The 60,624-nt window shown below is 53.8% G+C and overlaps 1 protein-coding gene across 1 annotated transcript; it reads right to left on the bottom strand.

Moving 5' to 3' along the window:
* Positions 1-14,256: 14,256 nt before the first annotated feature.
* Positions 14,257-34,938, bottom strand: WNT9B (Wnt family member 9B; the record flags this gene model as incomplete). Its single annotated transcript, XM_080713239.1, has 4 exons — positions 34,850-34,938; positions 17,176-17,426; positions 15,728-15,993; positions 14,257-14,730 (listed from the first exon to the last, which is right to left on the bottom strand). The coding sequence occupies exons 1-4, from the start codon at positions 34,930-34,932 to the stop codon at positions 14,257-14,259; spliced, it is 1,074 nt and encodes a 357-aa protein (XP_080569365.1). The 5' UTR covers positions 34,933-34,938.
* Between the last annotated feature and the right edge of the window lie 25,686 nt (positions 34,939-60,624).

Raw genomic sequence — 60,624 nt, forward strand, 5'->3', positions numbered from 1 at the left:
AGGAGATGGGTATCTCAATGGCCACAGATACTTGGAGCTTGGGACTAAGGAAGGCAGGCTTGTGGTAGGGTCTGAGAAAAGTCATATGGACAACATTATCCAGAAAAGAAGTCACCCCTGTGGCTGCAGAACACAGACCCAGCTCCAGGGCAGGGCCCAGCAGTTTTGCAGGGAGCCTCCCAGTTGCCACAATCCCGGGATGCTTTCAGCCAGAGTGACCAGCACGTTCCTAGCAGAGTGCTCTCTGTCCCTGGGTGCCGGGCTGGGAGTCTCCTCCGAGGGCTCCGGCTCCCTGGTCTCAGGCTCAGCTCCTGGTGGCAGCAGTGAGGGGGGCAGCTGCTCCTCTTTGTCCCCCAGTACAGCCCCTTCTCTCACCGGCAGGAATCTGGGAAAACCCACGGCAGGCCCACATTCTTCCTCCACTGTGCCCTCCAGCTGGGCAGCCCTTGCCCCCCGTGAAGCACTTTAGGCAGAGATGGGAAACCACAAAAATGTTAAGCTGAGATGAAGGAACGTAATGGGCTCTAATCTGAACTGACAGCGGCATTATTAGCCAGCAAAAGGCCGCAGGAGCAGCAGGGATAGCGGGAGGGAAGGGGAGAGTGGAGGGGGGACGGGGTACAAAGAGACACAGAGCAGACCCAAGAATAGGGCCGGGCCTGGGTGCTGGAGATGGGGGGGTGGGGGCTGCTAGGAGGTAGGAGGCCGTGCAGCTAAGCCTTGTTCAACGTGGACTAAATGTCAGGCGCTGCTGAAGCACTCGTGTTAGTGACTAATCCTCGCAGTGTAGCTGTTAGCATTACCATTTTACAAGTGGTGTCGGAGCAAAGGCACAGAAAAGCCCATCCATGTAGAGTGGCCCTCCACTCTGCAAGGCTGGGGGCTGGCTGGTCCTGGAGACCTATACTTTCAGGATAAAGAAGGGCTTGGGGGCTGCGGGGCCAGGAGGGAAGGCTGTGTGGAGCCCCACCCCAGGGTCTGGAAATAAAAAGAAGACAAGTTCTGCCAGGCGTGGTGGTGCACGCTTGTAATCCCCGTGTTTGGGAGGCGGAGACAGGAGGATCACACAGGTTCGAAGCCAGCCTTGCTGGCTTAAGAGACCCTGTTTCCAAATAAAAATATAAAATAGATCTGGGAGTATAGCCCGGAGGTAGAAGGGTTTCCAGGAACCCCAGTACCACCAAAAAAAAAAAAAAAAAAAAAAAAGACAAGTTCTCAGTAACCACAGCGCAGGAGTGGGGCCGGGAACACAGAGGTCAAAGGTCTCAATTAGCCTTTTAGGAGTCAGAGGTCAGAGGTCTCATCCAATCTTTCGGGGTCAGAATTCATTTAGACAATAGGATCTGGAGACCATGACCACTGAGAGCTGACTGGTACCCACCATGGCCATGATGGAACTATGGCTAAGACAGGACTTCTGCTTCCTTCCAAGAAGGGTGAGAGGGGACATGGTCACCAGCTCTTTCTGCTGGACCAAGGTGGTCACCACTCAGAGGTCCTGATCCAAAGGGGACCCCTCTAAAGGAGCAGCACACTCCAACCCGTCCTGCCTCTAGATGTAGCTGACTTTAGACCCTGGGGTCTACTTGGAAATCATTTTTTGAAGCTAGGTACACAAATACTTATGAGTTGTATTTAATAGACTTAATTCTAGGCTAAGTCTAGACAGATAATTCTAGTTGCACTTAATAGGATCTGGCTGAGGCAGAAGAAATGGCTCTCTTCCCACTGCGGAGAAGTGCCTACCAGGCAAGCGGGACAATTTGACACAGGAGAGCTCTGCTCTGAGGCCAGGAAGTAGCCGAGAGGCCACCTGGGGCCAAGCCTCACAGTGAGACCTCGTGAAGGCCACTAAAGCTTTGCAGGCCTCTGTTTCCTCATCTGTAAGAGCGGGTAGTGATTGCGGCACCTCGCTCCTGGTAGGGTACTTGTGAGGATATGGAGTTAATCATACAAAGCCTCTGCGCAGCGCCAGCTCCCCACCGGTGCTCAGAAGCTGCGGGGCTGAGGTGTGACTGTGGATGGCGCCTTGGCCCGCAGCGGAGGGAGGTTCTATCTCTTCTAGGGGAGCATTCTTGATCTATGCCATCAGGGGTTGCTTTGGTCTGATGTTTGACGGGGCGCTGTTTTTAGAAAAGCCATTCCCCTCCCCAAAATAGGCACCCAGGCTTTGACTTCTCTCTACCTTCCTGCACCCAGGCCTGGGTTGCTGGAAACTTAAAAGCTGCAGCGGTGTAGGGAGTTCCTGTCACCGAGGGGCTCCCAGAGGCCCAGGAAGATAGCAGTTGGGTCAGTCACAGCATCAGGGTTCCCTCTCTCTAGCCCCTGCTAATGACAACAGCTACAATTGGGGGAAAATAATACAAATGGCCACCATATCTGGAGCACATCCTTTCTGCCAGGCACCATTTATTTTTATACTAAGTATTGAACCCAGGGGCATTCTTCCAAGCTATATCCCCAACTATTTTTATTTCTCTGAAAGAGGGTCTTGGTACATCGCTGAAGGTGTTGCTGAGTTGCTGAGTCTGGCCTTGAACCTGCAGTCATGTTGTCTTAGCCTCCCAAGGACCGGGATGACAGGCGTGCACCACCGCACCCGTGCCAGGCACTTTCTAGGGACACCCGCTAATCCTCTCTGTGACACTGTGGAGTTGGTTGTTAGCACCCATGCCATAGCCTCCCACTGACTTGGCATTGCCCCCTCCGGCGCCTCACCTGGTCAACGCCTCCATCAGCTATGGGCGATGGCTGGGCTCTCACTTTTCTGGGGGGCCCTCTCCGACTTATCCAAGTAAGGTGTGATGTGTACCCCCTCCCTGCCAGCGTCCCCATAAGCACCCTCTACTTCTCCCCAGGTAAAACTCATCACACTTTATTTCTATTGTATTCTATTTATTTAGGATCTGTAATTCATGCACAACCTTCAGAATTCAAAAGCCACAACCGGGAACAGAGAGAAACATCCTCTTCTCCACCCTTTCCCAGCCACTGGGCTCTGCCGCCTGCCTGCCCGGGAGCGGGCTTGTCAGCTTCCTCACACTGAACAGTGATGACTTATTTATCTGTCCCTGTCCTTCAAGAGCAGGGACCATGCCTGCCTTCTTAACTGCTTCATCCCTGGGGCCCAGCATGGTGCCTGCTGTCTGTCCATCTATCATCCATCTTAGAGATTTAAGACAGAGAACTTTCTGTGTAGAGATTTTCTTTTTCACAAATGGAATCCAAAAAAGAAGGTGGCTTGCTTCTGTTCACTGGAGACTTCTTTTTTTTTTTTTTTTGTACTGGGATTGAACCCAGGGGCAGTCTACCTCTGAGCTATACCCCCAGGCCTTTTTATTTTGAAACAGGGTCTTGCTAAGTAACCGAGGCAGGCCTTGAACCAGAGATCCTCCTGTCTTAGCCTCCCAAGTAGTGGGATTATACAAATGTGCCACCAGGCCTGGCTGGAGACTGTTTATCTGACTCTCAATGATTACCTGTCCCTTCTTCTTGGTCATTTGACCATCTTCTGTGAGCTTGATTTCATTCTTTTGTTTTCTTTTGAATGCATTTATTTATTTATTCATTTATTTATTATTTATTTAAGGCACTGGGAGTGGTACCCAGGACATTCTACCCCTGAGCTACACGCCAAACCCTATTTTATTTTATTTTATTATTATTATTATTATTTATTTATTTATTTTTGGTGGTCCTGGGGTTCCTGGAAGCCCTTCTACCTCCGGGCTACACTCCCAGACCTATTTTATATATTTTTTTATTTGGAAACAGGGTCTCCTAAGCCAGCGCGCGCGGCTGGCTTCGAACCTGCGCAATCCTCCTGTCTCTGCCTCCCAAGCGCGGGTTTATTTTTATTTTAAAACAGGGTTTCACTAGGTAGGGCTGAGAGCCTGGCTAAGTTGTGCCGAGGCTGGTCTGGAACCTGTGCTCCTCCTGTCTCAGCCTCACCAGTACTGGGATGGCAGGTGTGCACCACCACGCTGGCTGGTTCCATTCTTTAGGTGTGATTTTTATATGACCACATAAATAACACCCCTTGGTAATTACCACAGAGTGAAGACCCGCGTGTTTGTGTTGGAGGAAATGTATCATCACGACAAAGGCCTCCTGGAGCCCCAGCCTCATCCTGTGAGGACACACGCATGCACGGTGCGAGTGAGGTGCACGCAGGCATGGCGGGCGTTCCTTGCCTCCTCTAGCTTCGCCCCTTCCCAGCGGCCGCTTCACACCTGCGGTAGAACACAGATGGCTCTGGATTAAGGCTAACAGTCCACACCCATACGGCCAGTGCTCCAGGAGGTGAGGACAGCTTTCGGCTCTGGCCCCCACACCAGCCCATCTGGCCATGATGTCCCCAGCTCTGGCATAGGCCAGGGGACAAGGATGCCTAGCTGTGTCTCCTTTGGAGCACTGGAGGGAGAGGCAGGAGGAGGAAGTGCATCCTGGGGACGCAGGTGGAGCTGAGAAGTGGGACCTCCTTGGGCAGGCGCGCTGGCCCCGGCGCCCTCTCCACAAGGCCCTGCAGGCCGCTCTCCTGTCAGGTGGGCTCAGTCCTGCCCGTGGGAACTTCTGGTTCCGGCTTCTGCCTGGCCTCATTCCCAGGGCTGAGGCAGCCAGAGGTTCTGGGACTGTGAAAGGGCGGTCAGAGGGAGTGCGGGGAAGGAAAGGGAGGAGAGAAGAGGGCAGGGTGAGGAGACAACGTCAGGGAGGGACGTGTCAGCTCTGGCGGGAAGCCTGCTGGGCTGCCCCACTGCCAGGGAGGGAAATGGGGAGGGAGGGGAGTATGGAGGGCAAGAGTCACTAGTTCATGTGCCCACTTGCCTACCCATCCAATAAGACAACAGATGCCTAAATATTGAGATATAATTGCTAATCCTGGTATTCAAAAATTGCTAAGGAAATAGAAAAGGAGCAAATAACTATCTGATGGATTGCAGGAGTGGGGATGTTGTGGGAGTCAGCAAATGTCATTGAACATATTTAAGCCAAGACAGGAAAGAAATGTAGACGCGGCCAGCCCCTGCCCTCCCTGCTCCATGGATCTTCTTTCCCAGATCTCGGAATCCTAGCCCATCTGTTGCCATCACTGGGTGGAGTGCTAGCCCCGCCGTACGCTTGCTGTGTGACCTGAGGGGAGCCATCTCATTTCTCTGAGCTCCAGTTTTCTGAGCCGTGACGTGGGGACGATACCAACCGGGAAGGTTGTCCTGAGATTCAGACACAATAATGCACAAGCGAGATACCTTGCAGGATGCCTGACACCTGTGCAGAATGTGCGCGAAGCAACGTACTGATGCTGTTGGCGGCGGCGGCAACGGCGGCAGCAACTTCATTTACCGACCTGCAGGCCTCTCTGTCTTTGGGCTGGAAGGGGAGCTGAGGCCTTCCCGGCATCCCCCATCCCTGGCCCCCCTGCCCCCCACCCTAGGGGAAACTTGAGAAGCAGAGCTTGAGGATCTCATGTGTGCCCCCCACGCCCCTTAATCCTTCCTGAACTTGGGGGTGGGGTAGGGGTGGGGGTCGGCACCACTGCCACACCTGTGCGGCTCTGACATCTCCTGCCTCTGGGCAGAGAAAGCAATTTCAGAAATGACATGTTGCCAACAAGCAGAAATCAGCTTGTGAATTAAAATGTGTCGGCATCAGGTGACCCCAGGCTCGAAGGGCTGGCTGCCTGCAGACAGCTGAGATTGGAGGTTGTCAGCCGGGAGGGGCCGTGCGAGAAGGGGCGGTGGGACCCGGGGCTACCACTGCTCCCCAAGCCCTTGACTGCCCCGGACTTGTTCAGACAGGGGGGCAGGAATTCGGACACCAGGTCAGGCCTGCCGCTGGCTCTCACGGGCCTCCATCTCTCAACTCCATTGCAGGTGGGAGGACCGGAGGGGGCTCGGCTCTGCCCCCCCCCCCAGATGACTTCAGCGTAAACACACTAATGGGCCCAAGAGAGCCAGGAAGGAATGTGGGCCCCACAGCCCCTGGGGACTTGGGAGGGATGGGAGTGGGGGATAAGACACCCAAGAGGCAGCCTCTGTACGCTCTGCTGCAGGTATGTAGGGAGGAGAGAGGAGGAAGAAAGATGCCACCGTTGAGTCCTCAGACTCCCTGGTGCCCCCTTCTGTGTCTCCAGGCCTTGGCCCAGCGGGGTCCTTGCCCCTAGGAAGGAGGCAGGAAGGAGGCTTATTCAGTTTCCAGCCCTGATATTCACTGTGGGCCCTTGGGCACAAGGGGACCCCTCTGAGCTCAGTGTCTATGAAATGAGGGATCACGGCTATACGTATCCCTAGGGTTGCCATAGTGACTAAAGGAGGGACTGGGAGGACTTGCCGGAGCCCAGGCGTACCGGGTGGTTAGGTTCACACAGTGGCTTCTCTCAGAGCTGAGACCCTGCGTTCTAAGGCTTTCCTTCCTTGTGTGCCCTCCCCAAAGGTCAAGTGTCCCCATAGCTGGGGCATCATAGCTGTGGAAGCCCTGCACTCTACCACACACCCAGCGCGGCATAGGTGACAGGTCAGTGTTGGCTGTGTGAGCAGTTAATGAAGGAAGAAGGGAGAGAGGGTGTAGAATTAAGAATGGGGACTGAAGGGCTGGGCGTGGTGGCGCACGCTTGTAATCCCCACGCTTGGGAGGCAGAGACAGGAGGATCACGCAGGTTCAAAGCCACCCACACGCGCTGGCTTAGGAGACCCTGTTTCCAAATAAAAAATGTAAAAATAGGTCTGGGAGTGTAGCCCAGAGGTAGAAGGGCTTCCAGGAACCCCAGTACCACCAAAAAAAAAAAAAAAAGAATGGGGACTGAAGAGGGAGAGAGGGAGGGGGGCATGCGGAGGGCTCCACCCTCCTTCCCCTTCCTAAACACCCCCCACCCCACCCCACCCCCGTTGCAGGTCAGCACTCTTGTCTTGTGTGTGTGTGTGTGTGTGTGTGTGTGTGTGTGTGTGTATACTGGAGGTTGAACTCAAGCTACACCCTCCAAGCTACAGCTACAGCCCTATTTTATTTTATTTTATTTGTTTTGAAACAGGGTCTTGCTAAGTTGCCGAGGCTGTCCTTGAGCGCCTCCTGTCTTAGCCTCCCAAGTACTGGGACTACAGGTGTGCACCACCATGCCTGGCTCCTCTGGTCCTTTATAGCCTTTCTCCTGGAACTGAGCTGGAGACTGGCCATGTGGGGGTGATTGTTCCATGTGTCTTCAGGAGTCTGAGGAGCAGAGGAATTGACCATGGGGTCATCTCAGTAGCTGCAGAACTTGGGGTCACCACAGTCATGATTCACAGAGCCCAGGCCCACAGGGAGGGGGCCCTTGGGGGCTGAGGGGCCAGGTCCAAGGTGGACGAGAGGCTGGGGTGCGCAAGAGCAAGCCTGGCTCACTATTTCAGGAGAGGAAATGTCCTCCCCACCCCACGGCTGCTGGAAATGCCTTTGCCACCTGCTTCCGGAATCCAGCTGGGAGAGGACATGGCTTCTCACCCCTGCTCTGAGTGAAGTCATCGGAGCAGCCACCAGCAGGAGCTCAGGCTGGAGGAAGGTGCATTTGAATCCTGGCTCTGGCGCTCAGCAAATGCTTTGAGCTCCTTGGGCCTGTTTCCCTAGGTTCAATCTCCAGCAACACACACACACGCAACACACACACACTCACACACACACACACACACACACACACACAAGTGGCCACTAATAAATTAGGAGCCATGAGCAGCAGTGCCACATACCTGTAATCCCAATACTTGGGAGGCTGAGACAGGAGGATCTCAAGTTCAAGATCAACCTCACCAACTTAGTAAGACTCTGTTTCAAAATAAAATAGGCCTGGGGTATAGTTCAGAGGTAGAACGTCCCTTGGTTCAGTCCTTAGTACACACATACACACACACACACACACACACACACACACACACACAGTAATAAAATAAACAGAATGGATGATTTTTTTTTTTTTTTTTTTTTGGTGGTACTGGTGTTCCTGGAAGCCCTTCTACCTCCGGGCTACACTCCCAGACCTTTTTTACATTTTTATTTGGAAACAGGGTCTCCTAAGCCAGCGTGCGCGTCTGGCCTTGAATCTGCGCGATCCTCCTGTCTCTGCCTCCCAAGCGCGGGGATTACAAGCGTGCGCCACCACGCCCGGCCTGGAATGGATGATTTAAAATCGAGAACTTTGCAAAGGATTTGGGAGTAGGACTCGCCAATGGTAACTGCTGAGACTGAGGCAAAATGTCACCGGGCAACAGAAGGTTCCCGCAGTTTTAAAACACCACCTGTGGGTGGATCAGGCATCACAAAGGTGAAAGGGCGACTTTTTACTGAGGAGATCTGGCAGAAACCACTTAACCAAGTGATGAAGCCTAGCATCACCAGTCAGAGGACAAAGCAACCTCCTGGCTCCTGACCACAGGCAGGGGAAGAGTCGCCCAGCAGCTTCTTGCCAGCACGTCCAGCCGGAATCCTTTTTTTTTTTTTTTTTTTTTGCAGGTCTGGGGGTGGAACCCAGGGGCATTGACCTCCGGGCTACACCCCCTGCCTTATTTTTTATTCTTTATTTTGAAACAAGGTCTCACTAAATTGCGGAGGGCCTCACTAAGTAGCTGAGGCTGTCCGCGAACCGCGATCCTCCAGTCTCAGCCTCCCGAATGCTGGGATTACAAGTGTGCGCCACCACACCCAGCTCGGAATCCATTTGTAAGGAAATAGTCAGATGAATCTTGGCTGAGAGATGTTTTACAAGATGTCTGGCCTGAACCCTTTCAACTGTCAGGGTCATGGGAGCGAAGACGGCAGAGAGTCTGCTCTGGATCCCAGAAGCTGCAGAGACAGGGTGACTGAGGGCAACACCTGGTTCTCAAGTGGATCTTGGATCAGGAGAAAATGGCACAAGGAGGGCCACCTGGAGAATTTGAATGTGGACACGTCAAAGAGAACAGTATGCCAATGTTTAATTTCTTGGATGTGAGAATGGCCTTGTGGTTCTGTTGGAGATTGTTTTTGAGAGGCACTGGGGATTGAACCCAGGAACATTCTACCTCTGAGCTACACCTCCAGCTCTTTTCATTCTTTAATTTTTTAATTTTTTTTTTTTTTTGTGTGTGTGTGTGTGGTACTGGGGATGGAACCCAGGGGCATTCTACCTGCAAGCTACACCCCAGACCTATTTTTTTAATTCTTTATTTTGAAACAGAGTCTCACTGAGTTGCAAAGAGCCTCACTAAGTAGCTGAAGCTGTCTGAGAACCACGATCCTCCTGTCTCAGCCTCCCAAAAGCTGGGATTACAAGCGTACACCACCACGCCCAGGTTTTTTTAAATTTTGAAACAGGGTCTCGCTACTTAGCCTAGGCTGCCTCAAGCCCGTGATCCTCCTGTCTCAGCCTCCCAAGTACTGGGACTATACATGCGTTGTACCATGCTGCGCTAAGAATGCGCCTGATCTTAGGAGGTTGATCTTAGGTATTGATCTAGTGTGATGAAGATCTAGCGTGATAAAGTATTGGAGTATCTTGATGCCTGCAAAGTTTTCACAAGTGCCATGCATGCAGAGAGAAGCAAGAGAAAGAATGAGCAAATATGGCTAAGTGTTTTTAGAGGGGGGACAGCATGGGCAGGAACCCCCTTGTGACTGTCTCGACAAGCCCTCATCCCCCAGGAGGAGTGGCAGCAGCCTGGCTGGAGCAGCTGGAGCTGGAGAGGCCTCGGGGCCTGTTTGGGAACCGGTTTCTGGGCTGAAGCAGGGAAGGCTCAGATCAGGGTGGGGGAGGCTGAAGGCAGTGCGGGTTAGAAAGAACATAGGAAGCCAGAGGCCTGGGCCTGCTTGCTAGAGACGCGGCCTTCAGCATAGCAGATAACCATTCTGAGCCTCGATCTGTGAAAAGGGAAGAAGGCGGCCGCTGTGTGAGCCTCAGAGTGAAAGAGCAGGAGAAACCCCGGATAATTTGGAGCCCGCTGCTGTGGTGCCATCGACCCCGGATCAGCACGGGGCTCAGGAGCCTGTTCAGAGGGGAAGGCAGGGGGAGCCCAGGTGCCCTTGGGCTCTCGGCTCTCTCAACGACCCTGATGAGGCAACGTGGGGTGCGGGTAGGGAGCAGCAGGCTAGAGAGCTGGCAGGGCCAGGCTGGGAGCTAAGCTTCTTCAGCTGCCCTTCTCAGAAAGGAGCCCCTACACGGGATCCCCGGGAGCAGCCGCTTCCCAAGGCACGCTGGGAAGGCAGTGTGGAGGGAGGAGACTCGGGTTGACATGAAGATGGTCTAGACTGTCGCTTGGAGATGCCGCTCATTTCTCCTATCAGACCACGATCCCCCTCCCAAGGCTCCCGCTGCACTTAACCTGCCTCCACCCATCCACATTGCTGGGCACTGGGTGAGGGCTCTAAGAATCTTCAACCACTCCAGGGGCACCCAGTACCCAGTTCCAGCCCAGTCTGACTACATGTGTAGCCTGGGATGGCTAGGCCTCAGTTTACCCAGAGTCTATAAAATGGAGTGACCTGTCCTTGCCGCACCTGCTCCTGATGAGACCCAGCAATTTGGAGAAGAGCGAGCCTGTGCTTTGGGGGCCAGCAGATCTAGGCTCAAATCCTAACCTGAGGCTTGTGGGTGGCAGTAAGGAGCCTTCCCCTCTCACGACCTCCACCTCCTTAACCATCACTGATGGCTGAGGCCACTGGGCAATACACTGAGACAAAAGCAGCGCAGGTAACTGGCATGTAGCCGATGGTCTTTCTCTCCCCCCAGGCTGTCAGCCTCAAGAGGCTGGGACTTGGTCTTACACACTGCTGCACCCAGCACCAGGGTGGCACCTGGCATTCAGTCGGAGCTCCCTACATAATGGGTTGAATGAATGGAGTCATCAGGCGCTCAATAAATGATAGCTCGCACTGGAATTCTAACACGTGCTGGGATGCAAAGCGTCGGAAGGTCTTGGCTGTGGGGAAAGGAAACTTGAGGGGAAGAATTAATCACCAGGGCTGGCACAGGCCCGGGGTCCATCTGTCTGCCAGGCAATGGAGGCTCTTCAAGTAGCTGGTCTCCAGGCCAGGGCCAGTCTCTACAGACCATGAGAGCCGGGCAGGAGTGCCTGTGAATGAGGAGGGCTGGGGTGGGGGGCGCTGACAAGTGGGGAGCCCCATGCATCCTGTGTGATAGGGCTCCCTCGTGCCAGCTGACTGCAGCCAGGGTGTCTGTTTTTTTTTTTTTTTCTTCAAGAAAAAGTCAAATTTCCAGTGGGAAACCATTTTATTTTTTAAAACAGAAAAAGAAATGAGAGCAAATAAAATGCATCTGTGAGCTAGAAGGGGTCAGTGGTGTAGACAGATCTTTTGGGGCAATGTGGGCAGAAAGACCCCCCCTGGAATGTCCCCCTGGGGGCCCTTGTCTCCCCAGGCCTCTCAGGCTGTCTCAGTCCCGAGACATGGGACTCTGCCTGGGGGAGGCTGATGAGCCATCCAGATCCAAACAGCCATAATCCCTCACAGAGAGGAACGAAGCCACTCGCCTGGGTCCTGGGCTCGGAGTGGAATCCGGGCCTGGACTCCCATGGCAGGTCAGCTCCTTCTGGCCCAGGCAGACATCCAGTAAATGTTCATTGAGCAATTCTCCTCCGGAAAATGAAGGATGCGCCTCATCCAGAAAGTGGGCACAGTGGTGTGGCCCCAACTCCCTCACAGCGGTAAGAGAAGTCAAGTGAGATTAAAGAGAAACAAGTGTTTCTGAAAACTCAAAGTGCTTTACAAATGCCAGGTGTGGTCACCCTTGTTGTCATTATTATTATGAGCAGAACACTTTTGCCAGAGTCAAAGCGGGAAGCCTGGGACCCCGAGGGGCAGGAAATCTATAAAGACTTCAGGAGGAGGAGCTATCTGGATCCAGCCCGGCAGCCCTCAGCACAGAGGAGACATGTGCGCTCTAGTGCCAAGACACTGTCGCCATGGGACACGGGAGCAGATGCCATCCCCAGCCACCTGGAGTCCAGTGGGGGGGCCCCAGTGGGACCAGGCCATGTCCCCCCCAGACAGAGGGCCTCTGGGGAAATATACCAGCCCGTGTTGCTGCTCTTAAAATAGAGAAACTATATAAATAACATAAATACTTTCCCATATATCCCATATATCTTAGCTATATAAATTATTCTCCTTTGCTCTAAAAACTATATATGTGAGGTAGACAAAAATACCCTGTGAGCTTCTCCCTTAAAGCTAGAGAATGAGGGGTTCATGGCCACTCTGGTCCCCAAGGGCCTCAGCAGGGCTGAGGTGAATCTTTAGGGGTAATTGGAAGAGAATGGACTGGAAGCAAGGAAGGGAAAGAGAGGGGAGACATGGAAAAAGAGAACCCCATAAACTGTGAGGCCCTCAGAGCCTATACTCAACTGGTGATCTGGGAATCCGTATCAGCAGCCAGCTCAGCCTTGGTCCTCCCAGTCCACCCCTGTCCTTCCTGCTAGCCATAGAGTTGGGGTACAGATGGCATGTTGCCATCAGGATGCCCGGTGCCCCCATGTGGCTTCCAAGCCCCTCTTCTGGTCCATCCTCTGATGCCTTCTGGCCAGGGCTGAGCCAGGGTGGAGGCAGAGTTGGGGATCAGAGGCATAAAACACAGTTGGACTGGCAGAAAACAAGTCTGTGCGGCAGCAAAGTAGAAAAAACTAGAAACTCAGTCCTCAACACTGTTTTCTCCTCGTGCTGAGATGTGAGCCGGCTGCTGGAGTCAGCAAGGCCATCGGGGGTCTCAGATCTTCAGAGCCTCTGCCCTTAGAGCTCCTACCAGCGTCCCCCGGCTGCCCCCAGCCCCTGAAGACAGGGTTGTTCCTCCAGGGCCACGGAGGGGTCCTGAGGCTGGCGGGCCCAGCCACGGGGCCTTCTTCCTGGAACTGGCATGGATGAGGATTCCGAGCACTGGCTGCTTCTGAAGTTTCCTGTTTCAGCAGCATGTCAGCAACCCCGGGTTCAGGGAGAAAGGAAGCTTACAGGAGGGGTGCGGCTGAGCGGCCAAGGGCTTCCCGAAGGGGGTCACTTCCTCCCCACTGGCCTTGGGCCCTGCTCTGGGGAAGCACACAGCCTCCAGCAAAGTGACCCCTGCGAGGCCTTCGCCCTGTGCCAGAGAGACGTGCGCTGTGTGTGGGAACCCGCTGCCTGGCCCCAGCGACGTAGGCGCTGTGCGTGCCTGTGCGCATGCGCCAGCTTCTCTCCTTCCTCACCGGGCCTTGGTAGGTGGCCCCAGAAGTGTTCACAGGACCCAAGGATGTTAACGAAGTCATTCTTACCCCTCAGGCAGCAGCCCAAGTGAGGGCAAAGGGAGGGGCCATCGGTACATGAAGGAGCTGGCCTTAGCAGACTCAACCAAGCGAAAGCCTAAATTAGATAAGCAGTTGTGAGATAGTGTCAGAATCCCCACTCGTGGGCCAACGGTTCTTCTGTATCACAAACCTCACGTGTCCAGGAGGCCCCGGGGGCAGAGAGTCTACCAGAACACCTGCAGAACTGGCTGGGACAATGAGCTTGCCACACCCCTGTGGGCACCAGGAGGCTCTCGCTGTCCTTTGTCCACCAGAGAGAGCGGGGAGGGCCAGTGTCTCCCTGCCCAACCTCAGGTGCACAAGTCCCACCTTGGGGAGCGACTCTCCCGCCCATCTTATCTGCTTTGGTGGCACCGCTGAGCAGGGCTGGGTGGCTGTGGGTAACTCAGCTCCTAGCACAGGAATGAGGCTCAGTGCAGGCCTGTTAGAAAAATCAAATCAAGGACTCATGGTTCTGAGACACATAGCTGACTTGGGTCCACTTGAGCCCAGAAAGCTCTCCTTGCTCCAACAAATAGCTCCTATCACCACCACTGACACAGCAAAGTCACCAGTGTAGCGTGGGCATCGGGCACCGTGAACTGAGCAGGCCCACGGGATGGACTGGCCCGTCCCAGATGGACACCGGGCTGCCTGGGCTCCCAGCCGGCTCTGCCTCCGCTGCATTATTTCTTCCAACAGCTCGCTGGCTCCAGGACATGTATCCCAGGAAAGGAGATAGCAGGATAACCCCTCTCTGCCCTGCACAGCCTCCCCCTGCCCTCCTCCTGATGCCCCTTATCTGCCTCCACACCTCTGCTCCATCTGCCCTCCTGCTCCAAGTCCTTGACAAGCTCGGGGGCCCATGGGTTCAGGAGCTCAGCTTCCCTTTGCTGAGTGTTGAGCGGCACGCCCGTGTGCACGGCACGTACTTTGGTGTGTGCATGCCCCTGTGTGCACCTGCTGGGGGGCCGTAGGAGGTCCTGGCAGCGGCCTAGCGCTTACAGGTGTACACGAGCTCCTGCTGAGCACACTGCTGGCACTCCACGTAGCAGCACCACTGCACCTGGCAGTGGCAGGAGAAGGCCACCAGGCGGCTCTGGGTGTCGTAGCCCCGCCCGCAGCACAGGCTGCTGCAGCTGGCCTCCCGGGAGCACACCCGACCCGCGGTGCCCGGCGAGTACTTGCTGGGCCGGCAGAAGCTGGGGGAGTCCTCCATGTAGACCAGGTCCCCGGGCCGGGGCGCCAGGCCCTTGGTGGCGCTGCCTGGCTTGGCAGGTGCCCACAGCTCCAGGCGGCCCAAGGCCTCGTTGGTGGCACTGGACACCTTGACGGCAGAGTCGTAGCGCAGCTTCAGCACCTGGCCCGTCTCTCGGAACAGAGAGAGCTGCTTCCAGCAGGTGCGCACGGCGCAGGAGCCTGACACGCCGTGGCACTTACAGGTGGTCCTGAGGCCACTCTTCACAGCCTGCAAAGAGAGACAGAGTGGAGGCCTGGTCACAGGCCTGGGCCCAGCAGCTCAAGCCCAACCTGGGCAGAGGAGTGCCGGAGGATGAGAAGGGGACAGGATGATTCACGTGAGGAGACAAATAAGACCCAAGCTAAGATGGTGTGGTGGCACATGCCGGTAATCCCAGTACTTGGAAGGCTGAAACAGGAGGATTGCAGGTTCAAGGCCAGCATCAACAACTTGGTGAGACTTTCAGTAACTTGGCAAGACCCTGTTTCAAAATAAAAGCTAAAAAGGGCTAAAGGAAATGGGCGTGGTGGCGCACGCTTGTAATCCCCGCGCTTGGGAGGCTGAGACAGGAGGATCGCGCAGGTTCGAAGCCATCCTCAGCTATTGAGTGAGGCTCTCAGCAACTTAGTGAGACCCTGTTTCTAATAAAATATAAAAATAGGTCTGGAAGTGTAGCCCAGAGGTAGAAAGCCCCTGGGTTCCATAACCAGTACCAAAAAAAAAAAAAAAAGAAAGAAAGAAAGAAAAAAAGAAATAAAGAAATAAAGAACAGGGTGCTGGCCTCCCCCAGCCTCTCACGCCGGTAGACCTGGACACTTAGTACCCTTAGTTCTCCCATTATTGGTGTGATCTCAGCTAAGTCCCTCCACTCTCTGAGCTTCCTATATCTTCCCACCTATAAAATGGAGGCGGGGTGGGGTTGCACTAGATTGGAGTTGTGGAACAATGTTGGCTTTGTCCTTGGAATGGAGACCCTTCTCCACACCTGTTCCTGCTTCACCAGGGCCTGGTCCCAGCCCGGCCCCATGGCTGCCCAGCCTGCCACGCCGCCCGACCCTTCCCTACTTCTCCAGTGTTCCTGGTGCATGACCATGGTCTAAAGTAGCTGCTGGGGAGCAGGAAGACAGCCTGTCCTGGGCCGCGGTGTGCGTGGGGGGAGGCCGGCCTCCTATACACCTCGCTTCCCCGTACCCTGCATCCTTGGGCAGCCAGGGAACACGCTCACCTTGATGCCCACATGCGTGTTGTGGGCGTCAGCCCGGGCCCGCAGGTCCTTGCTTCCTCTCTTGGGCCCCAGGAAGTTGCTCAGGAACTTGGTGCTGTACTTGAGGTTGTCGCCGCACACGCCCCACTGCCAGGCCTGCCGGCTCTCCAGGCCCGGGGAGTCGTCACACGTGCAGCGCTCCATACGCCCGGCACTGCAGGCCCGGGCCAGCGCGTGGGTGAGGGCGGCCGCGGACACCGCGTACAGGAAGGCCGTCTCCTTGAAACCTGTGGCCGGCACCCGGGAGGGGCATCAGCAGGGAGGAAGAGAGGACGCTGAGGCTGTGGTTGGGGGGGACACTGTGCTGCGCGGAGCAAGAGGAGCGTGAGCCCCACACACAGCTCTGGGCGAGCCCCCTGCCCTTGACTCCGGCTGCAAGTTGCTTTTTAAATAGAATGGGCAGATCCACTGTGGAGCCTGTGGGCAGCGGGGCAGGGGGCTCTGACGCCACTAACGCCTAATGCTGAGCTGCAAAGAGAAGTGACCCAGGCACCGGGAGGGCAAGGCTGGGGCCAGACGGCCATCTTGACTCCGTGTGTGTGTGTGTGGGGGGGCAAGTTGGGCTGACCCATTTCCGAGGCCCCCTGTCCCCTGAGAGATGCCCTCCCTCCTGTGTCTGTGCCTCCTGGTGCTCTCAAAGGTCATTCTCCAGCACCCACTGTGGAGTCGACCCAGTGACAGAGTGACCGCGGTCTCCCGCCTGACTGCCCCACATGGGGCGTCCCACCCACTTCTGGGGCCATCGCTGGGCTTGCACTGTTGGGGTACCCTGAACCCAGCCTTCCAGGGGCTCGCTGTCCCCTGCCTGCTCTCCTATGTGCCCCTGGGGAAGCAGGGCACAAGTGGCCTTCTAGGACAGGCTGTCCCTGCCGCCATCGCTACATCTGTGTAAAGGTCCCCGTTGTAGCCCTTTCCACTTGGCCACAGAGTCAGGTAATGACCCATTCTCTCCCTTCCAGACCTCGTGCTTTCCGAGGGCAAATGGCTCAAGTTTGGCTCCGTCCCTCAGGCACCTAGCACAGTGCCTGGCCTGGCTCGCCCTGGGCCTTGGCTGGACGGGTGTGGGAAGAAGGGAGGAGGCCGGGAAAGGGGCTGATGTATCAATGGATGCCGGACACAAAAGGACAGATGAATGACAGAATGGATGAGTGGTCCAGCTACGCATGCCTCCGCCGTCCACAGCCTGTCCTGGTCTCACGCGTGTAGGGAGGAGACACAGGGTGGTGGCTGGGGCCACCATCTCATCTCGGGGACCTTCCAGCAATCGGCTCCTTCCTGCTCCTCTCTTGTGTCTTCCTCTGCTCCCCCAAACCCCTCAGCTGACCCTCGCTGATCCCCAGGGCTTCCTCACTGGGGGCAGCGTGGCCTGGGCACCCCCCTTCTCATCCCTCACCGTCCTCCCTCCCCACCTCTCTTGAGCAGGCCGGTCCTCCCCTCCAGGCTGCAGTTCCAGCGCTCCTGGCGGAACTGGAACTGGCACTCGAGCAGGCCGAGGTGTGCAGCGTCTCGCAGGGTCTCAGCCAGGCCAGGCTCGCGGCGGCAGAGCTGCTTCTGCCGGCGGGACAGCTTCAGCAGGTCACACTGCTTCAGGTGGGCGCCGCCTTGCGCGGGGGCTGCCGCGGTGCCCGGAAAGGGCGTCAACACCTCCCGGCCTGTCAGGCTGCAGAGGGTGAGAGAAAGGAGGTAAGAGGGGCCACGGGGCAGAGCCAAGGATGCTGAGCCAAGGATGCGGGCCTGGGGCTTCCTTCTGGGGAACTCCTTGTGGGCTTCACTCATTACCCTTGTGTGCCGCAGGCCAGATGCCTGGGGGCTATGTCCCTATTTACAGAGTAAGAGACCTAGGTGCTTGTAACAAGGATTGGTGCAGAGCCTCAAACCCAGGGTTTCCAGATTCCAGTTTCTACCTCCAGGCTATACTCCCAGACCTATTTTATATTTTATTTGGAAACAGGGTCTCACTAAGTTGCTGAGAGCCTCACTAAGTAGCCGAGGCTGGCTTCAAACCTGTGCGATCCTCCTGTCTCAGCCTCCCAAGTGCAGGGATTACAAGTGTGTGCCACCACGCCCGGCTTAGTTTCTGCTCTTCTTACCCTATTCCCCAAACTTGGCAATTAGAAAAATTATCTGGGGTGCTTATTAAAAATATACATTCTCAGCCAGGCATGGCGGCATACTCCTGTAATCCCGGTACTTGGGAGGCTAAAACAGGAGGATCACAGGTTTGAAGCCAGCCTCAGCACTTTGGCAAGGCCCTCAGCAACTTAGTGAGACCCTGTTTCAAAATAGAAAGGGCTGGAGATGTGGCTTGGAGGTCGAATGCCCCTGGGTTCAAGTCTCAGTACCCAAAAAATACAGATTCCCAGGACCCTCACTTGGTATTTCTGATCTTCCTTCTCTGGAGGGGGGCCTGGGAATCTGCTGATTTGCCCTATTCCCTGGGCAGCTGATATATATATATATATAATATTTTGCGGGTCTGGGGATGGAATCCAGAGGCATTTGACCTCTGAGCTACACCTCCTGCCCAGTTTTTTATTCTTTGTTTTGAAACAGGGTCTCACTGAGTTGCAGAGGGCCTCACCAAGTAGCTGAGGCTGTCCGCGAATCACGATCCTCCAGTCTCAGCCACCCAAATGCTGGGGTTACAAGCGTGCACCACCACACCCGGCTTGGGCTACTGATATGATGGATAAGTCTGGGGAATACTTATCCAATGGCATTGGTCGCTACCAAGCGCGGAGAACCCCTAATAGGGGTAGGCACAGGGGATGCAGTCACAGTGCAAACACCTAGCCAAGGTTCCCCGTTGTCCCTCGCCCCCTGAGTAACCCCAGGCCAGCCTGGCTGTTGCCTTAATCCCAGATACATTTTCAACCATCTGGCCATTTGGTGTCTGCTACAAATAAGTAGCAGGAAAGAAGGAAGAAAGGAAAGGAGGGAGGGAGGAGAGGCTGACAGATGGTTGGATGGAGGTGCATCACAGACTTCTTGCTCTGTATCCAAAGCCCATAAATTCTGGGGTCCGGCTGCCAAGTTCTACCTGATGCGACCAGTTCCCAGCTGTGCAACCTTGAAGCCTCGTTGTTTTTTGTTTGTTTGTTTGATTTTTTTTTCCTCTTCAGAGTATGGAGTGATCCTTCCTACTTCGCTAGGTTGCCACGGGGATTCTATGCAACGCGGGAACCATGGCACTGGGGACACACAGCCTGCCTCCCAGCTGGCTGGATTCCCAAACGTTCCTCCTCCCAGAAGCTCCTTGTGACGCGGTGCTATGAGTTCAAGGTGTTTTCTGTCCCCTCTCCTGGTGGCCCCCCATCCCCCATGTGGGTAGAATAGGTATCATTCCAGGGCCCGGGCTGGAAGAAGCAACCCCTTTCTGGAACATAGCAGCCTCAAAGCCAGGGTTAAAAAGTAAAGGTGGGAGCTGGGCGTGGTGTCCCACGCTTGTAATCCCAGTATTTGGGAAGCTGAGACAGGAGGATCGTGGCTCACGGACAGCCTCAGCTACTTAGGCCGTTTTCAATTCAGTGAGACCCTGATTCAAAAAAATAAATAAATAAATAAAAAATAGGGCTGGGGGTGTAGCTCAGAGGCAAAATGGCCCTGGGTTCTATCCCCAGTAACACACACACACACACACACACACACACACACACACACACACTCAAAGGTGGAGCTAGACATTGGCCCCTAACGTTCCAGCTTGCTTGTGGCACTTGTCTCCTTTGCTTATGTGTCACCCGCCAAGGTAAGGCCACTCATGGCCCAGCCCCGAGTAGTCAGCGAGGCCCTTGTCCCACGGTACCGCCACTGTTGGGAGTCACCTGCCTTAGCCAGGACATTTGGCTGGATGCCATGCTCTCTGCATGGCCCGGGCAGTAGGAAGCTTGACATGAGTCGAGGGTGTGGGTCCTGGCCAGGCCCCAGGTGACCCTATACACCCCAAACTCATCAGACAAAGCCAACCCAGTGTGGAGCGTATCTCGGAAACCTTCGAGCAGAGACAGATGCTATCAGGCTCCTCCCGCCAGGCCTGGCCCTGGGCTCCCTCCCAGACAGGGTGAGGGCAGGGGCCCGTTAATCATTAATCTGGGGGCAAATGGGTAAATTTCCAGTCCACCAGGCATACACTCAAACCCCTCCCTACAGCTTGGCAGGAAACCCTCAGTGCCTGACCCTTGGCAGGTCTGGACAGAACCCGAGGTCAGCTCCAGCTGAGGAGGCCACCTTGATGGGTCTCCGGCATGGCAGGTAGCTGAGGGGGGGTGCCGGGAACAAAGGCTGCAGCAGCCCTGTAGCCTCCCCCCACCCTGCAATCTGTCCTTCTCCCTACAATAGGGCTGCCGTGAGCAGCAATGTTCTGCTCATACTATTCCTGTGTTTCAGAAGGCGGGATCTCCCGTGCAGAAGCTGATTGGCAGGCCGGAGAATAAGCAGGGAGTGACAGGACTCTTGGTCAATGGGGCTGCACATCCTGCAAGGCCTGTCTCAAATGACATTTAAAAAATGGTAGCTAACAGTACTTGGGAAATGGAGGCAGGAAGATCTCAGATTCAAAGGCCAGCCTCAGCAAGTGAGCAAAATTCTGTTTCAAATTTTTAAAAAAGGGCAGCTGGGTGTGGCAGCGCACGTTTATAATAGCAGCGCTTGGGAGGCTGAGACAGGAGGATCGCGCAGGTTTGAAGCCAGCCTCAGCTACTGAGTGAGGCTCTCAGCAACTCAGTGAGACCCTGTTTCCAAATAAAATAGAAAATAGGTCTTGGAGTACAGCCTGTACCACACCCAGTACCACACACAAAAAATTTTTTTTAAAGGGCTGGGGATATAGCATGCCCCTGGGTTCCATCCTTAGTAATCCTCCAGAAAAGGAAGAAAAGAAAAAGAAAGAACAATAGCTATTACTATTCTATTATCATAGTTATATGTTACATTATATAACATGATGCATTATATATTTATTACATTGAATGCTTTAAGCTATATATATTAGTATACCTACCATTTTTTGAGTACCTACTGAGTCCTTTTGTGTGTGTGTGTGAGGTACTGGGGATTGAACCCAGGGATGCTCTACCACTAGGCTATATCCCCAGCCCTTTTTATTTTTAGAAAGGATATGGTAGGAGTGGTGGCAAACATCTGTAATTCCAGTACTTGGAAGACTAAAACAAGAGGATTGCAGGTTCGAGGCCAGCCTCAGCAACTTAGCGAGAAGTCCTCAGTAACTTAGTGAGACCCTGTTTCAAAATAAAAAAATAAAATAGGATTGAGGGTGTAGCTTAGAGGTAGCATGCCCCTGGGTTCAATCCTTAGTACCAAAATAAATAAATACATATTAAAAAATAAAAGGGCTGGGGATATAGCTCAGAGGTAAAATGCCCCTAGGTTCAATCCCTCCCCCCAGAAAGAGAGGGTTTGACTAAATTACCCATACTGATCTTGAATTTGGAATCTTCCCAGGTCCTTGAGATCACAGGCCTGTGATACCCCACACAGCCTACAGTCCTTCAGCTTACTATGTGGACATCTAATCAGGTTAGCTGCCTACCCATTTCTTCTCTCTCTCTCTATACAGCTAATGTATGGTCCCTGGCAACAATTTTATATCACATGATCTTGCTGCTCTGATCCACTGATTGGATCAGTGATGATCACATGACCCAGGCTGGGCCAATCAGTCCTTTCTCTGAGAATTTGGAATCTGAATTAAGAAAGCACGCAGTTGCTTTCTCTCCTTGGCTCTCTTTGGGTGACAGGGTCCGAGACACAGACCAGAAACAGAGGAAGCTGCTCCAAAGAGGGAGAAAAAGAAGGCGCCAAATGCATCGAGAGAACCAGCAGGTGAGGTGGGAGGGAGACTCTGGGGGCCATTGTTCCAGCATCTTCCTGAGGCCCAACTGTGTTCTTGCCTAAGACAACCCTTCTACTGTAGTAAAAGCTAGGAGCAGGTATGTTAGGTAAAGGTCATTGTTCCTGATTATAAACTTTGCCCACTCTAGGGTACCAGAATTCACTGAGCTGTACTTGTGAGTCAGGCTCCATAAACATCCTTCCATTCATCAACAGGCACCTTTTAAAATTATCATTATTTTATGTAATAGACCCTGAGATTGATGGCTCCAGGAGTCCAGTATAAAGTCCATTAATTTTATTAGTGGTAATGACACTTAGTAGCGATTAATGGTCAGGAAAGGCAGCCAACCGCACGGAGGCCTCAGGCCACTGGTCTGCCCAGGGCTGTTCTCAGTGGACATTCACTGGCACTATCTCGGGGTCCCCGAGGGGCCTGGGGAGACAGCTTGGGGGTTCGTTCAGGATCCAGTTTCAGTCTCATTTGTTTCTACTATGCAGTTCAGGATTATACTTCCTTTGAAAAAGTACTACCATGACGTCCAATTTAGAACATTGCTGGGAAGCCGGGCGTGGTGGCGCACGCTTGTAATCCCCGCTCTTGGGAGGCTGAGACAGGAGGATCGCACAGGTTCGAAGCCAGCCTCAGCTACTTGGTGAGGCTCTCGGCAACTTAGTGAGACCCTGATTCCAAATAAAATATAAAATAGGTCTGGGAGTATAGCCTGGAGGTAGAAAGCCTCTGGGTTCCACCCCCAGTACCACACACACACACACAAAAAGAACATTGCTGGGGACTTCCTTAAACAGTAGCTGTTCCTCGGCATCTGTTAGGGAAGGGATCTTCCTGGACCCCAGAAGGATTCTGGGCTTGCCTGGTTCCAGCCCGTTCAGTGGTCGGCAGCCATGATTCCCTTCCCTGGAAGAAATCTGTCTCTGGCACCCCAGGCCTGAGAACCCTCCCCGGGAGGCCCTGTGAGAAGTCTCCATTACCCACACATAGCTGAGCCCCACGGGAGTGAGATGGTCCAGTGGAGAAGTTCAGGTGAACTTATGAATCCAAAACAAATGAGGGTTTTAAGGGAGACATTGCCCTGTGGTCGCTCCATCACGATAACCCTACAAGGCTCTGGAGCTTGCTTAGAGGTGGGGGACTGCAACTCCTTAGGGTTTCTGTCTGAGCCCGTGCTCCTGTGTCTCCCAGGACCACCATGCCAGCAGGCTGCACCTGCCAGGCCCCGCTTGTCTGCCCCGTTCCTGTCCTCAGCCTTCCCCAGGCCCAGCCTTTTTTTTTTTTTTTTCTCATTAAGAAAGCAACAACTTCTGGTGACACATGTTTATAATCCCAGCATTTGGGAGGCTGAGACAGGAGGATCACGGTTCTCAGACAACCTCACCTTCTTTTGAGGCCCTTTGCAACTCAGTGAGATCCTGTTTCAAAATAAAGAATAAAAAATGGGGTTGGAGGTATAGCTAGGAGGTAAAATGGTCCTGGGTTCAATCCCTAGCACCAATAAATAAATAAATAAATAAATAAATAAATAAATAAATATAAAAAGGGCTGGGGATTGAGTTTGGAGGTAGAATGTCGCTGGGTTCAATTTCTAGCATGAAGAAGAGAAAGAGAAAAGAATAAGAGAGGGAAGAAGAAGAGGAAGAGGAGGAGGAGGAAGAAGAGGAGGAAGAGGGAGACGAGGAGAAGGAGGAGGAAGAGGAGGAGGAGGAGGAGGAAGAAGAGAAGGATGAGGATGAGGAGGAGGAAGAGGAGGATGAGAATGAGGAGGAGGAAGAAGAGGAGAAGAATGAGGAGGAGGACGAGGAAGAGGAGGAGGAGGAGGAGAAAGAAGAGGAGGAAGAGGAGCAAGAGGAGGAGGAGGAGGAGGAGGAGGAGGATCCCACCTGATCAGCTTCTTCCTATAGCCCTGCTCCTTGGTCCCTAGTGCTCAGGTTGGTCATAAGATCCACAGCCCCCCCCCCACCAACACACACAGTTCCCCTCTAGCTTTGACCCCAGGCATCCCAACCATTTCTACCCCTGGCCTGAGGCCAGCGGAGGGTGCCAGGGCCTTGTCCCACACCCGCCTGCCCTGTCTCCTTGACCCACTTCCTGCCCTTCCTGTCCCTCCTCCTTCACCCTCACCCAGCCACAGATTCAGCTGAAGCTGCCCGTCAGGAGGCCTTGGAGAAAACCGCAGAAGGCTCCCAGGGCCTGGGGAGCGCCTCCCAGGAGACTGCTCTGTCTGCTGTCACTCAGCCCCACACAAGGAATGGAGCTTGCCTTCAATGATCCCCTCTGGCTGCTGGGGCGGGGGACCCCAGGGCCTCAGGTCCCTGGGGCCGTTCTGGCCTGGGCAGTCCCTCCTGGATCTTCCTCTTATCAGAGGTGAGCTAGGAACATCACCCCTGCGCTCATTCCACTCACCAAAGCGGCTCAGGAGAGTGTGCCAGGAGCCAGACTTCCCGGGTGACCTGTTGCCGGGTGACCGGCAGCTGGCTACCCTCGGCAAGGCATCTCACCTCCTCTGTCAGCTGCAGATAATAACAGTACCACCTCGAGGGGTTGTTAGGATTAAATGAGATAATGCTTGTAAAGCTCTTAGAATAGCCCTGGATACCTGGTAAGCTCCAGATACGCATGTGTCATTAAGCACCTACTGTGTACCAGCTACTGTGCTGGCTCAAGGACACGCCCCCCCCCCACCAAGAAGCTGACAGTCTGGAGGGAACTCCAGACTGGATTCAGGAGTCCCCCAAACTCTGCCAAGGCCCCAAGGGAGCGAGGGAAAGAATGCTTTGAACAAACCCCGCTCCCTGAGGAATAGCCAGCTGAACCTCTGGCCCCTGGATGGCAATCTGACCATGGCCAGTTCCATCCTGCACACAGTAGGAGGCCTGGGGTGGGAGGAGGTGGAGGGAGCTCTCGGGAGCACTCTGGGCTGTCTGGGGAGGACTGGAAAGGTGCAGAGCTTTTCTGGTCACCTGAGGTGCCCTAGGCTGTTCGTTCAGACCCACCCTCTCTCTTGTTTCTGCTCCAGAGGGCCTGACAGTTCCTGCAGGGGCTGTCCCCAGGATGTGTCAGAACAAGGCAGGTGGTTTCTAGGGTGCCAGGATAGGGCAGCATGTCTGGAGCTCTGGCCAGAGGACCCAGGAGCTGGGCCTGTCAGCAGGGCCCATGCCAACTGCCGCCAGCTGCCTGGGGCCTTGGCCCGGCCCTGCAAAAGCCCATTAGATGCTCCTGATAAGGGGCTTCCGCTGTGGGGCCGTTTGCACGGTCGGTGCTCCTTTTGTACTTTCGTCTCGAGCATGGCGGCCCACCTCGCCTGGCCTCATGCACCCCCACACTCACACCTTTGCAGCCCAGCCTCCCGGCAGGGGTGGACCAGTGACCCGCCGCCGGAGAAGCACCATAGCACTGATGGTCCTCCTCCCCTCCTCAGGGTCACACGGCGCCCTGGATGCACGTTGCTCGGCCATTTGTACCTTTTTCCACTGAGCATCAGCCTCGTGTCAGTCTACCCGAGAACACGGGACCACGCGCTACTTCCCAGCTGGATGTGTGCCCCCTTCCCGAGCCTGGCCTTTCTTCCCTTTCCAGCTCTTAACCTCAGGGTCCCAGGCTCCCACCCCAGACACTGAATCTGGCCACCACCTCCCCCCAGGGCCCACCCCAGAGCCTCATCCCTTGCCAGTCCCTGCTCCCAGAGAAGAGAGGCTTGCCCAGCTGTGGGCTCTTGTCTCTCCAGAAACAGCTCCACTCCCTGCCTCGCGCAGCGGGCTGCCTGCAGAGGGTGGCATGGGAGGAGCCCGCTCCGTGAGTGGACAGCCAAGCGCACAGCCAGCCCGCCTTAGATCCCAACCATCTCCAGATTTGGAGTGTGGCTGCTTCAACATCTGGAGGAAATGCCTCCCCCTCCCCCCTCCCTCCCACTCCTCTCCCTCTCTGCTCAGGCTCAGACTGAAACTTGGAGAGGAAGCCTTGGTCCCTGGCGCACATAGGCCAGGTGGCACAGTGACCATGGAGGGTCCCCAAGGTCAATCCTGGGCAGTCCTTTGTGTCTCTAAGGTCATGTCCCCAAGGTTGGTCGTTCCTGCTTCTAAGTCTGAGGTTATGAGCATCTCTCCCGGGTCCTGGGCTGGGTGCAGATGTGCACCTCTGGTGTTTCTATGGTGAGGGTGGGGAGTCCCTGCAGGGTCACCTGGCCAGAGGCTTTGCCCTGGTGGCTTCCGGGAGGTATCTCAGAGGCTGCTGGGGGGACACAAAGGACCAGAGGTTGGCCAAGTGGGCAGATCTCTGCTAGATTCCCGTCTAACGCCCTGGGAATTCACACAGGATTTACTGTCCACGGTGACTTCATGGCAGGGCTGGGACGCCGCCCAGGTTCCCTGACTGCTTCTACCGAGCCAGACAGTTTCTGCTTTCAGTCTCAACATGACCCTTCAGGGAAACAAAATCAGCCATTACCTTGGCAAATGTCTAAGGTGATAGGAACACAAGACAGGTGGGTTTTAAGGGAAGAAAGCCTGGTCAGAATTCTTTGGCACCCCATGGGCATCCCAAGAGAGGTAGGCCCTCAAGAAGGGAAAGGAAGACCATTTGTTTGTTTAAAAGGCTGTTTTCTCCGGATCTGAAACTCGGTACCTTTTCATCCAAAAGTCAGAAACAAGGGTTACAGACGTGGCCTCCCTATTCCTACTAAAGCGTGAGAGTGTGAGACAGTGCCAGGGCCTAAGAACTGACTGTGTTAGAGGAAAGACCCAAGGGAAGGATCATGGGGAGAGAGACAGAGATAGACAGACAGACAGACAGACAGACAGACACACACACACATACACACACACACACACACACACACACACACACACCAGTGTGCTGAGGAGAAGCAGAGAAAAGAAGGCCAGATGCCCTAAAGACAAGCTCCCCAGCTCCTTGGGTTCACAGGCCCGGCCCTGACTCAGGAAGGAGCAGCTCCCGGGCACAGGGTGGACACCGCAGGTAAAGTCAGGCTGTCACTGAGACTGTCCCTCCCCGTGGCAAGTAACAGTGCCCCCTTCCCTGGCTCTGCCCTAACCACGCCATCCTGGCTCCTGGGACAGGCGGCTTCAGCCACATCATTTACCCATGGTGAGTTTTGACTGACTGACCAACTATCTAGGCAGACTCTCCGATACTCCCTGGCCCTGGTCACCCGCTTCCCAGGGACCAGAGGCTGGGCTAGAAAGAGCCAGGCCTGGGGAACGCCTGTGGGCACTCGCAGGGGGAGAGGACAGTCCCGCTGTTGGCAGGGGCTCTAGGCTGAGGGGTCTCACGCTGTGGATGCCACTTGCCCTTCTACAGGCCCTGGGGGTGTCCTGCGGCCCTCCACACTCTCTCCTCAGCTCCAGTAGAGCAGGAACCTCTCAGCCTGAGCGAGGAGCCTCCCCCCAAATATTCCTGGAGGGCCAGAGCGGTCCTGGGGGAGCAAGAGAGCTGTGAGGGGCTCCCTCGGGAAGGCAGAGCCGCCAGCCAGGAACTCAGTACAATCCCATGTCTGTCTGCATGCTGTTCCGCCTGCCTGGGATGCCACTTCCCAGGCCCAAAGCCCCCATGAGCCCCCTTTTGGTGCCTTTTTTAAACACTTGACTTGAAAATGCAGGGGATGGGAAAGTGGTCCAGGAAGCCCTCCGTGCTCACCAGCCACCCCGCTTCGTCTTCCCCCACTTGGCGGGTAGAGTACCAGCAGTTCCACAAGGTTAGCACTTTTTATTTTCTTCTTCAGTAATTCATATTCTGAGAGGAATCTGGCCTTGAAGGGATGGTACCGTCAGAAAAAGCAGACTCTCTGGTCTTGCCCTAAAACTGGCCTCTTTGGAGTTTCCAGGATTGACTAGACTCTGCTGGCTGGGACTCCCCACCCTCCCCCTTAAGTCTCTCTCCAGCGAGGGGGCCTGGGCCTGAGGCAGCTCCACTCCTACCCCCTCATCTCTGCCGCCTCCAGCTGTGAATTGCTGGTGCGCTCCTCCTGGAGTCTGTGAGGTGGGCTAGCTCTTGATTTTGCTTTTATCTGGGTGGAGGCCAGGGCAGGAAGCAGCTTCTGGTGAAGTAGCCTGTGTGATGGGCACAGAAGAGTGTCCAGGGAAAAGAAAGAGCCAGCGAACGAGAGAAGGCGCCACCCTCTCAGAGCGCAGACAACACTGGGGGCCGTGGGGGCAGGCAGGGACTCAGCCAATAACCCGCCCCAGGACCTCTGGAGCCACGAGTGAACTGGGGACATGAGCACAGGACAAAGTGGGTAACAGCCAGGCACAGTGGCGCACACCTGTGATTCCACCTACTTGGGAGGCTGAGATAGGAAGATCACGATTTTGGGGCCAGCCTCAACTTAGCAAGATCCTCTTTGAAAAATCAATATATATACATATTTTTTTTTTCTTAAAGACTGGGAATAGAGCTGGGTGGCAGTGGCAGATAACTTGCTTACTATTCAGGAGGCTTGGGGTTCAACCTAGTACTGCAGAAAGAAGAGTTAGACAATGAATCAGGAGCTGAAGACAGCCAGGTGTGGTGACACATGTTTGTAATCCAGCATTCGGGAGGCGGAGACAGGAGGATCACAGGTTCGGGGACAGCCTCAGCTAGTGAGGCCCTCAGTAACATAGTGAGACCCTGTTTCAAAATAAAGAATAAAAAAAATAGGGCTGGAGGTGTAGCTTGGAGGTAGAATGCCTGGGTTCCATCCCCAGTACTGTAAAAAAATAAATAAATAAATAAAAAATAAAAAATAAGAGAGAGAGAGAGAGCTGAAGACACGCGGTGCAGTATAAGAGGTGGTCCCACGCATGCGGTGAAGAGCAAAGGCCCCGAGTGGAGGTGCTAGAGGGCCGAGTGGGACCGGGAGCCACTCCACAAGTTGGGATGCTCTAGGGCAGACCTCTAGACTTCTTAGACTCTTTATGTATGGATAGCATTTCAACACACACACACACACACACACACACACACACACACACACACACTTCTTTTTTTAGGGATTGAAGCCAGGGCCTTGTACACGTTAGGCAATTATTCTCCCACTGAGCTGCGTCCCCAGCGCTATAAAACCTTCACAACAACCCTGAAAGCAAAAGATCATTCCATTTTACTAATGGGAAACTGAGGGAAGAGCGGCAAACTGACTTGCCTGGGCCAGTCAGTAAGTGTTAAACGGAGGGCTTACACTCCGGGGTGCGTGGCTCCAAGCCCAGTTCTCCTTACACCGTCCTGCTCAGATCCACGCCAGCCGAGAGTCGCCCCGCAGACCACTGGCCCACTCCCTGGGAGCTTGACTTCTACCTGAGCGCGTAGTCCTAAAGACGCTAAGAGCTCTCTCTCTCTTCCTTAGTTGATTACAGTCCAAGAAAACGCCCGCCCCGCTTCCTGTCTCCGCAGTTCACTGTCCTAAGCCCGCTCAGCTCAGTCCACTGAGGGGCCGGTTTGACCCTGAGCCCAGCGCTGGAGCCCAAGACCTCAGGGGTTACAGATCAGCCAGGGACAGGCCCGGCATAAATTCCTTCCCCAAACACAGTGATTCTTATCAGGGAGGTTTGGATTTTAATCTACCACCCCAAAGCAGTAAAGTTTCTTTTACCCTTTCTTTTCTCTTATCCTATTTTACTCAGGACCCAATACAATTTAAGTTTTTTAAAAAATAAAATTGATGTTACCCAAATACATAAAACAATTTAAGGAATATATATATATATATATATATATATATATATATATATATATATTGCAAGACCTGCACACTGAAAACTATAGAACTCTGCTGAGGGAAATCTTTAAACCTTAAGTTTAAGGATATGACCTGTTTATATACCAGTATATATATATATATATATATATATATATATATATATATATATAATTTTTTTTTTGGTGGTACTGGGGGTAGAACCCAGGGGCTTTCTACCTCTGGGTCACACTCCCAGACCTATTTTCTATTTTATTTGGAAACAGGGTCTCACTAAGTTGCTGAGAGCCTCACTAAGTAGCTGAGGCTGGCTTCGAACCCGTGCGATCCTCCTGTCTCAGCCTCCCAAGCGCAGGGATTACAAGCGTGCGCCACCACGCCCGGCTTCATACCAGCATATCTGGTATTGTCAGAATGTCAATCTTCCATCAATTGGTTTATAGATTCAATAGAATCCCAATCAAAATCCCAGCAGGCTTTCCTGTAGATGTCGACAAGCTGATACTAAAAGTCATATGGACTTGAGCAGCCAAAACAACCTGGAAAAAGTACAAAGTTAGAGAACCTACAGTGCTTAAACTTACTGTACAGCTATGGTAATCAACATACTGTGTGGTGTTGGCAGAAGGATGGGCAAACAGATCAGTCATGCAGCACACAGAAGATCCAGAAATGGACCCACACATATTGAATCAACTGATTCACAATGAAGACGACAAGGGAAAAGGATCATCTTTTCCACAAATGGCACTAGATCCAGTGGACATCCATTGGAGAGCAATGTGCCTCAGTCCCTACCTCACACCATACACACGAATTGACTCAACATGTGTCATAGACCTAAGTGCAAAAACTAAAATATGAAGCTTCCAGAAGAAAGCAGAAGAGGGAATATTTTCAATTTTTGAGCAGCAGAGATTTTTTTGGATACAATACCCCAAATCACAAACTGTACAAGAAAAAATGGACAGATACATTAGACTTCCTCCAAATTAAAAACTTCTGCTCTTCATAAGACGCCAATAAGAAAAAGGCAAGTCACAGGCAGGAATAAAATATTGCTAATACTTTCTGAAAAAGAACTTGTATCCAAAATATGTGTAAAGAGCTCTTACGATTTATTAATAAGAAGGCAAATAACTCAGTGGAAAAGATATTAAATTGATCGGCATTCACATGAAAAAATGCCCAACACATCACTCATCAGCGGGCAATACAAATTAAAAGACAATGAGATAGCTGGGCGTGGTGGCGCACGCTTGTAATCCCCGCGCTTGGGAGGCAGAGACAGGAGGATCGTGCAGGTTCGAAGCCAGCCGCACGCGCTGGCTTAGGAGACCCTGCTTCCAAATAAAAATGTAAAAAAATAGGTCTGGGAGTGTAGCCCAGAGGTAGAAGGGCTTCCAGGAACCCCAGTACCACCAAAACAAACAAACAAAAAAAAAGACAATGAGATACAACATATGCCCGCCAGACTTGCCACAGCTAAGACCAATGATAGCTGGCAAGAATATTGAGCAGCCAGACCCCCATGCACTGCTCTGTAAAATGGTACAATCACTTTGGAAAACTGGATATTTCTTATTAAACATGTACCTATTATATGGTCCAACAGTCTAGTCCTAGACATTTGTCCAAGAGAAAACACTAAACCGGGTGTGGTGGCGCGCACTTGTAATCCCGGTACTTGGGAGGCCAAGACAGGAGAGTCACAGGTTGCCAGCCACCTCAGCTACTTAGTGAGGCCCTCTACAACTTAATGAGACCTTGTTTCAAGATAACGAATTAAAAAAATAGGGCTGGGGGTGTTGCTCCCCCTGGGTCCAATCCCCAGTACTGCAAAAAAAAAAAAAAGAAAGAAAGAAAAAAAGAAAACATATGTCCATAAAAGAAGTATAAATGGATATTTATGCCAGCTTTATTGGGAATAGCCTAATAACCCAAATGTCCAACAACTAGGGAATGAATATACAATTTGTGCTATATCCATACAATGGAATTCTACTCAGTAATAAAGATATTAAAGAAGCTATTGATATACATATATTGTATTGTTGCATATATCAGTAGCTCACAAATATTATGAGCTATGATAATCTCACAAATATTATGTTGTGCAAAAGAATCCAGGCAGGCCAGCAGCTGTATACCAGAGGATCCCGTTTATATGAACTTCCATAATAGGCAAAGCTAACCTGTGATGACAGGAAAGAAGTGAGGTGGGCTGGGGCTGCCGGGGAGGGAGTGCTCACAGAGAGGCACCCGTGGGGTGGTAGAGATGGTCCATATAATAGTTGTGGCCGGTACAAATGTCTTACACAGGCAAATACATTTGTTACAACACAAACTGCATACTTCAAAGGCATGATTTTTTTTATCATATGAAATGATAATTTTGGGGAAAAAAAACCCTTCTTCAGTGGAACTACACTGAAGGCATCTCCAGCAGCCAGGAGGGACACCGGATGCGGCTCTCAAGGACACTGAGTTGAGGCGGGCCAGAGCTGGGGTCTGCTTTGTCCCGGCTCTGGGATACTCTTTGTGCTGTCCTTGGTCGGGCCTCTGATCTCCAGGGTCCCTAAGCACCCGGAGGTCCTACGGGTCCCATCTCTAAAAGCTCTGGTCTTGGCACTGGATGGCTAAGATTTCCTGAGAGTGTATGTTTTGGCCTGGGTGGCTGGGGGATTCTGCAAATATTAACTTCCGTGCTGTTTAATAAACATGCACGGTGCTTATGTGATAAGCTGGGCACAATGCCAGGTGCAGGCACCCAATCCAGCCTTCGGTCATCCTGATGGCTTTGTAACTCGAAATTGTTCCCGTGGGTGCAGCTTTTTAAGTCACAATTGGCTTTGGTGGTACTTTTTTAATGTGTGGCCTCTACACTGAGTGAGTTTCTTTGAGTCCTGGATTTGAGTCCACGCCTTGCCTGTTGCTAGCTTTGGGTGGCGATGGTGCCCATCTTAAAGGCAGGCTTTACTGACACAATGAATGACAGGTTGCCCCCTGGGGTATCATAATAGTAGCTCAGGGGGCTGCTCCTTGTGGGGCATGGGGCACAGAAGAGGCTGGCCCTGGCTCTGCCCCCTCCCCCAATTCACCTCTCTGACTCTGTTTCCTTTGGGAACCAGTTGCATCCGATCCTAATACCTCAGGGATGGCTCCAAGCATCTGATGAGAAAGTGATTTGTAAACTCTTTACCCATTATGTTATCTTTACCATCAGCAGAATTAGGCTCTAGGCTCATGCAAAAGCCGCAGAAGCCACTGCCGGCCCCCTGAGGTGTGGAGTTGGGGGTTGCCTCATCTGAAAAAGGGGGACAAACAGTATGTGATCTTCTTAAAGTGGGGGCTGGTCACGTCTGACTCTGTAGTCCGTTTGCAAAGACCCCAAGAAGGTTGGGTCTCACTAAAGTTGGCCTTGCTTTGCTCTCCTGATAGTCAAATTTCCTTTTATAAAAGGAAATCAAAGAAAGCACTTCATGTTATGGTCAAGCAACAAGACTTCGAATACAAACAGCCTGGGGGTGGCGGGGAGAAGCACATCGCCCCATATTTTCGCTAAAGTGTGGGTGACTGAGAGGTAGGCTCCTTCCAGAGAGCAAATTCGGACGGGAAGCTGGGAGACCTGGTCTGGCTGAGTCACAAGAGGGTCTCCTTCATGAGGGCCCTTACTCAATCCTGTTTGTTCTTTGGGACCAAATACTTAACAGCCTGAGGCTCGAATTTTAGCTTATTCTCCAAGCATTTGTCCTGCTCCCCAGACCTGAGAGGCAATGGTCGGTGCATTTTGTCAGCTCTGCCCAGCTGGGCCCCTGGCCTGGAAGAGGCAGCTCCTACGCTTGTGCCTCTTAGCCCTAGCTCACCGTCTCCCCTCTCATTTCCAAGGCTGCCCCCATCTCACAGCCCCCCAGTTCTAACCCTGTGCCCTGCTGAGAACTCCGCGCTCCCTTCTTCCCTTCCAGCCAGGATGGGTCAGACCTCCCGGGACCTGTCTCCTTCTACCACACCGACCTTCACGCCTATCTCCAACCACAAAACCCAAGTGAACAAGGGCATGGTGAGAATAAGACAGCGTCCAAGGGGCTGGCTCCCTCTCTATCCCAGCTCAGAAGCCTCTCAGACGTCTTCCAAGACATCAAGATACAGTACCCGGTTTCCTTAGTACACACTGTTAGCATTAGTTAAGCACTTACCATGTGTGAGGCACAATTCTAAGGGCTTTGCATGTACCAACTCGGTCCTCTTATGACGTAGGCTCCCCACCATCTTCATCTTACAGGTCAGAGCCTGGGGACGGGGCAGTTGAGTGCCTTGGGCCACAGCACACAGATAGTGAGTGGAGGAGCCAGCCTGAGTCTGTGCTTTACTCATACCTGGCCATTCATTCCCTTAAGCCCCAAACTGTGGGCAAAACAGATATCACATACACGTACCGTTCTTGGGGTGGGTCACACATCAAGCTCAGCTCCTTCTTTGTACAAAAGAAAAACCAGAGACGCCATGGATGAGTGGTCTTCCCAGGTCATCAGTAGTCTGGGCCCATGGCGAGGGGCTGGGCTGACAATCCTCCCCAAATATTTCAGGGGAGGCCATTGCCTACAGCCCAGGGACCTAATCTCCAGGGGTCATGACCTGGAAATTAGCCTGCAGCCAGCAAGGGCTTCTCAGCCCCTTAACGCCCTGCCCTCCCTGGTGGCTTCCTAAGAGAGTCTCTGGCAGGCCAGTTGCTGAGTGTTTCCCCGTCTTTGCTTTGAGTGGAAGTCGGTCCCTTCTTATCCACGATCCCTGTCACCACCCCACCCGGCCAAGTCCCTGCAGTTCAGGATCAGAGAGAAAGAAAGTTGGCAACAGTGGCCCCACAACGTTCACTCCAAACATTCCCTGTTTCCCACCCAACCGTGGGCCTCCTTTTCTAGCCAGGTGCATCGCCCCCAAAATGTCCCCACCCTTTTCTCCTGAGAATTCACCAGTCGCCAGGTATGATTTGGTCCATTTCCCCCAAGGACAGGTCCCTTTTACATCTCCAGCCGACACTCCCCAAGGTGCACGGGTTCCCAGTTTCCCTGGGATCGAGAATCTCTGCTCCAGCCTCGGGACAAGGCACCCCCACCCATCCACCCAGCCCTCCAGGTCTCAGCTGCGCAGGGAAGCGGTCCTGGGCAAGGGCTGTGGGTGCAGACAGGGCACCCTGGTGAGGACGCAGAGAGGGCATCCGAGCGAGGGGCGCCAGCCTGGACGGGCAGGCACAGGGCGCGCCGGGAAGGAAGGACCCGGCCAGAGCTCCGGGCGCGCGCGGGGTCGGGGGGGGACACCCAGCGCGGTGAGGAAAGAGGCGGCGCCGGAGGCCGGACCTGGACTCTAGAAGAGGAGATTGGGAATCCAAGCCCGGGACCCAGAGCCCGAGCTCGGCGCGAAGTCCAGGTGGGCTGGGTCCCCGGGGGCGAGGGTCTGAGCGAGGCCCCCGGGTTGGGGGGCAGCGGGCGGGGTGCGGGAGGGCGGGCCGGGGGCGGCGGGCACTGACCCGAAGTAGTTGGCGGCGGCGGCGGCGGCGGGCAGCGCCAGCAGGCAGAGCGCGGCCAGGGCCAGCGCGGGCGTGGGGCGCATGGTGCGGGCGGCGCGGCGCCCTCTAGCATCTCCTCGGGCCGCTCGGCGCTCGCAGCGCCGCCACCTGCGGCCCGCGGGGCTTTAAACCCGGGTGGGGAGGAGCGGGCGCCGCAAGGGGAGGGAGCGGGGCGGGCGGCGAGCCCCCGCCCCATTGGCCCCGCCGCCCTCGCCCCGCCCCTAAGTGGGCGGGACCTTGCCCGAACACGCCCACTCCCGCCCCCCTCTCGCACGCCCACCGCCCCAGGTGAGGCTCACCTGGCGCCTCGCTCACCCCGGGACCCGGCTTCAGAACCACCCCCCCCCACCCCCGCCTGCAGAGTCAGGGATGGAGAAGAGAGATGATTCTGCCTCTTCCCAGCGGGGTGCAGGGATGCTAGAGGGTGGAAGACAGCCCGGGGACTCTTCGAAGGCAGGCCTGGGTCATAACGCGCAGCCTCTGGAGGAATTTGTGTCCAAAGGCTGGGGGACGCTGCGTTCATTTTTGGCACTAGGGGCATTCTACCTCTGAGCCACACCCCCAGACCTTTTAAAGTTTCTGTTTTGAAACAAGGTCAAGTTGTTGACGGGCTTGATAAGTTGCTGAGGCTGTCCTTGAACCCGAGACCCTCCTGTCTTAGCCTCCAAAGTGCTGGGATTGCAGGTGTCTGCCACGCCTTCTGGGAGGGGAGACCCTCTTGCTAAGAAAGAGGAGTGCTGGGGGGGGGGGTGAACAAAAAGGAGTCCTTGATCAGAGGAGGATAACAAAAGATGCCCTGTTTACTGACGGAAGGATGGCTGTCCCTGGCAAGGTGACCTCAGTGGGCATTTGACAAAATACTGCTGCTATTAGGGCAGGATTTCAAACTCTGATCAACGGGGCAGGTGAAGTCACAGAAGGAGGAGGCACCTGTTTTCTAAGGTGTACAGGTGCCGGAGAAACCCCAGCGTTGGTCCCCAAAGCTCTGTCTTGCTAATTCTTACACATTTAATTTCTGTATTGGTATGGGATCAAAGCAGGGGCGGCACCTGTCTAGGAAGGAGACGTACAACCAGTGACCCAAGTGAGACTGAAAATGTTTTTGAGAGCCGAACGCTGGGCCCAGTCAAGCAAAACAAAATATAACTTGCAATGACTGTCAAGTCCTGCATGTAAAGTTTCCAAAAGCCCAGCCATGTATGTAGAACACCGGGTGACAGTGACCTTGGCTTTGCGGTGAACACCAGCTTGACAGGGAGCTGGCAGAGGTGCCGGGAAGATGTCCACTAAGGAGGTAGGTGGCTTCACAGAGAGAGCTGCCGTGGCGAGCCTCGCGGAGCTGTTCCTCTGTCATATCAGTCGAGTGACACTAGGTGACCTGTCTGTCTTGAACAGCTCTGGCGGCCCTACGGTTTTATTTATTGAGGCCGCATGGCCCAGGGTGGTGACTTGGAGTCCAGTCCTGTAAATCACGAACTGCAGATATAAGACAGGGATGATGACAAATAGCTCACAGGATTTTTGTCCAGAGGAGATGCCAGATGCCTAGCAGGTGCTGGCTCTCAGCACCTATAGTTGCGGATACCTGCAGGCAGGAGCCATGTGTGCTGCGGTTTACTTCTATTTTGAGGGGTTGAGGGATGGGTGGCTGATTGGTAGCACTTGCTGGTTCCTGTGCCATAAGTGTAAACGTCCCCACTAAGACTGATTTCAAGCTACCATCGCGGTACCTGCGGCTCTGCAAACCAATTGGCTCCGGTTCCAACACATTGCTGGTAAGTCTTCCAACGAGGATCAAGGAGGCTCAGAGGAGGAGGGGCCTAAGCGGGACCAGTGTGAGTCAGAGAGGGGGAAGAGCAGGGAAGATGGAGAGATGCCACCAAGTACCAGCTACACACAGGTGTGGGTCCAGCCTGGGCTTCCCCTCCTGTCCTCGAGCCCATCAGCACACATCATACAAACAAGCGTGCACATGTGCTGAAAAGTTGCGGGATGGGGAGGTGGGCAATTTCTCCCCGTGACACATACTGAACATTTCATAAAAGTTTCATGTTGATGTCTGATGGCAGGTTGACGAGGCAGTAGAATCGACAGAGATATCAGTGGTTGGAGAATAAGAAACACATAAAAAAATGTTCTGATCAATGTTGTTTTGTTTTTGCAGTACTGAGGACTAAGCCCAGGTGTGTTCTGCCTCTAAGCTATACCCGAGCCCTTTTTATTTTGAAACAGGTTCTGAGTTGTTGAGGGTCTTGCCAAGTTGCTGAGACTGTCTTTGAATCTCTGTCCTTCCTGTCTCAGCCTCCTAAGTACTGGGATTACAGGCATTTGTCACCATGCCGGGCTCAGATAAATGCTCTTGAGTCCCCGCTAGCCTAGGGCAGGGACCCTACCCTTGAACTCTGTCATCCTGAAGTTAGAATTATGCCACGACTCTGCTTGCCACAGAGATCTCAGAGTCCTGCTTCTGCCTTCTTGGCCAACAGGGCTTCCCAGACTGCCCAGGTGGCAGCTCATTGTTGCTGATGATGGGATGCCCTGCAGCAGGTCCAGCATGCCGCACTCTGGGTATCCTGCACTGGACTCATTATGGGCTCACTGAAGCCTCGGGTGCCCTGGGGAGCTGGGGCGATCCTTCCCCCCATTGCACACATGGGAAGACTGAGGATGGGTGAGGGGAAGTAGCTGGTGCAGCTGGCCCAGCTGTAGCAGTGGAGGAAGGGGCTGAGCCCAGCCCCAGCGGGGTTGCAGGAACCCGCATGGCTCCTGGCTGCAGCAGCACCCTCCTTTGCACCCTCCACCCTTTCTGAGCACCACATACCTCCTAAGTGCCAACCCTCAAGGGACTCATGGAGGGGGAGGGGAAATGATGGTGAAACAGAATCCCACAGCTGCGTTATCATGGGATGCCCGAGGAAGGCCATGTGGAGTGGCCCGTGGGACTCACAGCCTGGTCCCAGGAATGGCTTGTCGATCTGCTCCCCACACGGCCCTGACTTTCAAACTCCTCTGGGCACAGGCCTGAGTTTACTTCTCTGTGTCTACAGAGCCTGGCACAGGACCCAGCACACAGTAGGTGCTTAAGGAAAATGAATTGTTGCCAACATATATCCTTGGCCAGGGGCCTATCAATGTGCTGCAGAGAGTTGGGATGTCCTACCAATAGGATGCATGCTCACAGAAACACTCCCTCCTATACTCACACACACACACACACACACACACGCGCGCGCGCGCGCGCAGAAGTTGAGCATTCAGTAACACACAGACCCCCCTACATCTTCCCCACAGATGTCTAAATTCCTAGGCAGACCCACAGCTGCACCGGGATTCACACGTTCACACAAGTATGCAAGCGAGGCATTCTTAGCCGCATGCAGCTACCTGCCTCCACGAACCAGCCCAAGGCAGCCACAGCTCAGTGATGGAGGCCCCTCCCCTCGCACACGCACGCGCCTGTGCACGCGCACACACACCTTGACGCCCAAAGCCTCCCAATGGCTGCATCAAATTCAGCTCCAGGTGTTCCCAGACCGCCTCCCCCACCTGCTCCCAGGCAGGGCCACCCCACCTGAAGCATGATGACTGGTCCCCTGAGGTGGGAGCCGTCATCTCCCCAGCCCCACCACCCCTTCCCCGAGCTTCCCCGCAGCCGTGAGCCAGTGGAAACGTGGCTTTCCAGGGGCCATGTTCCTCCAGCCTCCCTCCCAGCCACACTGCACATGGACTCAGCCCCCTGCTTGGGTTCGCTCGCCTGTGGGTTCGCTCGCCTGTGGGTTTGCTCACCTGTGGGTTTGCTCGCCTGGCCCTTGCCTGGTCCTTCCCCATCCTCCCATCTCTGCTGTGGCCTCCTTATGACTAGTTCTGTTCTGACCACTCGTCATATGAGGGGCCCTGTCCCCACATGTCTGCACAGCATGGCAACACCCTGGGGACCTCCCGCTTGCATTATTTGACTTTGGAGCTCCATGACAAAGTGCATTCGTCAACGCTGTCCCCTTTACACAGAAGAAGACACTGGAGTCCGGAAAGGCGAATAGCTTTCTCCAAAGGTCACGGAACTCACTGGCACCTGATGGTGAGGGACCTGGTGTTGCTGACACATCACACCGAAATAGGGGGAAGAGTCAGGACCCCACACAGGAGACCCCGCGCTGCCTGAGGATGGTAAAGAGAGGGCAGAGCAAGGCCCCAAGCCATAACTAGTGGCCTCCTCGGAGGTCGCTTTTATCCTCCTGTATCTTCCAAGTTTTCCTTCCTTCCTTCCTTCCTTCCTTCCTTCCTTCCTTTCTTTCTTTCTTCTTTCTTGTTGTTTGTGGTACTGGGGATGGAACCCAGGGGGGCATCCTACCTTCGAGCTACACCCCCAGCCCTATTTTTTATTCTTTATTTTGAAACAGGGTCTCACTAAGTTGTCAAGGGCCTCACTAAGTAGCTGAGGCTGGCTGCGAACCCGGATCCTCCTGTTTCAGCCTCCCGAATGCTGGGATTACAAGTGTGCGCCACCACGCCCGGCTCCAAGTTTTCTATTATAAGCATGCTTGACATTTATACTAAAGAAAATTACTAAAGGAGTGGGGGGAGACAGATGTATAAGAATAAATCTGTACCATTGGAATTTTGAGCCTTGAAGGAATGCTATCTGGAGAGAGGGTGGGGAGGATACTCTTCGGCAGGTGACCCCATCATCCATTCACCCATCAGTCCTGTGGACCGAGCACCGGTCCTATCTTGGGGAGCTCAGGCCAGAGTCGGCAGGGCTGAGCCCCAGCATGGGCAATTCTAGCTCCAGGGCTCTCACCTCTATTCCTCCCTCTTTTCCTTTTTCCCCTCATTGCAGATTGACACTCAGAGCTGTGTTGCCTGCGCCATTCAATGACATATGACCCACCTCCCTTGCCCTTTGCTGCACCTTTTTGCTGAACCCAGCTCACTACTCAAGAGGCTGAGGCAGGAGGATCCAAGTTTGAGGCCAGCCTGGACAACTTAGCAGGACCCTGTTTCAAAATAAAAATAATAAAAATAAAAACGATTGGGGCTGGGTGGAACTCAGAGGTAGAATGCCCCTGGATTCAATCAAGAGTCCAAAAATAATAAATAAATAAATAAACTTCTGGGTATAGCTCAGTGATAGAATGGTTGCTTAGTATGCACATTCAACCCCCAATAACACACACACACACACACACACACACACACACACACACACACACACACATAGACTGCCAAAGGCACCCTTTAGCACCCTCACACCCACGGCCAGGGCCAAAAGGTCTCCTCCTGGAAACCTGCCCTGGCTGAGAGGACTCCTGCCTCTGTCTGCTCGCTCGCCTCTGGGTGATAGAAACCATTGGCATGGCTTTATTTTGTGTCAGTGGCTACGTTAATGCGAACCGTCTTTGAGTTTAGAAGATGTTGGGCACCCTGTCTCCTGTTTCTTTTCTCCCTTTTCTTTTTGCGGTGCTGAGGCTGGAACCCAGAGCCTTGGAACTGTCCACAAGTGCTTTACCACTGAACTACATCCCCCAACCCGCCCTTATTTCTATTTTTCTAATCCCACCTCACCTCTGAGAAAGAGAGAGAGAGAGAGAGAGAGAGAGAGAGAGAGAGAGAGAGAGAGAGAGAGAGATTGAGCTTTAGCCCACAGTAATCATTAAATATTTGAATTTATTTGAATTTTATTTTATTTATTTATTTTTGGTGGTATTGGAGGTGGAACCCAGAGGCTTTCTACCTCTGGGCTATACTCCCAGACCTATTTTATACTTTATGTGGAAACAGGGTCTCACTTAAGTTGCTGAGAGCCTCACTAAGTAGCTGAGGCTGGCTTCAAACCTGCGTGATCCTCCTGTCTCAACCTCCCAAGCACGGGGATTACAAGCGTGCGCCACCACACCCGGCAAATAATATTCTAATTTTAAGTAACACCGGACACCCTGGACAGTCAGACCCAACTTACTTATGGGTAGAGACCCTGTCCTTAAATCTATAACCTTGATGAGAAACAAAGCGTTAAGCCCTCTCCACTAGCACAGTTAGAACGGGTGGAATGTCCTGAGCAGCCCGCTTCTGCCCGGTGACCACAGACGTGTAGGTAGGTAGGTAGGTAGAAAGTAAGCCGGAGCGAAAATCTTGAGTATTAAGTCACCTTCTCTGTGGCGCCCGCATGGCAGGCAACATGCCCTTCTTGCTCTGCCTGGGCAGTGGGCTTCGTGGATAAGCCCCCTCCAACCCCTGGTACCCACTCCTGCAAGTGTTTGATCGCTGAGACGGCTGGGCTGGCTGCACGGAGTAGCAGGTGTCTGACTACTGTGAATCCCCTAGATGGCTTCCCATGGGCAAAGCACTAAGGAAAAATTCTGTAAGAGGTGTTATTTTAGGGGATTGATCCCAGAGGCATTCTACCTCTGAGCTACACTCCAAACCCTTTTTACTTTTTATTTTGAACCAAGGTCTTGCTAGGTTGCCGAGAGTCTTGCTACATTGCTAAGGCTGCCCTCAAACCTGCAGTCCTTCTGTCTCAGCTTCCCAAGTCCTGGGATTACAGGCATGTGCCACAATACCCTACCTACATGGTGTATCTTATAACAGAAAGGTGCTCCATGAAGGGCCAGCCACTGATCTGCTCACAGAAAAGAAAGAAAAACAAAGGAAGAACAAGAAAAAGAGAGATAACTTTCTTAAGAAACAGAAATAAAGAATAACACCAGGGTTTGCTGTAGCCAATATTCTAAAGCTGCAACTCCGCACACAGCAACTCACATCTTCTGGTTCTTTCTCATCAGAGCTGCTTCTTGCTTTTTGCAAAAGAAGGGTGAGAGGAAGAGGCTCCATCATGAAAAGCAGAAAGTCCCTGGAGACGTGTTAGGAGACAGTGGCCACTGGAGCCATTTCCTCTGGGTCACATTGTCTAGCCTAACTTCAGGTACAAATAAATTTGCAGGAAGTGTTCATTAACTGAGTCTGATGGGTAGGCAGTTGACTGAACATGTTTCCCTGAGCTCAGTGTGGGACTTTAGGGGTACAGCCAGACCTCTTTCTTTAAATTGGGGAGTGACTCAAACCTGAGTTTTAGTCAGACATGGTGGTACAGGACTCTTCTCCCAGCTGCTAGAGAGGCTGAAGCAGGAGGATCACAAGATCAATGCCAACCTGGCAGCTTAGGGAGACTCAATATGAAAATAAAAAATACAAAGGACTAGGGGGTGTAGCTCAGAGGTAGAATGCCCCTGGATTCAGTCCCAGTACCACAAAAAGAGCAAACAAATCTAGATTTATCACTAAGAAATAGTATGTACAGGCTTAACTTGCCCTCCTCCAAAAAAGGACAACTTACGGCCGGGCGTGGTGTCGCACGCTTGTAATCCCCGCACTTGGGAGGCGGAGACAGGAGGATCGCGCAGGTTCGAAGCCAGCCGCGCTGCCTTAAGAGACCCTGTTTCCAAATAAAAATATAAAATAGGTCTGGGAATGTAGCCCGGAGGTAGAAGGGTTTCCAGGAACCCCAGTACCACCAGAAATTAAAAATAAAAAGGGACAACTTACTCCATTTTACTGCAAAATTTTCAGTTTGTAATTGAATGTGTATATAATGTTTAATTTAGCATACAATTATTCCTTATTAAGATCTGAGAGAGACCCCCTCAGATACCAAAGCCTATGGCTGCTCAAGTCCCTTATATAAAATGGCTTAGTCAGGGCCAGAGATGTCACTTAGTGGTAAAGCACTTGTTAGCATCTTCAGGCCTTGGGTTCAATCCTCAAAGCCACAAAAATAATAATAAAAATGCCACAGTGTTTCTACACAATCTAGGCACACCCCCCATGTACTTAGGTCATCTCTAGGTTACTCATAAGAATACATGTAAATGTAAATAGTTGCTGTACTGCTGTGCACCATCCTGAAGCTAGGATAGACACTGTGATGAAAAGAAACACATCTGTGTATGTTCAGTATGGATAGAAAACTTTTCAAATATTTTCTGGTGTGGTTGGTTGAACCCACCGATATAGAGACGACTCTTACACCTGAAAGTAGGAGATCATTCTATTCCTGTCCTTGAAGAGCACACAGTTTTCCAGGAAAGACATGTAAGTAAACATTGAAAGCATCTGACGTTTGTCTATAAGTCTAAGCTAGTTATTGAGTATTTGCTTTACGCCAGTCGTAATATTAACTGATCCCCACAATACTCTACAGATGTGGGAATTGAGGCACGGAGCCCAGTTTGGAAGCTCAGAAGCAGGATTAGAACACAGGGAGCTGGCTTCAGAGGCCACGTGTTTAATACCAGTGCTACAGTAAAAGAGGACAAAGTACCAGATGAAACAGGACCAGCCAGGAGGACAATCAGCTCCTTGTCCCTGGGAGGGTGCAGCTAAGACCCTGCTGAGATGTGGTGATGTTTGAGTTGGATTTTGCAGAGTGAATTTTTTTTCATTCCTTCTTGAAGTCCTTGCTTTACTAAATGTAACGGTCCATTGTAACTTGCCACATAAATGTTTGAAAAGGAATCCCGTTTCCCCACTGGTTGTCATTATAATTCTAGGGGGTGACCCCACAAAGTGTGCCTTTGCTGTATTGAATTCAACTTTGGAGTGGAAGGAAGCTGAAAGGGTGCTGGGAACTTTAGAATAGCCAGTGTCTTAAGCCGGGCGTGGTGGCGCACACTTGTGATCCCAGTACTTGGGAGGCTGAGACAGGAGGATCGCGCAGGTTCAAAGCCAGCCTCAGCTACTTAGTGAGGCTCTCAGCAACTAAGTGAGACCCTGTTTCCAAACAAAAACATAAAATAGGTCTGGGAGTGTAACCCGGAGGTAGAAAGCCCCTGGGTTCCATCCCCAGTAACACACACACACACACACACACACACACACACGCCAGTGTCTTTTGAAACTTGCTCAATTTTTCTAGTCTGTTAGAATCTCATTTTCAGCCTCTCTGCCCTACCCAGCTCCAATGTTAAAGTCTACCCGAATTCCTCCTTCATCCATCCGGCTTTGCAGCAGGGATGTGCCTCTGACCCACCCAGCTTTCAGTGTCCACTAGCACTGGGCTGCAATGCCACTCGCCTCCGATAGGAGTCGCTGACCCCGACAGGCTGGTCCCCTAGGATTGCGAAGCGAGGACGCCAGGTCCTAACACAACCTTGTCATTGGCTTCCTCTGTGACCTCAGGTTTGCACGTCCGCAAAATGGGTGTAACACTCCCTGTCTGGCTTCCTCCCAGCCCCGTGGTGAGAAATGAGAGGACGAACGTGACCATCGTCCAGTGCCACTCAGAAGCAACATGCCCATCACTCGCCCAGCCGGGGGCCATGAACGACCTAGAAATGATTTCTACCTTTGCACAAAAGGACTTTGAATAAAAGCAAGCTGTAACCCTGACTGTGGGCGGGGGCTCCGGCTCTCCCTGGTGGGCGGCAGAAGCAGTATATCTACCTTCCCACCCAATAACTCAGCTCTTCCTTACACGATCCTGTCTGCACGTGGGGAAACTGAGGCGGGGGGAAATGACCTGCCCGAGATTCTAGATTCCAACAACTGCCCGGTCAGCTAGACCCAGAACGGGGAGTGGGGAAGGACGGTGGGAGAAGGCACGTGGCCAGAGCGGCCTGGGAGCGAGAGAGAAGGGAAGACCTTGACCCTCGGGTCCCAACTCGGTCCTCCGTGCCGGCCGCCAGCCTTCTGCAGGAGCGCCCCCTGCCGGCCAGCGGGTGCTCAGCGCCGGAGGGGCCGTCCTCTGCCAGCGCGGAATGCCGGGGGAGGAGCTGGTCGGGCCCTGAAGGGTCGCCTCCGCCCTCACTGTGCACAGGCAAACCCGAAGCTCCAGGGGGAAGTGACCTGCTCAAGGCCACCAGCCAGCCAGCGAGTTGCGCCCGCCCTTGCCCTCCACCGTGCGCCCTGCCAGCGCCGCCCGGCCCTCCAGCCCCAGGGCACTTCCTTCTCCCGCTGCTTCCAGCCCCTCCCCACCCCAGCTCAAAGGACCCAGTTCTAGTGATGGCCTCGCCTATTGGCAGGCCCGGGGGCCAGGGAAGAGCCTCTTGTGGATTCCCCACCGCCTACCCAGCCTCTGCCCACCCAGAGGCACCTGGTTATAGGCTGAACTCCCACTGGGCGCTAAACACGGTGGCTGGATTTGGTCTGGACCAGCCGCGCAGCAGCTCTGACTGAGTCCTAGGCTGGCTTCGCAGCCTCCCTCCTCGCTGGGTGCTCCCCGGCAAGTCACTCAAAATGTCTCAGAGGGCCCATCGTCCTGCCTGTAGGATAACGCTCCTTGGCTGGCTGAAGGAGGTCTTGAGTTAGTATGCCTGGCACACAGTGTGTGTTAACACATCTGCTCCATAAATGGCAGATTTGGTTAGTCAGACTTCTGAGGAGGCTTGGGCTGGTCTCTCTGGCCTGATCCCTCCCCCATTTGGAGAGGCACCCTCTTTTCAAGGTATGAGCTTTCCAACCCTAATCCTCCCGTTAAACGTGGCATCCAGGGATGGGTGACACAGTGACTATACGCCAACCATAGGAAAGGGGGCCGCTAGCCAGGCGGGTGGCACACAACTGCAATTCCGGTAGGTGGGAGGCTGAGACAGGAGGAGCACAGATTCGAGGCCAGCCTCAGTAACTTAGTGAGGCCCTATTTCAAAATGTAAAAAATTTAAAGGCTGGGGTGTAGCTAGGAGGTTGAATGTCCCTGGGTTCAATCCCCAGCACCAAAAATGAAAGAAAGAAGGAAAGAAAGGAAAGCCGTTAGAAGAAGGGAAGGCTGAACATGGGTGTATTCAGGGCCCAACTGCCAGGTCCTGGCTATTGTTCCTGTGACTGTTACTCCCAGGTACCTGGGTTTGTCTCTTTCATGCCCGTGTGTGTGTGTGTGTGTGTGTGTGTGTGTGTGTGTGTGTGTGTTCTGGGGAATTGAACCCAGGGGCATTCTACCTCCCAGCTACACTCCAGCCCTATTTTATTTATTTATTTATTTATTTACTTTTTTATTTTGAAACAGGGTCTCATTAGGTTGCTGAAAGTCTTGCTAAATTCTTGAGGCTGTCCTCAAACCCGTGATCCTCCTGTCTTAGCCTCCCTGTATTGAGATTACAGGTGTGCACCACCATACCTGGCTTAATACACTTACCCTGTGCTCGCTCTTTCTTCCCTTCTTTCTTTCTCTCTTTCTTTCCTTCTTGTACTAGGGATTGAACCCAGGGACATTCTACCTCAGTCTGAGCTATCCCCCCAGTCCTTTCGTTTATTTATTTATTTATTTTGTTTTGCAACAGGGTCTTGCTACACTGCTGGAAATCTCACTCACTAAGTTTACAAGTCTGGCCTCAAACCTGCAATCCCCCCGTCTCAGCCTCCCAAGTATTGGGATTTCAGGTGTGGACCACCACATCCAGCAACCCTGAGCTCTTATCTTTTTTTTTTTTTTTTTTTTTTTTTTTGCGGGTCTCGGGGTGGAACCCAGGGGCATTCGACCTCCGAGCTACACCCCCTGCCCTGTTTTTTATGCTTTATTTTGAAACCGGGTCTCACTGAGTTGCGGAGGGCCTCACTAAGCAGCTGAGGCTGTCCGCGAACCGCGATCCTCCAGGTCTCAGCCTCCCCAAGGCTGGGATGACAAGCGTGCGCCACCGCGCCCGGGGCAACCCTGTGCTCTTTCTAACCCTGTCTCTCTGCCTGCACTGCTATCACTCCTGGTTCCTGCCTCCTAGAACTTGCAGCCCACAAGTGGCCCATCATGGCTGTCCTGACATCCTCACTGTGCCTCGGCCATTCTGTACTGGAGCGCTGACATCCACCATGTATCCCAACATATGTATCTGAGAAAAAAGGGGGCCCCCCCACACTGGTGCTGCCTGGACCTGACAAAGGTGTTGACCAGCCATGAACCGGCTGCCCAAGGGTCAGGTGTCCACAGCTTGTCGAGTTGTCTGTGTCCATAGGAATAGGGTATGTGCTACAAAGCCTGGCCACAAACATATGAGCATATCTAGTAGAGGAAGAGCTTGATAAACATTGTTGAGAGTGTTGTAATATATAGAGAGGGGGATAGTGGGAATTGAACCCAGGAGTGCTCTAGCGCTGAGCTACACCCCCAGCCCTATTTTTTATTTTGAAACACAGCCTCACTAAGTTGCTGGGGGCCTTACTAAGTTGTTGAGCCTGGCCTCAAATCTACCACCCTCCTGTGTCAGCCTTCTAAGTTCTGGGATTCCAGGCATGTGCCACCACACCCGGCTGAAATTCTTTAGAAAGGAATAACTCCTTGAGAACTGTTTTAAATGGCAAATGGCCTCCTCTATCTACTGAGACTTTCATGCCAAAATGTCTGTTTTGTAAATGTAAATGTGCATAAATAGTATCTGCGTGAAGCTCTATATACTCATATGTCTGTCTTAGCAGCTATGACTCCAGGAGCCTGGTATGGTGGCACATATCTATGATCCCAGCAGCTCAGAAGGCTGAGGCAGGAGGACTGGAAGTTCAAGGCCAGCCTGGGCAACTTAGCGAAACTCGGTCTCATAATACAAAATAAAAGGGGGCTGGGGGCGTAGCTCAGTAGTACAGCACCCCTCGGTTCAATCCCCAACACTACACCAAAATAAATAAGTTCCAGGAGTCGGTCTTGGAATCTGCAAAACTCAACTAATAGTATTGGGAGAAGCCCTTTCCCATCCCCCGAATGACCAATGGAAAATGATTTTTTTTAAGGCAGCCTGTCCAGTCCCCCTGACCACTCTCTGGGCGCTTCCTCATCCTTGCTTCCTTCCCCACTTCGCCCTCAGCCGTGAAGTCCTGACTCTGCAGAGATAACAGAAGCCCGAGTCTTCAGCTGCGTATCTCTGAGCGGAAACAGGGAGACCGGGCCGGGGCCGGCTTTCTCCCCGTGGCCCTCTCATGACTTCTGGCGGAAGCAGGGAGCCGGCAGAGAATGCGACAGGTTCCTCCACCCATAGCACAGGGAGTCGAGCTGTGGCCTGGGGTTGCCTCACACCGGCCACTCCCTGGGCTGGGGGAAGACGCGGGGAGCACGTGGACAATGCTGGTGGGTGCGGCCCTGGTTGCTCCTGGGACACAGGTTCCTCCTCCAGGCACATTACCCCAGCTGTCAGAAAACAGCTCCTGCAGACCGGCCTGTGGTGCAAACGAATGGGGTCTCCTGTGTCGCCTCTTTGCAGTGCTCGACACGCATAGCTGTACACGTCCACCTTAAAGCTGGTCTGGTTGGTTCTCTGCCAGCTGAGTGGAAAGCTGAGTCTCGCTGACCACCAGCTACCCCTCCAAACCCGTGCACACGCCCAGCGAGGACGTGACCTCCGACCTTTCCACCCAGCGTCAGCCTCTCAGAATTACCCCAGACCCCTGGCTTTGAAGTGAGAGGGACCAGAGTTCACGTCTCAGCTGCAGCACTTATGACTGTGACCTCGACCAGGTCACACAGCCACCCTGGCCACACATCCCTTATTTGTGAAGTGCGAGTGGGTGGTGCCCACTCTTGCAAGAGACACTTTTTTGTGTGTGGCACTGGGGTTCCTGGAAGCCCTTCTACCTCAGGGCTACACTCCCAGACCTATTTTATACTGTTGGGTTTTTTTTTTTTTTGAAAACAGGGTCTATTAAGCCAGACCGGCTGGCTTCGAACCTGCGCGATCCTCCTGTCTCCGCCTCCCAAGCGCGGGGATTACAAGCGTGCGCCACCACGCCCGGCTGCAAGAGGCTCTTATGAGGATCACGAGGGAGCATGTTACTCGCCCAAGACCAGGGCCCAATGTCTGCTGTGTCCTGGCATCGGTCCCACCCCCAAATACTCTCTCATTTATACTCCAGACTTGGCCTAAAGGACATCAGCGCTGGGCTCCGGGGCAGGCTATCTTTGGTCCTTGAAGTGGAGTTTGGGTTCCACAAGTAGAGAGAGAAAGCAGTAAAATGGGTGTGATGCTAAAGCCAGACATGGTGGTGCACACCTATAATCCCAGTACTTGGGAGGCTGAGACAGGAGGATCATGGGTTCACGGCCAGCCTCAGCAACTTAGGGAGAACCTGTTTCAAAATAAAATAAAAATAGAAAGGGCTGAGAGTGTAGCTCAAAGGTAGAATGCCCCTGGGTTCGATCTTCAGTACTAAAAAACAAAACAACAACAATGGCCAGACATGGTGGTGCACGCTTGTAATCCCAGTACTTGGGAGGCTGAGACAGGAGGATTGTAGTTTCAGGCCCAGCCTCGGCGCTGGGCCCTGACTTCCCCCGAGAGCCACCGGTGACATTCCACTGGCCCAATTCCCTCAGCACTTTTCTGTGCTCCTCCCCTGAAAGGAGAATGAGGTGAATTTCAAGCCCCTTGGTGGGGCGTAATTGCTACCCCTCCCCACCCCCACACTGGGTCAGTGTTCCTCCAGGTGCTATTCCTAGGACTCCCAGCAGGTGTCACTCTGACCTCGACCATCCAGGCTCTTGTCCTGGGTCTATGGACAAAAAACCTTTGAGGCCTGGGGGCTCCCAGTGACCCCAAAGGTAGGTCCTGGCCTCAGAAGAGCCCCGCAGGGAGGGTACTATCCCTAAGAGAAGCATCCTTTCTCCATTCTACCAGGATCATCTTACGGAATGGCTGCGCCCTTAGCCTCAAGGTTAAGAAGCTGGGGAAGGGTACAGACTGGGGGGGGGGGGGGTCTGAAGCAGCTCACTGTCCTCCAATCCAGTTGGATCTCCGCGTCCTGCATCAGGAGAGACACTCCTCTCACAACTTCCCCATTCTCCTGAAAGCTAGCCTTGAGCTTTGGGGACAAATCCTGGTGACTGATGAGACTGATGAGGGCCGCTCTGGGTCAGCAATCACTCTAATGCTGGGTCCAAAGGCACCAAGGGGGCTGTGAGTCAGGGAGGCTTCGTGGAGGAGGAGTGTGGATCTAGCAGATTAACTCACAGTCCTGCTCACTTTAAGAACAAGGGAAGGACCCCTGGCATGGTGGCGCACACTTGTAATCCCAGTACTTGGGAGGCTGAGATAGGAGGATTGTAAATTCCAGGCCAGTTTCAGCCACTTAGCGAGACTCTGTTTCAAAATAATAAACAGATAAATAAATAAATAAATAAATAAATAAATAAATAGGGTTTGGGGTGTAGCTTAGTGATAGAACCCACTGGGTTTAAAACCCCAGTACACACACACACACACACACACACACACACACACACACGAGAGAGAGAGAGAGAGAGAGAGAGAGAGAGAGAGAGACAGACTCAAGAGAAGGGCTAGGGGTGTAGCTGGGTGGCAGAGGGCTGGCTTGCCTGGCATGTGTGAGACCCCAGTTTCTATCCCAGTCCTGCAAGAGGAAGGGGGAGGAGGATCAAGAAAAAATAAGGGAGACTGGGAGCCCATGTAGGGGTGTTGGTACTGTCCGGGGGCTGAACGCTAAGTGAGTTCACAGGGGCCAGTTTGTGGAAGCAGCGTCTGAGCTGTGCTCCCAGGGCTGCTCCTCTTACAAGCCAGAGGCTCACAAACCACAGACTGGGAGGCGTGTGGGACTCGGGAACCCGCAAGGAGCACGGCAGCTGTAAAGGAATAGCAGGGAAGGGGACCATCCAGGCTAAAGCTGGCTCCTCTGCATAGGGACAGAGAAGAGGGGAGGCAGAGGCAGCCAGGAAGGACTCAGCCGCGAGCCCACCACCCCGTGTGTTTTATTCCCTGGGCTTTTTTTTTTTTTTTCAATTGGTGGTACTGAGGACTGAACCCGGGGGTACTCTCCTACTGAGCTATACCCCTTGCCCCTTTTAATTTTTTTGTTTGTTTGATATATGGTCTTGCCAACTTGTACAGGCTGGCCTTGAACCTGTGATCTTCCTATCTCAGCCTCCCAAGTACTGAGATCACAGGCGTGCTGTGAACAGCGATTCCTAGAGACCAGTAATGCTCCTGGGACTCGGGCCTTGGTGGCTTGCCAGGAGCCACAGGAAGCAGCCTTTGCTCTGACCTGCTGACAGAAATTCTCCACCCAGGGCCTCCTGCTCGAGTCCCAGGCCCGGCCAGTGCTGCTTCCCCAAGGCCGAGCGCCAGTCACTGATCACAGTGAGGGTCTAGGACACCGCGTCCTCACACTGTTTACTCTCCTGGCCACGCAAGCACTCATCCACTATGCTCCAGGGTGTCCCCGGGGCCAGGGCACAGCCTAGAGTGGCCTGTTTCCCCCATGGGGCCTGTGACGAGGACCAGGGTCCAGAGTGCAAGTCCAGGGGCTATGCCCCCCAGCCAGCCCTTTCTGAGTCCCCTGTCGAGGACCCCCAGGGCCTTAGACAATCCATACCACAGTGGTCCACCCAGAGCCCACAGAAAGGCTTGCCCAGGGCCACACCGCATCTGCTGGCCCCTCTTAGCTTTCTGGAGACCCCAGGGGGCTGGGTGTCACCCCAGAGGTGGCTGTGACACTTAGGTGGCCAGGGACACTGCCTTCCTTTTTGGTTCCTTTGCAGCTCTGGGAGTGGGGGCAGGGCTGGGGCTCGAGGGACTCTCTCAGGGCAGCGGCAGGGGGCGGGGCAGGGGCTCCCCTAACTGCAGAGGCTAGCCTTACACACCCAGCAACACATGTCCCCCTTTATGGCCCGGGCTTTCTCTTGGTGCTTAAAGGCAACTGTGAAAAGAACAGGGCTGATCCTGCCTGGCCGCCGTCTCCTGGCAACAGGCCCGGCAGGAGGTCTTTCTTCCCCCCCACACACACCTCCCTTCTCTCCACCACCACCCCCTCCTTCCCCCCCTGTGTCTTGTGTATCATTAAAACTTCCCTCCCTGCCACTTCGCAGCCAACAACCAGGCCCTTCTGGGGCCGTTCCCTCCAGCCACCCCCAGGGGTGAAGAATCCCAGGGGTTAGGTCCCCAGAGAGGAGGCTTTGTGCTGTGGAACCAAGGCTTAACCCACATTGGCCACGCTCAGGAGGGCGGCCGCGACCACCCCTCTTCTTCCGACCCCACCCCCCAGGACCTGTGTCTTCTGGGAGCACTTGGAGGTAGCCAAGACCACCACGGGCACTGTCCAGCCCTGCCAGCACCTCCTGGGACTGGACGCCATGTCGCTCACCTAGAACACAAGCCCCCACTGAAGGCTTGAGTAACTGGCTCCAGCAGTGTCCTGGTCTGCCCTGAAGGGCACAGGGACACAGAAGGTAGTGACCAGGGGGTCCATGGGAGGCAGAACATTCAGTATCTGACTGTGAGGACCAGAAGGACCTCATTTGGCCATTTCAATCTAGAGAAACACTGAGACCCAGAGAGGGTAAGCGCCCTGCCCAGGTCCACACAGACAGTTAGGGAAACGCTGGGGCTGGGACACCGGCTTCCTTCCTACTCCCTTGGTCTGGGCTCTTTATATACTTCACTGGAGGAAACAGGGCAAGCCAACGTCCTCCTGGGCCCTTCCTACCTCTAGAACAGTGTGTAAGGGGTGTCTGGATTTGGCCCAACTTCTCTAAGACCCTCTGCCTCTCCTTCCCCATCCATGTATGCAGAAAGCCTCTGGGAGGCCTAGACCACAGGGCTGACCAGGACCTCGCCCGGCCCCTCTGGACAACTGGAGACAGTTGAGCTTCCTGCCCCACCACGAGTATTTGGGTCACAGAGCCCCAGGTGCCGGCTGGATCCGTGTCCCCACATCACCTGTCCGATACCTCAAGGCAGGGATGATGCTGGGGGTTCTCAGCTCAAGGTCAGGGTGGGTGATCCCAGATGCAACCCTGCTCCCCAATTCTGCCAGTTCCAGCCTCGCTCACTCTAGGGTTCCCCACCAACCGGCAGGTGCAGGCCTCCAAGAAGATGCCCTGATCACACAGGCTGACCGGACAGGTCTTCCAACAGCACGCGCTCAGCCCCGCTGTCCCACCACCCAGTGTTCCCCAGACTCCAGGAACTTCCCTGCCCCACAACAGCACAGGACCCCTTCCGTCTCTCACCATTTCCTAGTCTTTGAAATTGATTTGCACTGGGCTGGGGGCGTGGAGCGCTTGTCTTGCACTAGCAAGACCCTCGGCTCCATCCCCAACACCACCCCACCCCCACCCCCACACACAGATTGATTGGCACAGCACTTACTAATTTCCACTGAAAAAGAAACTTTAAATGGCTATGGTTTTCAACAGTGTGATTCCATTCTCACCAGAGCCTCCCAAGGTGAATGCGTGGCCTTCTCTCTTCTTGGGTAGGGATTTTAGAGAGCGTCAGAGAGTGGTTAAAGTCATATTAGCGCCCAACACACTTTCTCCTCCACAGTACTCAGAAAGAGTGAAGGAAAAAGGGATGGGGGTGTGTATCAATGGCCATTCTCGCTGTGTGTGTGTGGCTGAGTTATCTGACTCTACGCTTGGTCTAGTGGGGCACCCTGTGTGGAGGACATTAGCCAGAGAAATGCTCTAGAAATTTCAACCTTTGGCCAAACCTTTTGCAGATTTTCTTAAATTCTGGAGAAAGCCTGTGTGGTGGCGCACACTTGTAATCCCAGTACTTGGGAGGCCGAGACAGGAGGATCACAGGTTCTCAGCCAGCCTCAGGTACTTAGTGAAGCCCTCTGCAACTTAGTGAGACCCTGTTTCAAAATAAGAGATTTAAAAATAGGTCTAAGGGTGTAGCTACACCCCAGCTCTACTCATATCCTTTTTATTTATTTTATTTTATTTTTTTTGTGGGTCTGGGGATGGAACCCAGGGCCATTCAACCTCCAAGCTACACCCCCCTGCCCTAGTTTTTATTCTTTATTTTGAGACAGGGTCTTACTAAATTGCGGAGGCCTCACTAAGTAGCTCAGGCTGTCCACGAACTGCGATCCTCCAGTCTCAGCCTCCCGAATGCTGGGATTACAAGCGTGCACCACCACGCCGGGCTTCCTTTTTATTTCTGAAACAGGGTCTCACTGAGCTGCAGAGGGCCTCACTAAGTAGCTGAGGTTGTCCACAAACCACGATCCTCCTGTTTCAGCCTCCCAAATGCTGGGTTACAAGTGTGTGCCACCACGCCCGGCTTTAAGACCCTGTTTTGTTTTTTTAAAGAAAAAAATAAGGGACTGGGCATCTAGCTCAGAAGTAGAATACTTGGGTTCAACCCCCAGTACTACATACACAAACAGAACCAAACCTGTGAGCTGTGGATTAGCAGGAATGGAGGGACTGAAATAGCAAGCCTGGAACAGAGCTAAGCAGAGGGAGGGGAGATCTGGGGCTGTCCACCTGATTGTGGTGTCTGTCTCCCCCACAGCATCACCCTGACTCCCCCCCTCCCATCGTAACCTGGGGCTTTTGGCCTGTGAGGACTAGACCTCAGGACTGTCCCTTTGGGTGAGGGGTGAGGCTCATGAGCAGGGGTCCCGTGGGCAGGTGGCAGGTGGCAGGCAGCCCCCTGTCCCCACCTTAGGGAGTGCTCATGTTGGAAGGTCTTGTCCTCTACTAGGTAGAGGCTGAGAGGGCCTGTGGATGGAGGCTGAGATTAAGTGGGAGAAGAAGACTGAAGGAAGGCAGCTCCTTCTTCTTTCTTAATCTGTATCATTCATACACCAGAGATTTCACTGTTTTAAAGTATCCAGTTTGAGCTGGGCAGGGAGGCATTCACCCGTCATCCTAATTCTTGGGAGACTGGCACAGGACGATTGCGGGCTGGAGGCCAGTCTCAGCAAGCTAGCAAGATCCTGTTTCAAAATATAAAAAGGGCTGGGAGTGGAGCTGGGAGACAGAATGCCATTGGGTTCAATCTCCAGCAGCAGAAAAATAAAGTGTCCAATTTAGTAGAATGTGGTATATTCAAAGCGAAGTGTGACCCTCACCACTATCTAATGGCTAAACATTTTCATCCCCAAAAGGTACTCTGTGTCCATCCGCGGTCCAGCTGCCACTTCCAAGAAAAAGAAAAGGCAGACGCAGGCGGGTCGTGCTCTGGGTCGTGAGCCCCAGCTCAACCCTGCACCCCTTGCGCTGCTTCCTTCTCCCACAACTCTGCTCAGGATGAGTCTCCCAGCTTCAGGCTCTGACTTCACCCCAACCAGACTAAACCTCCAAACTAAGAACAAATCCCTCACTCTTACAGAAAGTCAGCTTGTAAATGAAAAAAAAGAAATTTAATCCAGCTGCCCGGTACCAGACTCCAGGGGCGAGGAGGTTACAGATCCCATCCGGAGGTCTTTGGCTGCTAGGAACAGCCTCGAATGGTCTGAACAACAAGAAAAGTGTGTTTCACATCGCGAGGCGTTCTAAGGTGGGACTCCTCTGCGGGCAGCTAAGGGCGCGATGGTGCCGTCGGAGACCCAGTTTCTTTCTCCATTCGCTCTGTTTTGGTCTCAGGCAGCTTTCCTCACAGTCACAAAATAGCTGCTGCTCCTACTTTGTCTTCATTCATTCATTGTGGTACTGGGAATTAAATCCAGGGGCATTCTGTCTCTAAGCTACACCCCCAGCCCTATTTTATTTTAATTTTTGACACAAGGTCTCACTACATTGTAGAGGGCCTCCCAAAATTGCTGAGGCTGGCTGCAAACCTATGATCCTCCTTTCTGAGTCTCCCAAGTACTGGGATTATAGGCATGTGCCACCACGCCTGAATCTTTGTCTTATTTTATTTATTTATTTATTCATTTATTTTGCGGGTCTGAGGATGGAACCCAGGGGCATTCAACCTCTGAGCTACACCCTCTGCCCTATTTTTATTCTTTATTTTTTTTCTTTCTTTCTATTATTATTATTATTATTTTTGGTGGTACTGGAGGTGGAACCCAGAGGCTTTCTACCTCCGGGCTACACTCCCAGACCTATTTTGTGTTTTATTTGGAAACACTACAGGGCTCTGAGGCAGCCACGCAGAGGAAGGCCTCCCCAGCTGGACACACAGAACCCCACTGGACCTCAAGGTGAAGGAACATGGCAAATGGACCCTGCTGGGATGAGGCGATACCAGGCGGGTGCCCCTGGTCTGCCCAAGGGCCCTTCCACACCTGTGCCTGCCACAGGGCCCTGGGCCTCTGCGCAGTCAGCTCGGCCCTCACCCTTGTGTCGAGGCTCCCAGGTCCAGGGCTGAGGGCTGGCTGCCCTGGGGTCCCATCACTGGCTGCCGCTGGCCACACTGGTCCGTGGGCCAGAGAATTAGTTAGCAGAGCTCCGGAGGCTGCAAAGTGGGGCTCGGATGAAATTTCCCGCATCATCTCCAAAGGTAACGTCAGCCTCTCCTGCTCATCTCCCTCCTGTGCCCACCAGCCTTCTCCCAAGAACATGCTTACCATGGTTCTCATTGATCTGACCCTCTATGGCGGGCTCCCCAGCAGAGCTCAGTGCAGGCCCAAACCTGGGCTCCTTTTTTTTTTTTTTTTTTTTTGTGTGTGTGTGTGTGGCACTGGGGGTGAAACCCAGGGACTTTTCTACCTCTGGATTATACTCCCAGACCTCTTTTTATATTTTATTTGGAAACAGGGTCTCACTAAGTTGCTGAGAGCCTCACTAAGTAGCTGAGGCTGGCTTCAAACCTGTGCGATCCTCCTGTCGCAGCCTCCCAAGTGCTGGGATTTCAAGCGTGCGCCACCATGCCCGGCTACCTGGGCTCCTTGCTCATGAGCGCTCACCAGGTGCGGTGTGGGCGGTGAAGAAGTCAGGCAGCCCCCTTGGAGCCCTGCCCCCCCCCGCAGGCCCCTTTCAGGTTGTCACTGGGGGCCCTGCTGTCTGCTGATGTTCCCACACACTTGGGAGTCCAAGAAACCCCAAGGAGCCATGTCCTGATGTAGTCTGTACGGCCTTTGGCCACCAAGGCTCCTTCCTGAACCACCAACTGGCCTTGGGTTCAGGCCCCAGGGCCTCAAGCCGGCTAGCCACTATGGAATGGGATTCAGGGCTTTGAGGCAAAGTCAGGAAAGGGGGAGAGAGGAAGGCTAAACAAGAGGACAGGGAGGGACACAGCCTGATCGGAGGGCCACCGAGCGCCAGATGCCCGTGTAGCAGTGGCTTCTCCACAGGTTGCCAACCCTGATCTCAGCCTAGGGCTCGCCTGTCATGTGAGAGGGGGACAGGGAGCTGGGCGTGGTGGCCACGCTTGTGATCCCAGCATTTGGGAGGCTGAGATAGGAGGATCGCGGTTCGTGGACAGCCTCAGCTACTTAGTGAGGCCCTCTGCAACTCGGTGAGACCCTGTTTCAAAGTAAAATATTGGGCTGGGGGTGTCACTCAGAGGTAGAATCCCCCTGGTTCCACCCCCAGTACCAAAAAAGTTAAATAAATAAGGCGGGGGGCAGGGCCTCAGAGCAAAGCAGTGAGGGTGAGGAGCTCTAGTGACCAAGATAGGCTCAAGATGGGGGCTATGTTGCCGGGTTCGTGGTGGCGCATGCTTGTAATCCCAGCACTTGAGAGGCTGAGACAGGAGGATCGCACAGGTTCCAAGCCAGCCTCAGCTACTTAGTGAGGCTCTCAGCAACTTAGTGAGACTCTGTTTCCAAATAAAGTATAATATAGGTCTGGAAGTATAGCCTGGAGGTAGAAACGCCCCTGGGTTCCACCCCCAGTACCACAAAAAAGATGGGGGCTGTGCACAGTAGAGAGGCCTCAGCCCTGCCCCCTGCCTGAGGCCAGCGTTCAGGAGGCCACGTGTGTGGGTCTTTGCAGCCTCTTGGAGTCTGAGTCACAGAGTAGGAAGTGGGCATTGGAGAAGGGATAGATGCACAATATGAGGTCAGTGTTACGGGCTCTGCAGAGACACAGCTGGGCCGCAGTAAGGTGTGAGGGGCTTCTCTACAGAGGAGGCTGCCGCTCGGCTGGGGACGGCCAGGAGGCTCCTTAGGAGACACCTGAGAAAGAAGCTCTGCCCTCAGCTGAGAGATGGAAACCAGATACTCCTTGCCTGCCATCTGCCGTGTGGCTGGCACTCCATCCGCAGGCTGAGGACTCCCTGTGAGCTAGAACGCCTCATCTCCTCTGCCCAACTGGAGAGAGAGGCCCCAGTGCAGGAGACCAGCACGCCCTTTCTGTGGCTCACTCCCCTCCTAAGGACTCTGACCTCAGGTGGCTTCCCAAATCCTTTGGGGAGCTGGGCTGACAAGACAGGAGGAAGTGACCCTCCTAGGCCCACAGGTGGCACCTGCAGTCTGGGACCAGAGGTCCCAGGCCAGGAAAGACTGGTCACAGCACCCCTCTCCGGTTCACAACCTCCCACCCCTTGGTGGCAAGCTGAGGCTGTCAAGGCCCCCTGAGAAGGCGTCCTCAAGGTCCCTGCCTGGTAAAGTGCCCGGGAATGTGAGCCCGGAACACACACCCTTGTCCCCTCAACGTGTAGCTGAAGGCGTCCTGCCCTGGGACCGGTGGGCTGTCCCAAACGAACCACCTGGGTCCAGAGGAGAGAGTAGCCCAAGCCACGCACACCTTATCCTCTGCTAAGCTCCGGGATTGCGGCATAGATTAAGGGCATTTACTCAGGAGGATACCTACTTACCCAGGATCCCCCAAGATCCGGGCTGCTCAGCACAAAAGGCGCCGGCCCCCCACTGGCTGGGGCTGCAGGGCGGGGCCGCGTGCCTAGCCTGCGGGACTTCCCGCCTTGCCGTTAACACCTATGCAGGGGGGCGCCAGGGCTCCGTGTGCGGAGAGCACAGGCTCTGAGCAGACACCAGTGAGGCTGTGTGGCCATTTGCAGCTCACCTGCATGTCCAGGACTCTGCCTTTATGCCAGACAGGCGAGCCGAACATAAGAGAAATCTTGTCCAATTAATTTCTGTGCTCACTCCTGCTTCCAGGCTGTCCCCTGCTGTCCAGCCTTCCAGTGGCACCCCAGGGAGCTAGCTTGCTCAAAGCCATTCTGGGAGCCGGCGGTGGCGCACACCTGTAATCCCACTACTTGGGAGGCTGAGGCAGGAGGATCGCAGACCAGTGAGTAATTTAGCCAGAGCCTGTTTCAAGATATTAAGGGATGAGCTGGGCATGGTGGTGCACGCCTCCGGCAGGCAATCCCAGTCCTTGAGAGGCGGAGGCAGGAGGGTTGCAGGTTCAAAGCCAGCCTCAGCAACTCAGGGAGACTGCAATTTAAGAGAGGCCGTTTCCAAATAAAAAATAAAATAGAGCTGGAGGTGTGGCTCAGAGGTAGAAGGCCCCTGGGTTCAACCCCCAACAACACACACACACACACACACACACACACACACACACACACACAGAGTCTGGGGCTCCTATAGCTCTTAGGAAAAGTTAAAAGCCCCTCTCCAGGTCTCCCTCCAGGTCACAGGCCTCTGAGTCCCTTATGCTCCTTCCTCTTCCCGTGTGAGTCCCTGTTTCAGGCCTGTGGCTTGGCCTTGCTGTCCCCTCTCCCGCCACGCCCGCGGCGGCCTCCCTTCCACCTCTGTCCTCCCGGCCGCTCGGCCCGCCCCTACGCCCCAGCGGCCCGCGGATGTTCCGCGCCGAGTGAATGGCACCGGATCGCAGATTTCCTCTTCCCTCCCGGCGGCGACAGACGGGTAACCCCGTGAGGGGAGCGGGGCCTGGCCGCCCTATTCTTTGTCTAGGAGGTGCCTCAGCAGGGGGGTCCGGTGCTGCCCCGCTGAATACACACAAGCGGACTCTGCACCCCAGCGGAGCGCACATCAAAAGGCACCTCCCCGGGCCAGGGCGGCGGGGAGCGATTGGGCCCGCCCCACCCTAGGTCTAAGGTCCCCGACACGCACACGAACAACTAAAGGGCTTCCCACGCGCCACCTTCGGCCCCCAGGTCCCCAGCCCCGCAGCCTTCTCTGCCCCCATTCAAAAGACCACCCTCCCGGTCCAACGGAGACACCCCGCCCACCCTGGCTGGCGGGGTAGTGAATTTAACCCTTTCTCCACCAAGTGCAACCTTCCCCGAGGTTGGGGTGGCTGTTATAAAGGGAGAGGGTGTTTCCCTTTGTGACTCCTGGCTCCGGGGTGCCCTACCTGCACCTAGGACCACATTTTCTCTGCCCCCGCTGCCAGCACTGGGTTTGCTGGAGGAAGGAAATTAAGCCGACACCCGGCAAGGGAGAGGATGGGGGTTTAGGAATCCCCTCCTCTGTGGAACTCTCAAGTGGGGGAAATTCCCATATGGGCCTCGATTCTCCGGGATCCATGCCCATTATGTCCCTAAGCTTCTAGGGCCAGCCAGCTCCTGGATTCCAGCCTCGCACCCATCTGTCTACCACCCACAAAACACCATCTAGGTCTGGGCAGCACCCTTGGCTGCCTGCTGGAGGCATCTGGATGCAGCTCTTCAGGGAATCACCAGCTTCTCCAACCAGCCAGGCGGGCGCCAGAGGTGTATGGCAACCAACCTGCTCCCCACCCGAAGTCCCTAGATCCCCCCCCCACACTCCTGGGGCTGGCACCTGTGGAATCTTGAGACTCTAAATCATTCCCAGAGACCATGTGTTTCAGCCCCAGCCCCTTCTCCCCGCTGTATCAAATCCACTGCCCTTCTTGGCAGCCAGGGGAGACAGTACCCTGCCCAGCTCTCAGAAAGACCCTTTTGGGGTGTTGGAACTCCCCAGGCTTTGTGTGTAGGATTTGAGCTCCAGCAGGCAACTCTGCACTCTGCAGGCCTGGATCTACAAGGGGTGTGTGGGGGCTTTTTGGGGGGTCGGCATGCCCCAGCTGTGACCAACCCACCAGCAGCCTCTTTGCAGGAGAATCTGAAAGGAAGACCTCCACATCAGCCCAGCCCCTGGGGGCATCTCTGGGATGCCCATCTCTGCAGCCACCCGCTCTCTTCCTCTCCAGCAGGTTCCGGGCTTTCTTTGACTTGCTG

Source organism: Muscardinus avellanarius (genome assembly GCF_963383645.1).
Source record: "Muscardinus avellanarius genome assembly, chromosome: 16".
NCBI classification, from domain to species: domain Eukaryota; kingdom Metazoa; phylum Chordata; class Mammalia; order Rodentia; family Gliridae; genus Muscardinus; species Muscardinus avellanarius.